The sequence below is a fragment of the Miscanthus floridulus genome, chromosome 13 (assembly GCF_019320115.1).
Source record: "Miscanthus floridulus cultivar M001 chromosome 13, ASM1932011v1, whole genome shotgun sequence".
In the NCBI taxonomy this organism is placed as follows: domain Eukaryota; kingdom Viridiplantae; phylum Streptophyta; class Magnoliopsida; order Poales; family Poaceae; genus Miscanthus; species Miscanthus floridulus.
The window spans coordinates 84,824,044-84,896,132 of NC_089592.1; the positions used below are offsets into that span (position 1 = coordinate 84,824,044).

General features: G+C 47.1%; 2 protein-coding genes and 1 long non-coding RNA gene across 5 annotated transcripts in view; 2 read left to right on the top strand and 1 right to left on the bottom strand.

The window, feature by feature from the left end:
- Window positions 1-233, top strand: part of LOC136500197 (uncharacterized) — a 441-nt gene extending 208 nt beyond the window's left edge. The window contains exon 1 of the mRNA XM_066495573.1: window positions 1-233. This exon is cut by the window's left edge and continues 208 nt beyond it. Coding sequence (XP_066351670.1) covers window positions 1-233 — 233 coding nt within the window.
- Window positions 234-26,600: 26,367 nt separating this feature from the next.
- LOC136501674 (uncharacterized) lies at window positions 26,601-28,877 on the top strand. 3 transcript variants are annotated; one of them, XR_010770344.1, is made up of 4 exons: window positions 26,601-26,785; window positions 27,165-27,258; window positions 27,556-27,721; window positions 28,407-28,877. It is a non-coding gene; the product is annotated as an uncharacterized lncRNA (long non-coding RNA). The 3 variants fall into 3 exon arrangements; XR_010770345.1 differs by having other exon boundaries at window positions 28,544-28,877; XR_010770343.1 differs by having other exon boundaries at window positions 27,556-28,877.
- Window positions 28,878-31,848: 2,971 nt separating this feature from the next.
- On the bottom strand, window positions 31,849-52,004 carry LOC136500198 (uncharacterized). The gene is made up of 2 exons (XM_066495574.1): window positions 51,849-52,004; window positions 31,849-32,217 (listed from the first exon to the last, which is right to left on the bottom strand). The coding sequence occupies exons 1-2, from the start codon at window positions 52,002-52,004 to the stop codon at window positions 31,849-31,851; spliced, it is 525 nt and encodes a 174-aa protein (XP_066351671.1).
- Between the last annotated feature and the right edge of the window lie 20,085 nt (window positions 52,005-72,089).

A 72,089-nucleotide genomic window follows, 5' to 3' on the forward strand; every position in this document is an offset into this window, starting at 1 on the left:
AGTTCATGGAGTTGCGTCAGGGGAGCAGGACGGTAATGGAGTATGTGAATCAGTTCAACCACTTGGCTCAGTATGCTGGTAGTCAGGTGGACATGGATGACAAGAAGAAGGATCGCTTCTTTTGTGGTCTCACTCCTGTTCTTCAGGAGAAACTATACCTGGGAAACTATCAGACCTTTGGGGCTCTAATGAACGCCGCCATTACTCTTGAGGGTTTTCAGTGGGCATCTTAGGCGGATTGGAAGCGGAGGAGGGTGGCAGCTAGATCCTCCAGCCACCCTCATACTCAGAAGGTGCAAATTGTGAGGTGAGGGTCCTATCAACCATCTGGCGGGCCTCCGTTCCGGTCACCCCAGCAGACCTCCTAGACTTCCGCTACCCAGTACAAGGCACCTCAGCAGCAGGTGCAGCCCTAGCAGACTCAGGGACAGCAGGTCCCACCTCGTCAGGGATTTGGGAACAAGCCTGGTGCTTGTTTCAAGTGTGGCAAGGAGGGCCACTATGCCAGGGAGTGTCCTCAGCAGCAGATAGCTCAGTCGTCTTAGCCGTCTGCAAATTCTAGGCTGATTAAGAGGACTTTCATCAAGAGGAAGGTGCCCAGCAGATCCGGTCAGGTGCACTTCACGGATGCTCAGCAGGTTGTGCATTAGGAGACAGTTATGGCTGGTATGTTTACCATCAAATCCCATCCAGCTTTGGTGTTGTTTGATTCTGGTGCATCGCATTCCTTTATGAGCATGGGGTTTGTAGAGCGGCACAATTTATCACTTGTGGCTATACCGTATGCCTATAAGATCCGTACTACGGGTTCTCAGATGTTCATCAACACCCGCATGGATACAGTAAGTTTGGTATTAGCCACCCACACTTACCGTCTATAGTTCATGATAATGCCTGGGCAAGGCATTGATGTTATTCTTGGGATGAACTAGTTGTGGGTGTATGGGGTAGTATTGGATATGAAGAGAAGAAGTGTAGAGTTACAGCTTCCGTCTTCTGAGGATAGGATGTCTCTCATCATACCCTCAAAACCGGTCTTACCTATTGCTGCCCATGCTAAAGCTGTTCCTGATCTTACCTCCATTCTAGTAGTATGTGATTTCCTAGATGTTTTCCTTGAGGATCTTCCTAGATTGCCACCGGACCATGAGGTAGAATTCTCCATTAAGCTTGAGCCTAGTACTGCTCCTATCTCCAGACGTCTGTACCGCATGGCTCCAAGAGAACTAGCAGAAATAAAGAAGCAACTAGAGGAGTTGATGGACAAGGGTTTCATCTGCCCAAGTTCTTCACCATGGGGTTGCCCAGCGATTTTTGTGAAGAAGAAGGATGGTACACTGCGGATGTGTGTGGATTACCGCCCCCTCAATGTGGTAACAGTTAAGAACAAGTATCCCTTGCCCCGCATTGATACTTTGTTTGATCAACTAGCTGGTGCCAGGGTGTTCTCGAAAATAGATCTCCGATCGGGCTACCATCAGATCAAGATCAGGCCATAGGATATACCAAGGACAGCTTTCTCTACTAGGTATGGACTATATGAGTACCTAGTGATGTCTTTCGGTCTCACCAATGCCCCGGCCTTCTTCATGTACCTGATGAATTTAGTTTTTATGCCAGAGCTAGATAAGTTTGTGGTAGTTTTCATTGATGACATCTTAATCTATTCCAAGGATGAGGAAGAGCATGCTCGTCACCTTTGGATAATACTGACTCGGCTAAGGGAGCACTAGCTGTATGCTAAATTCAGCAAGTGCAAGTTTTGGCTTGATCGAGTGTAGTTTTTGGGACATGTGTTGACACCTGAGGGCGTTTCTGTAGATCTCAGCAAGGTGCAAGATGTATTAGATTGGAAGTCTCCAAGGTCTGTGCACCAAATCCATCAGTTCCTTGGGCTAGCTGGATACTATCGATGTTTCATCCCTGATTTCTCCAAGATAGCCCAGCCCATGACTAAGCTGCTCCAGAAAGAAGCTAAGTTTGTTTGGAGTCTAGCTTATGAAGAAGCTTTTCAGTCCCTGAAGACTTTTCTGACCACTACTCCTGTGTTGGCTCAACCTGATATTGAGAGGCCCTTTGATGTTTACTGTGATGCCTCGAAGATGGGATTGGGGTGTGTGCTTATGCAAGAAGGGCGTGTGATAGCTTATGCTTTGCGCCAACTGAAGAAGCATGAGGTGAACTACCCTACCCATGATTTAGAGCTAGCTGCTATAGTTCACTCTCTGAAGAGTTGGAGGCATTATTTGTTGGGCAACAAAGTGCATATCTTCACTGACCATAAGAGCCTTAAGTATATTTTCACTCAGTCTGAGTTAAACATGAGACAAAGGAGATGGTTAGAGTTGATCAAAGATTATGATTTGGAAGTTCACTATCACCCAGGAAAAGCCAATGTGGTGGCGGATGCTTTGAGTCGTAAGTCGCATCCGGTTGAGGAAATACCCTTGTCACTTCACCACACAGAGGTGCTAGCTCATATTGCATTGACATCAGAATTGCTGGAGCAAATTATTCAGGAGCAGAAGGAAGACCCCGAAGAGATTCCTCACATCAAGAAGTTGCTAGCTGAAGGACGTGGACCTCATTTTAGCATTGATGAGCTGGGAGTCATGAGATACAAGAATAGACTGGTGGTTCCGTCTAATGAGGAGCTAAAAAGAAAGATTCTAAAAGAAGCCCATCATTCCAAGCTGTCTATCCACCGTAGTAGCAACAAGATGTACCATGATCTACGCCAACTATACTGGTGGTCTTACATGAAGCAAGATATCACCTAATTCGTTGCAGAGTGTGACACTTGTGGTAGAATCAAGGCAGATCATATGCATACTCCTGGATATCTGCAGCCCTTGCCCATTCCTGTTTGGAAATGGGAGGATATTTCCCTAGATTTCATTATGGGTTTACCCCGCACCTCCTTTAGTTTTGATTCTATTTGGGTCATCGTGGACCGTCTCACTAAGTCTGCCCACTTCCTTCTGGTGGACACTAGATACAATGCTAAGAAGTATGCGGAGTTATACTTTGATCGAATTGTGACCCTACATGGAGTTCCTCTCACCATCATCTCTGATAGAGGGTCAGTTTTTGTCTCTCGTTTCTAGGAGAAACTCCAGGAGTGTTTGGGTACTCATCTTCTCAGAAGCTCGGCATACCACCCACAGACGGACGGTCAAACTGAGAGGGTGAACCAGGTGCTCGAGGATATGCTGCGAGCATATACCATCTCTTTTCCTAAGAAGTGGGATCAGTGTTTGAAGCTGGCTGAATTTTCTTATAATAACAGCTATCAGGAAAGTATCCGTATGGCACCATTTGAAGCTTTATATGGACAGAAGTGTAGGACGCCACTAAACTGGGTTGAAGTAGGAGACCATGGGTACTTTAGGCCTGATTTCATAAAGGAGGCTCGAGAGAAAGTAAATATAATTCATGAACACTTGAAGTCAGCTCAGAGTCGACAGAAGGCTTACGCAGACAAGCGAAGAAGGCCTTTAGAATTTGCAGCTGGAGATTTTGTGTATCTCAAGGTATCTCCTATGAGAGGGGTACATCGGTTTGGTGTCCATGGCAAGTTAGCCCCTCAGTATGTGGGTCCATACAAGGTGTTACAGCAGTGTGGTCCCGTTGCTTATCGTCTCCAACTCCCTAAAATTCTCTCGGCAGTTCACAATGTATTTCACGTCTCGCAACTGAAGAAATGCCTATGAGTTCCTGAAGAATCTGTGGAAATAGAAGGACTTCTGCTCCAACTTGATCTATCTTATGTGGAGCATCCTATAAAAATCTTGGATGAGAAGGAGAGAGTAACTAGGAATAGGGTGATAAAGTTTTATAAGGTACAATGGCAAAACCATGCAGAGGATGAAGCCACCTGGGAGCAAGAGAACTACTTAACAAAGCATTACCCCCATCTCCTTTTTGGGTCGGATAGTTAGTATTGCGCCAAATGTACTCCATACCCTGGTGTTACATTGTAACGTTTTGCTGAAACATTTCGTAAGCATCTGATTTAGGTGCATTGGTGTATGATAGGCTTTATAATCCATGTTTGGCTTTAAAACATTTTTACGAAATGGAAAGCATAAGGTTATGTTTCGTGTCACATAACGCGTTTATTATCTCAATCGAATTATTATTAACGCAAAATGTTATAAAATGTTTTGTGTATGGCGATAAAAAGTTGCGGTCGATGACATGGATGGCTAGCACGTACGTCCTGGGGGTCGAGTTTGGGGTTTCAACATGAAACCTTTCAAATCGACGTCCTCCGCGTAAGTATTTGAAGTGGTCAACGAAGCCACCTTTGGCATTAGTTGTAAAACAATCGGCTTAAGAAGTAGCGCAATGTCACGACTGAGAGTGATGGCTTGGTGTACTCCTTTTCGCATCGAGCAATTGGAATAGCATTTGGAGTGCGGCGTACTCATTTTCTAGTTGCTTTAAAAGTCATGCACGTCACCTGGCTCAGCTCTGGGCGCGGTCACCACTCCATTTGGTTGCTAGCGCGCTCTGCCGCGCGGGCCAGCGCCACTGCCATGCCCGGCTACGCTCGCTGCACCGTGCATGGGCATGACCCGCGTGTCCTGGCCTCCTGCTCACTGCTGCCTGCCTAAGTGCTCTGCTCGCCTGCCACCACGTCTGGCCCGTCCTGCGCGCCGGCACGACCACGTTTTCCTTGCCACCGAAACGCGACGCGCACGTCTGCTCTGCTCTGCTTTGGCCGGGAGCACGCTGGTCCCACGCTGCACGTCACCTGTCGCCACGGTAGTTTTGCGCCATTGACATCGCCTTGGTTGTTTGTGCGCTGGACGACGGTCTACCCGCCGTCACCTCGCGTCGCACTCGCACTGTGGACCTTGTCGGATGCTGCCCGCTGCATTGCCGTATCGTGATTCATCGGCTTGCTGCCACACCTTGCTAGCTGGCGCTTGGAGCCACACCCTACTGTTTCCCCATGGCCGTGCAGGTCAGTAATTGCTTTGGCGACCACCGCAGGACCAAGCCATGCCGCGCCTGGATTTCCCCTGTCTCCACTGTCTCCTTGCCACCGAAGCAATTTTCCCCAATTCGCCTTAACCATAGCCGTAGGTCTTAGTTCACCTTAGGCATGGCTCCATTAGGCATCTGGCTACGCCCTGTCCCCACCTTACTGTGGGTGTCCTTGCACATGATCAGAATTTCTTAATTCTGCGGCACCGGCTCCATAAGACCGAACCGACGTCCTCCAACGGCGAACCAGCCCCACTGTGCATCTCGTATCGATTCAGTGCACCCACAGTCTCGCCATATCCTCCTGAGCACCCTGCGCACCTCAGTTGTAGCATCGTAGTAGGCCAGCCCCACCGCCGCGGTAGTGCCCCCGTTGGTCATCACCGCACCGCCGTGAGCTCATGTGGCCAGCCTTGCTCAGACTGCCTCCAACCTAACCGTCAACACAAGGGTGTCGGTGAGTACTCCCTGGTGCTTGCTAGCTCATGCACTGGCCTTGCCTTCGATGTTGCTCATGGGAACGCGCTCGCTCTTGCAGGTCAGGAGCCACCGCCGGGGAGGGAGTTTGTGCCTGCATCTCTGCTCGTCGTGTCACCTCCAGTAGCTTCTACGTGCTATCCAGGTACCTATCGACCCCTTAGGTAGGCTGTAGGGGTTTAGGTGAGGCCGGCGTGGTCGCCCGGTGCCGTGCCGTCATGTCGGTGCATGCCCTGGGGGGGGGGCCAGGGACCTCCTCGCGGTGAAGAAGAAGAAGTGGGAGGGTGCTGGTGTAAAATGGTAGACTAGCAAAACAGTACCATAGAGCTCGTAGCAAATGCTGAGTTTGTCGGGGGTGTTCGTGCATTTTTACTGACGCGCGTAGGCCTTCCCCTTCACGGGCCGTTGGCCATCTGGGCCGTGCCTCCGCATGGGCCGCGTGCCTGACTGCTGTCGCGCACGGGCGGGATCACGCGCTGGACTGGGCTGCGCGTGGTGGGCCGGCGAAAGAGGATTCGATTTTCATTAATTCCTAGAATTTGAAATGCTTAATTATTTCCTGTTATGAATACAACTTTGATAAATTGTAGTAAATTGCATGGTTGTCCAAAAATAGCGAAACTAAGTTTGTTAGGTTCGCAAAAATTGTCTCTGATATATTAGATCGGCATCCACCGAGAACCCTGACCAGTTAGCCGGGTGCGGCACCTCTTCGCCAGCAACGGTGGGACAAACTGCCCAGCAACTAGCCATGAAGGAGCCTATAGTAGGCACTCCGCCTGTACCTCAGCAGGCAGATGACCATACGCCGGTCCCTGAGCGACTGGTCAAGAAGACAGCCGAGCAGAGTACAAGTGCTCCGAGCACGAACTCTGCCGAGGCGGATACCATGGCACCAAGGGAGCCGGATCTAGCTGAGGAGCAGTAGCCAGAAGTGGCCCACGACGTTCTTGTCGACGCGACGGCTCGTGGAAAAGCCCTGGTGGTCGTGAAGTCTGCAAACTCCAGACCAGCGTCGCCTCTCGAACAGGAGGCTGAAGAGGAAGAAATAGAAGAGGTCCTGGGCCGTCCTCAAGATAGGCGACAACATGTATATGTGTCGCGCTATTGGAACGATGAATGGGTCATGCATAAAGAGATCCTAGAGGTCGAAGAGACCCTAAGAGTTGAACGGACGGTCAAGCGTTTGGTGACAGAAGTCCAGGTATATTTGACTTGAGTTCTTGACCCTGTTGTGTAGTCGAATTGTCTAACTTAGCTTGTCTATATGCAGGACTTGATGAAAACTGCAAAATACCGAAAAAGGTGCTTCGACCAGATTGAAGGAATCACGGCGACCAATAAGGAGCTAGCAGCTGAAGTGGAACGCTTGCGGCGCCAACTTGAAGCCGCCGACCAGGAGAGAACAGACCGAGAAGAACAACACCAAAACCTAGTCGGCCAACTCAATAACAAAGAGCGGGAGAAAACAAGTAAGTTTTCACCTTATCATAGCAAGTGCAGGACTTCTATTATTGTGTTCTTGGTAGTAACAGCTGTGATGCAGGTTTAGAAGCTAAAGTGACCCGCCTCCAAGGGGAAAATAGCCGTGTGACCACAGAATGTGGTCGCCTAAAGGAGGACAATGAGAAACTGGTACGCAACCAGTCTGAACTCCAAGACCACACTGCCAGAATGAAGGATGACCTGAAAAGTAAGTATTCCAGATCACCTTTCTCATTCTGCCACACTCCTTGCCTTGTCGTGTCATCACATTTGGTGTCTTGTACTGCGTTTAGTATTGAAAGTCAATGCTAAGAGGCACCTAGAGGCCGTGATCAAAGAGCGCGACGACTGGAAAGCACGATGCCTCACGGCCACCGAGGAGCAGGACACGTGGAGCAAGCGGTGCCAAGAGATGGCCACTGGCATTATGCCCGTCCTCGACCTTATCGACCCGGCGCTCATAGAGGAAGAGCCAAGGGCGCCCCAGCTAGGACTGGTCGAGAGATGCAGACAAGCTTGGGGATGGTTCCAAGAGTTTGTGAAGGAGGCGGGTGAGTACACAGGTGCCCATGTACTAAGCATGGTGCGTGCCCACTACCCCCTGATCGATCTCAAGCACCTGGAGGCTGGGTACCCAAAGGAGGTAGACCCAGACAAGGCAGAAGAGCTTCAGACGGCCCAGCTGGACTTGTCGTCAAAGATAATTGGTGATATTAACTTGTGTGGAGGTGGGACAGCACCTGTATAGGGGATGCCATCGACAAGTCAGCTGGAAATGCCATCAGCTGCAAGCCAACCAACGAAGCCTGCGGTCTCGACCAACCAGGCACCGGCAGGGCCATCCCCTTCAGCTCGACTAGCGCAAGAGTCCCCGAGGCTTGAGTAGGGTATCAGAGGCAGCGAGCAGTAAATGCCATGCTCCCCGACCAGCTAATGTAATAGGCTTAGAGCTGTAGAAGGAGGACATAGTTGTGTTATTGTAAACTTGACCCTATTCAGGAAAGTTTGTAATAACGTAACTGTATATCATTATAAGCTTGTTTGCTTTGTACAAAACGTACTTAAGCTTGAAACTTTTTGTTGGTGTAACTAAGTGAGAACGTGTTAACATTCTGTTTAGTTGTACCACTTTGCTCGACACATCATCCCGAAGAGTTTGTGCGAACCTAGTTTGGCATGTAGTCGGAGTGTGAGGTATCATGACCTATGCACACGTGGACGCGGACAAGTCAAACCAGGGGGCACCTGCCGATCACCCGTAACATAGAGAGCGGATCCCGTGCATGTGTTGGGGGGAACCGGAGACAGGGCCTGCTCCGAAAACCATAGGAGTGGTGGTCGGCTTGTACTGGCTAAGTTAGAGTAACCATAAAATTCGGAGTGATGCATTAGAGTGGTCGGAGAAATCATAATTGCTTTATTGAAGTAAACAAAAATAAAAGTAGAGTACATATCTCAGCAGTTTAAGTATAGAAACGTCTAAGCTTGTCGATATGCCATGAGTTTGGTACGTTCGTGCCGTCCAGGTGAGCTAACCTGTAAGACGTTGGTCGTGTGACTTCCTTGATCATGAAGGGTCCTTCCCATGGGGTTGCGAGTTTGTGGACACCAGCCTAGTTCGTCTTCCACTTCAGGACTAAGTCCCCAACCACAAAGAAATGCTCTTTAACATTCTTGTTGTAGTACCTGCGCAAAACAGCAAGGTATTTGGCCATACGTACACAAGAATCGAGCCTTTTCTCCTCTGTGCTGTTTACTTCTAGCTCTTGTATTTCATTGACCTTGCCCTCGTCGAAGTTCTCTACCCGTGCTGATCTGAAAGCTATATCTAGTGGGAGGACTGCCTCAGCGCCGTAAACCATAAAGTATGGTGAGATGCCGGTGCTGCGACTGGGTTGAGTTTGGAGGCCCCAGACCATGGCTGGTAACTCCTTGAGCCATCTTCCGGGAGCTTTGCCATTTTCTCTGAACATCCTCTTCTTTAGTGCGTCCAAGATCATGCCATTTGCTTGCTCGACTTGTCCATTAGCTCTAGGGTGCGCCACCGAGACGTATTTTACTACTATGCTCCTTTCATCGTAGAAGTCCCAAAAAACATTCCTGGTGAACTAAGTACCCAGATCAGTAATGATGCTGTTGGGCACGCCGAAACGATGGATGACCTGGTCGAGGAACGTGATAGCCTTCTCTGAGGATGCCTGTACCAGAGGCATGTATTCTATCCACTTAGAAAATTTGTCAATTAGCACGAAGACGCATGTAAATTTCCCAGGAGCCGGTCTGAAAGGCCCAATCATGTCTAGTCCCCAACATGCGAAGGGCCAAGAGGCTGGGATCGTCTGGATCTCATGTACTGGTACATGGATTCTCCTGGCGAAGAACTGACAACCCTCACAGCGGTGGACTAGCTTCTCCGCGTCGGCTACTGCTGATGGCCAATAGAACCCTGCTCGGAAAGCCTTACCGACCAGTGTTCTTGAGGCCGCATGGTTGCCATAGGAGCCAGAGTGGATTTGGTCCAGGAGATGCTCGCCTTCCTCCTGGGTTATATACTTCATCAAGATTTCCTCCTTTGCATTTTTGCGCCATAACTTGCCATCGACGAGCATATACTGCTTACTGCGATGCATCAGGCGCTCGTTTTCTGTTCGATCAGTATAACCACTACCATCTGTTAAGTACTTGATGAAAGGTGTTCTCCAGTCTAGCTCATGAGTGGTCGGTAACGGCTCGGTTGTGCTCGGTGCCGGAACCGTAGCCACTAATTGCTGGTCTGGAGCATTGTCGACCGTAGGCTCTTCGTCTTCAATGGAGGGTGTGAACAAGTCTTGGACGAATACACCATGTGGGATTTTGGCTCGGGATGATCCTAACTTTGATAATGCATCTGCTGCCTGGTTCTTGTCCCAGACCACGTGTATGTATTCGATGCCATAGAACCTGCCTTCCAGCTTTCTTATCGACTTGCAGTATGCGTCCATCTTTTCGCTGGTCGTATCCCAGTCCTTGTTGAGTTGGTTGATGACCAGAGCCGAGTCTCCATAGACATAGAGACATTTAACACCAAGCTCAACCGCAATGCGTAAACCATGCAGGCATGCTTCATACTCGGTGGCGTTATTGGATGCTGGGAAATAAATCCTGAGGATGTACCGGAGCTGCTCCTTAGATGGTGACACGAAAAAGACTCCTACTCCTGCACCGTCAATGTTGAGAGAACCGTCAAATTACATCGTCCAATATTCGTCGGATCCCGAAGGGGCAGGCGTACTTAAGTCTGTCCACTCAACGATGAAATCGGCGAGTGCTTGAGACTTGATTGTAGTACGGCTTGCAAATTCCAAGGAAAAGGGGCATAGCTCCATCGCCCATTTGACGATGCGCCCGTTCACGTCCTTATTGCGAATGATGTCGCCCAAAGGATACTCGGTCATGACCACCACACGATATCCGTCGAAGTAATGTCTCAACTTTTGGGATGTTATTAGTATGGCATAGAGTAGTTTTTGGATCTGAGGGTACCTGGTCTTGGATTCGTTGAGTACCTCACTAATGAAATAAATTGGCCGCTGTACCTTATAGGCATGGCCTGGCTCGTCGTGCTCGACCACCATTGTAGTGGAGACCACCCGATCGGTTGCCGCAATGTAAAGTAGGAGAGTTTCGTCTTCTCTGGGAGCAGTAAGTACCAAGGGTGATGTGGGATATTGTTTTAGTTGCGTGAAGGCAGCGTCTACTTCCTCCGACCACTCGAACTTCTCGGAAGCTTTGAGCAGTTTGAAGAACGGTAGCCCTTTTTCTCCTAATCTTGATATGAAGCAGCTTAAAGCAGCCATGCATCCGGTAAGCTTCTGAACATCTTTCACCTTTTTTGGAGGCTTCATGTCTAAGACAGCTTTGACTTTCTCCAGGTTAGGGCGTATGCCCTCGTAACTGATGACATTGCCGAGCAGTATGCCGGAAGGAACGCCAAAGATACACTTCTTTGGGTTTAATTTCCATTGGAACGTATTGAGGGCTGCAAAGGTGCGTTCCAGGTTATCAACAAGGGTATGTGCTTCCTTGGTTTTGACAACTACATTGTCCACATAGGCCTCGATGAGACCGTCTTTTATCTCATCATTGAGGCAGGCCTGTATAGCGCGTTGGTAGGTAGCCCCGGCATTTTTGAGCCTGAACGACATAGTCGTGTAGCAGTAGGCGCCAAAAGGCGTGATGAAAGATGTCTTGATCTGGTCGTCCTTTTTGAGAGCGATCTGGTGATAACCAGAGTAGCAATCGAGAAAGGAAAGCAGCTCGTAACCAGCGGTTGAGTCTACGACCTCGTCTATGCGAGGTAAACCGAAGGGGTCCTTAGGGCAGTGTTTGTTGAGATCAGTGTAATCAACGCACATTCTCCATTCATTGTTCTTTTTGCGTACAAGAACCGGGTTGGCTAACCATTCCGGATGATACACTTCTTTGATAAATCCGGCTGCTAAAAGCCATGTGACTTCTACCCTAATCGCCTCCTTTTTGTCGTGAGCGAACCGTTGTAGCTTCTGCTTGATTGGTTTGGCCTTGCTGTTGACATTTAAGGAGTGCTCAATCAAGTTTCGAGGTACACCGGGCATGTCGGAAGGTTTCCATGCAAACACATCCACGTTGCTCCTCAAGAACCTGACGAGTGCGTCTTCCTATTTGGGATCCAGGCTGACCCCGATGAGGGCCGTTTTGCTAGGATCGCCATCGACCAACTGGATCATCTTGTGCTCTTTGGACCTGATGTTCTTGTGCGGAGCCTCGAGCTCTGGGATCTCCAGGTGGTCGGCTGAGGTCTTCTTAGCATTGAGCGTGGTCTCGGCCATGCGAATGGAGAGGTCGTGGGCCTTTGCTATTTTGAAGCTATCGTCCTCGCAGGTGTAAGCTGCGTATACGTTGCCCCTGAGGGTTAAAACTTCTTTCTCGGTAGGCATCTTGAGCACCAGATACCTGTAATGAGGTATGGCCATGAACTTGGTGAGCGACGGTTGACCAAGAATAGCATGGTAGGTGCCGTCGAAGTCAGTGACCACGAAGTTGACGTAGTCGGTGCGGAAGTGGTCCGAAGTCCCAAATTGCACAGGTAGCGTGATCTGCCCGAGAGGTGTAGAGCTCTATCCGAGGAGAACGCCCCAGAACTGTGCCTTGTATGGCTTCAGGTCTGCCTGGGCTATTTTCAGAGTGGGCAGGCTGTTCTTGAACAGTATATCAATGGAGCTGCCGTCGTCGATCAGTACCCTGTCGAATTGGACCTTGTTGATACAAGGATCAAGGACTAGGGGAAAACACCCTGGCTCGGGTATGGCGGCCCATTGGTCCTTCCTGCTAAAGTAGATTTCACGGTGAGACCACGGAGGAAGCCGTGGATCGATGAGAAGGTTGTCGGTATTTGCCACGTTCAAACAGGCACGGGCGAGCAGCTTGCGTTCTCGTTTGGTCTTAATGGACACCTTGCCATCGATGATGGTGTGCACGCGATCAGTTGGCTTGATGTATTTATGACGAGGGTCTGCATCGTCATCGTTGTTGTTGTCGTTGCGCTGTTCCCCTGCGTCGTTAGGCTTGTCTGACGTATCCGGAGCCTGTTGACGCATGTAGATAGTCTTGAGGACGCGACAATTCTCCATGGTGTGGTTCGACTTAGGATGGAGCTGGCAGGGCCCCTTCAATGCTTTGGCGTAGTCGTCCTCGTAGTTACGACGTCCGCCGCCCTTTTTCATGGTATTGGCCTCGCCATCGTCTTCCCGAGCACGCTTGCTCCTGTAATTGTCACGGCGGTTGCGCCGTTGATTACGTTGGTCACGGTGGTCGCGGGAGTCATTGCGCTGGTTGCGGTGGTCAAAATTGTCGTTCCGACCACGACTGCCGTGGTAATCGTCATGGTGTGGAGGGTGATCAGAGCGTGGAACCCTTGCTGCTTCTTCAACAATTATCTTTTTAGTGTCGTCAGCGTCCGCATATTTCTTAGCGGTGGCCAAGAGCGCTATGACTGATTTAGGTCTCTTCCGAAGGAGCTTATCTCTTAGGGCGTCGTGGAAGCGGAGGCCAGTGACGAAAGCCTCGATTGCTTCGTTGTCGGAGATTGATGGGACCTTGATGCGCATCTCTGAGAAACGCCAAACGTACTCGCGCAGTGGTTCGTCTTTCTGATCTCGGATCCATTGCAGATCGTACTTGTTGCTGGGTTGTTCACAAGTAGCGATGAAATTGTCGATGAAGGCATGCTTGAGCTCCTGCCAAGAATCAAAATAGTTCGCTGGCAGGCTAACCAGCCATTGGTGACCTGCATGACCAACAGCGACTGGGAAGTAGTTAGACATGATGTGCTCGTCAGCCATGGCTGATCGGCACACAGTTTCGTAGAGCATGACCCATAATTCGGGGTTTTCCTTGCCGTCGTACTTCTGAAGTTTCTCAAGCTTGAAATTCTTGGGCCATATGACTTGGCGAAGGTGTGGAGTGAACTGCTTTAGGCCCGGCGGGTCGTGGGTGGTATCATACTCCATATGGCGGTGGCTTTCATAGGATGCTCGATCATCGGCTCTCTGGTTGATGCGAGCGCGCAGATCGCATCCACCGAGGTAATGGCGGAGATCATTATTGCCATCATGGCGATCTCGATTGCCATCTGGATTAGCTCTGCGACCGTGGTTATCACGGCGGTTGTCATGGTTATCTCGGTGGTTGTCACCTCGAATGTCGTGGCGGTTATCCTCCCGGCGGCGGTTGTCGCCCCGACCACCATCATGACCACCGTTTCCACCCTGACGGTTATCTGATGGGTCATTGTTGCGTGAGCCACGTTGGTTGAGTGGCTGTGAGCGACTTGAGTATTGGTGGCTGTGGCTTGATTCGACGGAAACGGATGGAGCCCGGGCTTGATCCATCTCTATGGTCTAAGCCATAGCGGCCGTTAGATAAGCTTGTATGTCGTCATGGACTGCTTGGGTCTCAGGAGTATTGGGTAGCCGCTGCATTATCGCCATGGCGACGGCTACGTTGGCGCTTGGGGTCTTGAAGACTTGTTTGTCCCCCACCCTGTCGAAAGCATTGTTGAGGTCACGTGGCTGGACCCTTATGTGTCATGCCTCCTGGTCTGCTTCAGCTTCGATTTGTCAGCGTTTAAACCGGTCAATATTGCGTGCTTCACGTGTGGTCTTTTCTTGCTCTGTTTCGCCAACCGCTGGTGGCTCGTCGTTGCTGACAACATGGACCAAATCCCCCCGTCTTGGCGGGAAAGACAGAAATTGGGGGAAACCCGGGGCGTGGTCTGGTAGATCCAAATCGTATTCGACGCCTTCATCTTCGTGACGCTGAAGCTCGGTGTGAACAGATGCGTTGGACGTAGTGCCGGATGGGGAGCCGGAGTCGCCCTCTCGGACTATGTGGACGGATCCTTCTTGATAATCTTCAATCTGAACCATGTTGACAAGGTTGCATGGCTTCGGCCGAGATCGGTGTATAGGACACAGATCCAAGCGGCGTTGTAGGTTGTACGCGTAGCTAGAGGCAGCGTTTTGCAGGCCGTAGGGCTGGACCTGGTGGCTCTCCATCGGGGCTTCGTACTCGCCGAATCGGAGACCCATCGCGAAGGCTAGCTGGCGACGAGCGAAGCGCCCCTCAGGAGTAGATACGACCACGAGATCTGTTCCAAATCATGCATGATGACTAGTCCGAGCTGGTCGGGTAGATCTGTTGTGGGGCGCGGTCCCCTGCTCATTAGGTTGGCTTTGAATCGTACTTGCCAGAGCTAGGGTTTCAGCGAGTTTGATGCCGACCCGATCGATGGAGTCAAGCAGGTCGGTGTTGTCGATCTGCTTCCCCCTGTAGCGGGGAAGCGGATGATGGGTCGTCGGCGTGGCTGTAGGCGTGGTCGGAGCTAGATGTACCGTGGTCGAAGCCAGATCCATCGTGGTTGGAGCCGCGTTCACCGTGGTCAGAGTCGCGTTCACCGTGGTCGGAGCCATGTTCGTCGTGGTCGAAGCCGCGTTCGTCGTGATCGGAGCTGTGTTCACTGTGGTCGGAGCCGTAGTCGACGTAGGTGAAATAGTAGTCGGCGCGGGCTGATTCCATGCCTCCTCCGTGGTCACGGCGACGGGTTTGTCGGAACCGGTGGTCCAGGTGATCTGGCCGACGGTGAACGTGAGGCCATTGGGTGTAGCCATGGAGCCGGAGATGATGACCATCTTGTTTGCTTGGAGAGCAGTATGCACACCCCCTACCTGGCATGCCACTGTCGACGAAATAAGGTCGGCAGTCTACCTAGGGGTATGCCCAAGGTAGTAGATTATCGGCAGACAGGTGCGCAAGCCCTAAACAAGACGGTGACGCAAGACGGACACGAGGTTTTATCCAGGTTCGGCCGCCAAGAAGGCGTAATACCTACGTCCTACGTCTGATTTGTATTGCTGTATGTCAATAGATGATTTTTAGAGGGGTCCCCTGCCCGCCTTATATAGTCCAGGGAGCAGGGTTACAGATCTGGAAACTAATCCTAGCCAGTTACAATTGCCATATGTGGCCAGATAAGGATTCCTATTCTAACCGACCAGGATTCTGCTTGATCGCCAAATCCGTCTTGATTCCTTGTGCAGGACTCCAATCAGGTTAGCTGGGCCGCATGTCGTCTTTCGGGTGGATTGGACCTGTCGATCCGGGCCAGCCCAAGTTTAGCCGTAAGGGTATAGGGGTTAATACCCCCACAGGATGGTAGGCTCATAAGCTTGAAGTAGAAAGCTTAGCGGTATATCGATCTTTAATTGCAAGATTTGTTGTGGTAAACCAACGATAACTTTAGCTTTGAAATCATTACCATAGGTTCCTTAGGCATTTATATACTTGTTGTAAAAATGGTAACCATAGAACGAGTCGTTTAATGCCGTAGTTATTATCCTTGCTTTATCGTGAACTGGCATTAGGAGTATGAATATCCGTAGTCATCGTATGAATGTAGGACGCGGTCATACATGTTAGTAGTACTGGTATATAGCTTAGACTTTAGTAGGAAGACCTCGCTTAGTAATGTAATAGAGGTACTTTTGCATTGAGAATTGCTGTTGCCATAGTGTAATCATTGCATCGTCATTTCATGTAGATCACGAATAGGTAGACTTCGTACCTGTCGGTGATCTGGAGTACGACGAGGTGATCGAGGAGTATGAGGAGGAGCTTTTCACACAGGAGGGAGCCCAGGAGCCTGTTGGTACTGACTTTGCTGACTTGGCACCTGCCCAAGGCAAGCCCCGATGCATAACCCCTATTTTTAAATGATCACTGAATATATTTATATGATATGCATTTACGTTACAGGCATTTTATGGAAACTACATGCATAGATATATCCACCCTGAGTCCTACTAGTGCAGGTCGAGTAACTGCTATGCTCAGGATGTCAGTAGCGTGAGTAACCTGACGTTACTCGCAAATAGATGATTACACTATAATATCATGATGAAATAATTGGGAAGGAAAAATGGTGACCGGACAGGGATGTGGATTTGATATTGGTGGGTGTGAGGGGTTGTGTCCTGTGGCCAACATGGCATAGCCCGGTTACACTTTTTTCCCTGTCTGTGTCGATTAAGAACCGGTCATTGTATATGACTCTAGGCAAGTCACAGACTATTGTCCTAAGCACATACTTGGGTATGGGCGTAGGGAAGACTTGCTGCTCTCTTGTTGTGGATCTAGCTCTTTCCGGACCGACTGATGGGAAGAGGAGGTGGTGGAGGTCCTTGCGCCGCACTGAGTCTAGGATTCAGAGGCGGGGGCTTGGAGTCCAAGTTTGGATGGGGACCTGGACACCCAGGGCAGGAGAGTGGTAGGTTAGTCCTGCTTGTGCCTGGGGTACAAGCGGGGCATGTGTCTTCAGGGCACCCAGCTGGGCACATTGATTCGTGAATCGTCGGGTTACCTGGTACGGCTTGTCTATGGTTTAGTACCGTAGTAAGAACTGGAAGTGGAAAAGGAGAAGAAAGAGTATCGATTGCTCAACTCTTGCTTGAAAGTAGTACAGGTGCTTATATAGATTGACTAGATAAAAACTTAATACGACTGATGATAATAATATATCAATAAGGACTCACTATTAGTACTGCTTTTGGCTAAAAGAGAACTAGCAACCATAAAGCCTAGTATATTCCTTGGAGTTAGGAAAGTATTCCCACTATCGAATAAGTCTTGTGAGTACATTGTGTACTCAGGGTTTACTTACCCCTGTTGCAGGTGATGCTTGAGGAGTACCTTGTGTGGAGGATTCTTCTGGTGGGCTCAGACAAAATCCTCGTTATCTTATCGCTAGATGTTATCTTTTAATATTCCGCTGTTTATCATTCCGCACTCTGTATTTGGTATTGTAATAATGTACTTTTAAGAAACTCTAATGTATGTGATGGTCTTATATTGTAACTCGTTTTCATTATTGGATCCTTGGGAAAAATATGGATCTTTCGGGTTCTCCCTCGGGGTGTGCCCGATGGATACCGCTCGTTGTAGTTGCTTTCAGGGTGCTTAGTGTCTGGTAAAAGACGAGCGCCTCCGTAAGTATGCTATTTTGGGTGGTTCTGCCACAGTTCTCTTACAACAACAGCTACCAAGCTAGTATCAAGATGTCGCCATTTGAAGCTCTATATGGTAGACCTTGTAAGACACCTTTGATGTGGTCCCAACCGGGGGAAAGATCATTCTTTGACTCCGCTAAGATTCAAGATGTAGAAGAAGGAGTTGCACAAGTGAAGGAGAATTTGAAAATTTCTCAAAGTCGATACAAGAGCTATGCCGACAAAAGGAGAAGAGAACTAGAGTTCAATGTGGGAGACTTCGTCTATCTCAAGGTATCCCCGCTACGTGGAACTATCAGATTCCATGTGAAAGGAAAGCTTGCCCTAAGATTTGTTGGCCCATACAAGATTTGCAAGAGGATTGGAAAGCTCGCCTACAAACTTGAGCTACCCGAGGAATTGAGGGGTGTACACTCCGTATTTCATGTCTCACAGCTACACAAGTGTTTGAGAGTGCCCGATGAAGTAGTTCCAATTGATACACTTGACATTCAAGACACACTCGAGTATAAAGAACATCCTATAAAGAACATCCCTATGTGCAAGATCCAATGGAGCAATCACATAGAGAGAGAAGCAACATGGGAAAAAGAGTCTGACCTCCGGCTACGATATCCTTACCTCTTCGAAGAGTACGTTACGCTTTAATCTTAGGGACGAGATTCTGTTAAGGGGGTATGACTGTAACAACCCAAAAATCCACACACTGAAAATACCAACTATAAAATTTTTCTTAAAAACTTCCATGTGATGATGAGTGTCATGTATAGTAACCCAACTTAAGAAATGCATTAGGTCTAACCCCAACCCAAGTTAACACATAAGCATGGCATGTCATTAGTTAATTGCGTTTATTTAAATTCTAACAAATGAGTGTTGCATACATTGAATGTGATTTGGATTTCCATTTGAGTTATGATATGCTTAACAACTCCAATAAATTAGGTGCACCAATTTGGAATTCAAATTTTAGAACCAAATTCGAATTCAAACAAAAGAGATGAAATGAAAAACAGAAAAAGGAAATGAGGAAGAAGGCCTCGCAGCCCAGGCTGCTCGGCTTCGTGGCCCAGCTAGCCCAACCATGCCCACCTTGCACTGACGCGCACGTACGCAGCCCACAAGCCGGCCCAGCACATCACCCACGCCCGCGCACCAGTCTGCCTCGCTCACAGCCACTGGCCGCTGGACCTCGCATGTCAGCCGCACCCCTATCTACAGTGTCATCTTCCTCACTCATGCCTCAACCGCCTACGCGATCGGTGCCCGACAGCTGTGGCAGGGGCGGGCCAGGGGGTCATGCCCGGGGCATGACTCTATCCCCTTGCGCCGCGCCCATGCAACCCCGCACCACCGTCTGATGTGATGCACACGCCTCCACCGCACGATGCCATCCACCCTGGGAGGCATGGCGCTCGGCTATAAAGCCAGCCCACATACCGCTCACGCCCGGAACCCTAGCTTCTCCCTCAGCCTCCACCGCCGCTTGGTGGCCCAGCAGCCGCACCACACCGAGAGTAGAGGGCCAAGAAGGAGATCGTGAGAGGAGGATCGGAGCCTCGCACGCTGCCAAAGTCGCCGGAGCCGAAGGTAACGCCGTCGTCGTCATCATGATTGCGGGTCGGCACTACACGGCCCTGCTTCCAAAGCTACACGGCCGCAACTCGACACTACACCGCCATCCTTTCTTCCACAGCACCCATGGTGAGCCCCGGTTCATTCCCTGCTCGCCACTGGACCTTGCTACTCTGGCCATGGCGCTCCATACCGTGAGCGCGTAGGCCAAGGCCATCCCCGGCCTCTAGGTACACCAGCACAGCACACTCACATTGACCGTGACCATCCTCGAGCCCTTGGACACTGTAGGCCTCTCTAGGTTCCCTGGACGCCGTAGCCGAGCACGCATGTCGCGCTCGCAATGCCACAACCATGACGCAGCCACCACTGGTCCGAGCACTCGACTACCGGTCCAAACATCAGACCACTGGTCCGAGCACCCGACCACCAGTCTGAGCACCCGACCACCAGTCCGAGCACCAGACCATAGGTCCAAGCACCCGACCACTGGTCCAAGCACTCGACTACCGGTCCGAACATCAGACCACTGGTCCGAGCACCCGACCACCAGTACGAGCACCCGACCATTGGTCCGAGCACCGACCGCCATGGCCAATATCGCTAGGAGCGCCTGGTGCCTCCTTGACTCGCCTGTTCCATTCGCTGAAGCCACGGGTAACTCACGCGCACGCCGTGGCCACCCCGCAGGAGCCCGTAGTGAACCGCGCGCCTCGCCGTCGTCACCATGTCGCCGTGACCGCCGAGAAGACCCTACCGGCCACCTAGAAACTGGAAGTCCTGCCCTAAGCTCTAGACACCCTCACCGCATCCACACGGATCCATAGGAGCCTACACGCCCCACTATGACGCCCTCCGAGGCCATAGCCCGCACACCACCGCCGCCGATGTGATCGGAAGGCCGTCCGCCGTGGCCAAAGCCACCGGAGGCCCTGGAGGACCCCTCGACCTACCCAACATGCCCGCTGGAGCATTGTGACGCCCATGCGCACCACAGAGCCGGCCAATGCCACTGCACCCACGCCATTCCCGCACGCCAGTTGTGCTCGAGCCGCCGTTCGCTGTGACCAGTGACTTAGAATGCACCATCCGTCGCCCCGACTCCACCATTGCAGTCGCCGTGGCACAGGGAGGCTTTTTCCCACCTCTATTGGATGCCTGAGCCATTGCGGGAGCTTGCCGGTGAGCACGTCGCCGGTGGGAGCACGCCGTGGAAGAAACAGAGAAGGGGCAAGTTGAGCCACGCAGCCCTGCACCCGGTGCACATGAGCCGAGCCGAGGAGAAATGATGGTGGAATTGATCCACCATGGATCCTGCCTTAGGACCATGGACCAGGAGCGTTGGTCCACCGTGAGCCACACGGTGTGAGCCATGCCACGGACGAAGCCCAATAAGAGCCCACGGCCGTGACGTGGCTGCGCCATAGCATGCCACGTGTTTGGCCCGGCCCGGCCCACACTGGCCGACCCGAGCCCACCAAGGCCCGTTTGAGACCCGACACGTATTGACCGTTGACCTGGCCCCACATGTCAGGAGCACAGACACGCTGGACCCACACATCAGATGCTGACGTCATGACGTCACGAGGGACCCACATGTCTGCGACCCAAGAGCCCCTAGACCCGCCTGTCAGCTCGGAACCGGGACGATGACGTCATGCTGACATCAGCAAGCCACGTGGACCAACCCCAGCATGACACGTGTCAGCCCAGGATTAATTCAGCCTTTTCCATTTTTAGAAATAGATTTAATTTTTGGAAATTCATAACTAATTCATACGACCTCAGAAAAATACGAAACTAGGACCAAAATTCATCTAAAATCAAGCTCTACGTAATGGACCCATGTTTGAGTGCATTTGACTCTTTTGAATTTTCATTGCTTCTTTGTGCTACTTTATAGACGTCGCTAACACGACTATAATGTAAATGTTGTAGACTCAGAGGAGAACCTGATAGATGAGGACCGTGAGTACCGTGAGGAGTACGGAGACGACTACACTAAAGGTGCCACATCCCACCCAATCTCGTAGCACCTATTACGCATGGCTAATATAGAACTGCTATTGCTTTACTTTACTGTGGTAATCATACTATGATAGGACTTGCATGGTAGTATGCTTGCTTGAAAGCCTTTACCTTGGTGCAACCTTACCCCTGCATACCCTGCTATTAGGCTAGACACACGCTTACTACTATACATTTCATTACTCATACTTCTACTACGCTTATACTACGTGCGTGGTGGATACTGGTATTATCTGGACCATGGGGAGAGTGCTGCGTGTGTGACTTGGGTGTGTGGAGGGTGAGGGTTGTGTCGACCAAGTTGGAGTATACGACGAGCCTAGGGCAAGTCTTGCTTTGGGATGCTACCTAGGCACCCCTGGAATGGATACCTGTGGTGGGTAAAATGGTATATGAGGTGGACCTGGGTGTGAACCTATGACGGGTGGAGCCCAGGATGGAGGTGCTATGGTGGCACGGTAAATGGAAACCCTGATGGAGACATTCTGACTTGGTCATCCCTAAGGACTTACTAGTACTCAGATTCACTGGGAAGCCTTACGTACCACTCGCCCTATATGGTGCGGGACGGTTGGACTACTTAGTAGGATATTGCCACTACTGCTAGGTTGATAGCGGACAGTGTAAGGAGGTACGGGGCATGGAGGATTTCCCCCACACCCTTTTGAGACTTCATGGAGACCTTGTGGACTCGGCTCATGACTCACAGTTTTAGCCACCCCAGACTTGACTTGGGGTGAACCAGGGCTGAATGGTAGAGTGGCATTATCCTAGGCTAGCAAGCAGCCGGAATCAGCCTAGTTGACGACAGTCAGTAAGGAAGGTGGATCTTGTGGTTATGTAAAACCTCTATAGAGTGTATGGTTGATCGATCGATACATGTGTCGACTCGTCGGCTATGGACCTTTCCTAGGTTTCGCTTAAACTAGATAGTGAGATGAGTCCTTCTCTTCTCCCCCTAGGAGTGAGTGTTCGGTCATAGCCAGGGGCTACGGGCCTTGAGACGGTGCTAAGAGGGAGTTGGCCTATCGACTGAGTGATGGTATGGTATGGTATGATGATGGTGTGGAGATGGTGGTATGTCGATTCCAGGATCGAAACCTGACTCAAAAAAGGGAATGGAGTGGAATGTGTGTGGGAATGATGTTAAAACTTGACAAACTATTATTTACTTGATATGCTACTGCATAGGAAACCCCAGCCTTATAGGTTCATTTTGCTTATATCCAACTTGCATCCAATTTCCATAAAGCAATGCTCATAGGGATGGGAGTGGCCAGTACAAATCATACTGATAAATTTTGGCACACAGGTTCTGCTGAGGAGTATAGCTCCGAGGAGTTTGACGGATGAGGGGTTCGTGCCTACATTCGAGTTTGGCGATCTTATCTTCAAGCTGTTCTGAATGAATGCTACTTTTGATTCCGCCAATGCGGCGATGTAATAAAGTATGTAATTCCGCACTATTTGTACTCTGATATTATCGTTGTATGGATATGATATTCGACTGGAATTTGGGTAATATGATCTACAACAATCTTATTACACTTCAACACTGTGGTTTTCCCTTCGCGGAAAATAGGGTCGTTTCAGAGAGGTGCGAGTGCGACATTTGTACGTGACGATCGACAGCCAAACGCCAAGCCACCTGAATTCGTGTTGCTAGCATCTTGACGTGCTGCTAGCATCTTGACAGAAGGGATGATAGCTAGCATCTTGCTGTGTTGCAGCCTTGCGGGCGTCCGGCCGGCTCGTTACTGCGGCGTCTACGTTCGTGTGCGTGTGCTTGCTTACGAGCACGGAGTTACGGACGCAAGAACCCACCCGGATGCCGCACTCGATGCCCGATGCCACTGTGATGTTGCGCCGCCGCAACCGCGACTGCGCCCGATGCTAGGGCCACGCTGCCGCGCGCCGCCATGAGGGGGAGGTCGTGCCATAACTGGATCTCGCCAGCCGCCGTGAGGACGAAGCCGCCGCTGGGGAGGCCACTCGCTGCCGCAAGGGAGCTCGTGCATCCCCGCGCGTGCGCTGATGCCGCACCGCCACGACCACTCCGATGCTGCTCCGCCACGAGGGAGCCCGTGCATCCCCGCGCGTTCTCGAAGCCAGGCTACTCCTCGTCTCCCCCTCGTGAAGCCACGAGATTTTGCATAGCGGATGCAACAAGCCTGCAGTGCGGATGCGAGAGCTGCAGTCCGGATGGATACGGGAAATTTGGGCGATTAGTGTGATCCAACCCGAGCGTGGTCTGAGAGTGCTATCCTGTATATTGGCTTATACAGGTAGCCAAACATTGACAGGCTGCACTAAGGAGCCAAATGGAGACAGGTTGTGGCCTGGATAAAAAGTCATGCAGGCAACCAAATAGACCCATAACAATCTTATGGGTCTGAGGTTTGAGGGATAATATTGAGGACTACCAAAGATGCTCTAAACTGCTGTGAGAGGTAAAAATTTGTTTTGAGACAATTCCTTAGGAGTCATTATAAAAGATGCAATTTCTGTGTAAGCCACCGAAAAAAATCATTTTCTCTCTCCACTGCTTCAACTTTTCTCACCCTTACACGCCACTGCCATCAACTTTGGTGGAAACGTTAGCTAACCAAAATGTGAAATGTCCCTTTGCCCCTTTTACAGGTGGGCCCCACGCGTTAGCCTTCTTCTTCCTCTCTCCTTGGCCATGGACGCTGAGGCCGAGCATGCCAGGAGCTCAGCTGCTCCTACGCCACCCCGGCCCTTGGCCTAGCGCTGCCACGGGCAGGCCCCACCCCCGCGTGACCCTCGCTTGACAGCGAGGCCTAGGACGGTGAACTCGGCTCAGTTCATTGCTGCCATGGTCACCCACCGAGCTCGTTGCTAGAGCCGCGTGTGGGGGTATAGTGTTATTTTGTTTGAGTAGTAGCCGCCGCAGGAGCATCCTCGCTGCCCCTAGTGAATGCGTCGGAGTCGGACCCACTAGAGCTTAGTTCGTTGCCGCCAAGGCCGCGAGAGCATCCTCGCCGATTCGGCCGGCTTGTTCACTGGCGGCGGCAAGGAAGCGGTTGGGCGGCCTCGCGGCAGCAGGCTGAGCTCCCAGGTGGCGTCGCCCTAGTCGGAGGTGGCTCATGGCCTACTAGCCACATGCACAGGCAGCAGCGCCCATGGCCGCCGAGTTCACGATCTTAGAGCTGGCTTACAGTCGATCCGGCTAGTTGCCATGAGCCTGCGCTCCCATAGGTTCCTAGGTCCACCGGAGCAGACAACATATAAGGCCTTTGGACCTTCCCAACCCAAAAGACTAACGATGTGGGGACTAAACCCCAACAATCTTCCCCTTAGTCACACATCAGGGTGCCCCCGTCATATATGACGCTCGAGATTTTTTTTATCCACCGGTTCCAACAATTGTTGGAACCGGTGGTGACCACCGAGGAGCTGGCTTACAGTCGGCCCGGCTCGTTACCATGAGCCTACGTCCCACAGGTTCCCAGGTCCACCAGAGCTGACAACATATAAGGCATTTGAGCCTTCCCAACCCAAAAGACTAGCTTGATAGGTGAGGGTTGTTCCACCTTATATGTTATGCTCCCCCACCATTGCTACATGACGTGGGACTAAACCTCAACAATCTTCCCCTTAGTCACACATCGGGGTGCCCCCGCCATATGTGACGCTCGAGATTTTTTTATCGGGTTTAGCTTTTCTGACCATGGGCTCTGATACTAATTATTGGAACCGGTGGTGACCACCGAGTTCACGATCTTGGAGTTGGCTTACAGCCAGCCCGGCTCGTTACCACGAGCCTACGCTCCCACAGGTTTTCAGGTCCACCGGAGCTGACAACATATAAGGCCTTTGAGTCTTCCCAACCCAAAAGACTAACCTGATAGGTGGGGTTCTCCCGTCTTATATGTTGTGCTCCCCCACCATCGCTACACGATGTGGGACTAAACCACAATAATCTCCCCCTTAGTCACACATCGGGGTGCCCCCGCCATATGTGACGCTCGAGATTTTTTTATCGGGTTTATCTTTTCTGACCTCGGGTACCGGCTCTGATACCAATTGTTGGAACAGGTGGTGACTACCGAGTTCACTATCTTAGAGCTGGCTTACGGCCAGTCCGGCTCGTTACCACGAGCCTACGCTCCCATAGGTTCCCAGGTCCACCGGAGCTGACAACATATAAGGCCTTTGGGCCTTCCCAATCTAAAAGACTAGCCTGATAGGTGAGGGTTCTCCCGCCTTATATGTTGTGCTCCCTCACCATCGCTATACGATGTGGGACTAAACCCCAACAACAATTGGTATCGTGAGCCCATGGTAAAAAAAGTTAAACCCGACAAAAAATTTCGAGCGTCACATATGGCGGGGGCACCCCGATGTGTGACTAAGGGGGAGATTGTTGGGGTTTAGTCCCACATCGTGTAGCGATGGTGGAGGAGCACAACATATAAGGCGGGAGAACCCCCACTTATCAGGCTAGTCTTTTGGGTTGGGAAGACCCAAAGGCCTTATATGTTGTCAGCTCCGGTGGACCTAGGAACCCGTGGGAGCGCAGGCTCGTGGTAACGAGTCGGGCCGGCTGTAAGCCAGCTCCAAGATCGTGAACTCGGTGGTCACCACCGGTTCCAACAGACGAGCTAGCTACAACAGCAGGCGAGGGTGGGGGATGGCCCTGGCGAGTTGGCGTGGAATGGGAAGGAAGGTGGTGCGGTCAACGGGGAGCAAGGAAGTGCCGAGGTGAAGGAACGACGATGGCGCTACGAGCTCCGCGGCTATCCATGGCGTCCGCGCCCGCGTGCAATAGCAACATGGCGAGGGCGAGAGCGAGCAAGAAAGCGAGCAGAGAGGCGAGGCGAGGGGAGCTCAGCGTCTCCACACTCAACGTGAGGAAGGGGCAGGGCACGCTGCAGGGAGGTGGAGCGCTCGGCCTCGGCGTCCAATCGTCCATGGCCAAGGAGGGAGGAAGAAGAAGGCTGACACGTGGGGCCCACCTGTAAAAGGGCAAAAGGGACACTTCACGCTTTCTGTTAGCTGCAGTTTCCTTCGAAGCTGATGGCAGTGGCATGTAAGGGTGGGAAAAGTTAAAGCAGTGGTTGAGAGAGAAAATAAACTTTTACAGTGACTTATAAAAAAGTTACATCTTTTATAATGGTTTACATGGAATTATCTCATATGTTTTCCCCTTCCATCTAACATTGTCGTACTATGAACGGAAGGGAACAAAAATACCAAATTGATTGAACCTTTAATTTAAGAAAGTACCGTTTATGTTCTATTTTAAAATGGATAAAAATAAAATGAACCTTTAAGTGGTAATAAGGAATTTTTCTCAAAAATTTTCCGCCGACCATTATAACCCAGCCCAGCCGCCCAGACCGTAACTGCCGCCGTCAGCTTTTGCATTTTCGAGATATTTATATATTTACTATTATTATGAATGATATTTTATACTGTGTTATAGACACTGAGCTACTGATATTTTTTATGTAAATAATCCCGCATTCTCGCCCCAGTGCCCGAGTCTCCTCTGTCGTTTGCTAGGGTGAGCGGACCGCGCGGCGACGACGTCATCGATGGCGGCGGCGGCCGCGGCGAGGCGAAACATCGCCTACACTGCCTCCACTCGTCCCCGCATCACCCGGTCTGGCTTTGGTCAGGTGAGATCCATCTCTCCCCTCCACGCCTCTTCCTCTTCTCTCCCTTTCCAGTCGATTGGTCCGCGGTGGTTGGTCGTGCCGCGCGGTTGTTGGTCGGCGTACTGCGTGCTCCGGTACCTATTGGATAGGTTTTCGCTCGGAGATTCATTTAGGTTGAAATAATGGTGCTCCTGTCCGTTTTTCCCGCACCTAGCGGGTAGGTTTCGCGCGTAGATCTCCTTTTGCATTTCTGTGTCGAATACTGGTAACCTTTGTTCTAGTTATTTCGATTTTCTTGGATCTATTCTTTGCTGTTGAAGTTTCTCTTATTATTTCTATGAAAGTTGAAATTTATGATTACACGCCAATGAAAATCCTGACTTTCTTGCCTCACTTTCAGCAGGGCGGCACTAAAATCTCCAGTAATAATTTCTATGGAGCTGTTGCACGTCCTAGCAAGGGTTTTTCTAGTAATTGTGGGATTCATGGTCTGAGTAAGTAGCTTCATTTTTTTTTTCTTTTATCCATGCCTGCTGTAGGATGTTACTGTATCAACAACACATTAGGTGTAATTTTTGCACGCAATTTTGGTCAGAAAGTGCAAGTTTTAACCTGTCTTTTGCATATGCAACGTCAAATTCCTTTGCTTTGCTTCGTTTTCATGATCCCATATATCCATCTATGATATTTTAGGATCCTACTGGGACAAGATTGCGTTGTTATTATTCCCTTCTCTTCTTCGGAAAGAAATACCTATTGTTATAGCACTTTCTGACTTCCGTATAACGCAGGCTGACAGGAACTTCGATGGTACTGCTAAAACTAGCTGCCTCACAAGTCGCATACCATCAATCATATGAAGCCAGCGAAGTGAACTTTTTCGTCCAGTGTGATCACCGAGCATGAATTTTCAGCATGGAAAGCTAAATGGGACGCTTTTCATGCCAAACAAGCAGCGTAAGCCTGCTAGTCAATCTTATCTCTTGATTAATCTTGAACAGATGCCTACTTTTCTACTTTTCTGCGTGAATTTTGTTTTGTGCTTCCTGTGTGTTTGATATAGTATGCACTTCTTTATCTTGGCACCATCTGGCCGAAGTTGCTTGCTTTATTTTTTTCTTTTATATTGTTTAACAATAGGTTAGGGATCATTGCCATTATTCGTCATTTATTCTGTGAATTTTAATAACCAATATTAGCATGACTAAATTTGGCATAATTCAAGGCATGAAGAAACACTTGTGTTGCATGTAAAACAAAATTAATAATTCATAGCAGGGAACTTTGGAATATTGCATCCTAGATGTCATGTGCACTTGTGCGTGTGTGTTTTAAAGTTGGATGTTGAACATCAAATTCTTATTCTCTTTCTGGATTGATAAATTAAAAGACCAATATGCATCTTAATCCTAGATTATGCAGATGTACATCTTATAAGCAAGTTGGATTTGTATGTAATATGAAGGTGTTCTGTTATTTTGATACCACTAATTATTATTAGGGAATCTATAACTTTAATTTTATTTGTCTCACTGTTGGGAATAATATAAAGCTATTTTTTGCTTTTTGGATCATTGATTTAGTCAACAAATATTTGAGCTGACTAATTTTATGTCTTTTACCATTTGTTTTTTTTATTTAGGGAGAAAGTTGAATTCAATAAATTTATGAGGACACAGAGGTGGTTGTGTGTTTTTGCTTGTGTTTCTTTTCTATTTGGAATATTTTTGGACGCTGAACTGAAAAGCATAAGATTAAAAAGCAAAGTATTTCATGCAGTGGCCTAATTTGCTCAAGCTGCTCCAGGCCTACAGCTACCAATGGCACGACTCAGAATCACACAAGTTGATATGAAATTAAGAGCTTTGAACTTTGGCGAGCTTTCTTTTATTTTAGTTTGGATTTGTTTCTACCTTATTATTGAATTAGGATATGAGGCTCATTCATTTTGGATTTTCTGGTGCTTGTCATATATACGTGTGTGCCGAAGTATCCCTTGTAATCCTAAATACTAGTCCATCTGGCTATGAAATATGAATTGTGTCAGTGCTGTTCAAATTTCGTTCAAAGGCAGTCTATGATGACAAGCCTTGTTAACCTTGAGTAAAATAAAGTTGAAGCATTGTCTTATTTCTTATTGTCGTGCTTACCCATTAAATTTGAATTCGAATTGTCTATGATTCATGATATAGGCATAAACATGTTAGTAAAATCACTGGCCATAATGCTCGAAGAGTTTTAATTATTTTATTAGTAGCAGACATGCCTGTGCCTTGCATCCAGTAAAAATCTCATTAGCAATGTTATATTATATAGGGGACACATAAAACATGCATGGGTAAGCCAAAGTAGCAAGAACCATGCTTCCTTTCTCATGTACTGTGGCCCACTCATCTGATACGTGACAGCATAAAGAGATGAAAAAACGCTACAAGTGAGGACACATATTTTGCACGTGGGTAAACCAAAACAGGAGATGAGCCTACAAATATTCAGTCTATAAAATGAAGCAAAAGCAACGCATATTCACACAGCCCTTCCGTCACTAGGATCCTAACAGTGCGGATGTGCAAAATAGTTCCTGGCTTTGGTCTACCCTAGAAATCAAACTGATCGCGGTGGTTGTGCCAGCTCTATGCTGGCAACAACCAGATCGTAAGCATTGGAGGCGGCAAAAACTAGTTATGTTCCCATAAACCATAAATTTGTGCATATATCAATTCAATTCTTGATCCAAAGAAAGGTAAACGAGAACATATCCCATGGACACATTCACCAAGCTCTGAATGAACTAACATAATGTCATGTTTTGGGGAAGACCTTCATTACAGAGGGTAACATATCACTTTACTACTAGTTTGTTTCAGCCCTCCCGCAATCAAGTTCCACCATTGCTAGATACCAATCTATTCAAAACAACTAGCCTACTACCGCTCTCTCCCCTATAGGTAATCAAGATCGCGATCTGTCGTCGTCTCCACTTGATGACCCCGTGGCTCTGCCTTCGCTTATGGGGCACCGGGAGCAATTCCGCCCATCTATTGACAGCTAGCTGGCTGCTCCATGCTAGTGATCCTCATCAGCTATCTACTTCCTCACCTATCTCAATCTCTCTCAATCTTCTTTCTCCATCCCCAAATCTTACTGCAAGCTTTCATTTGAGTTTTCATGGTGGAGGGAATTCGAGGAGAACGATGCCGTGATGCTGCTAGCATCCACATCTCGAATCCATGAGCTCAGTTTGCATCACCCTGCCGCAGCATCTCGGCCATGGAAGCCGTCCAGAATCTCTAGCACGTCAGATAATTGATAGTGGTGCTGCCGTTGGCCCCATCACAACGATCTCTCTAGAGATAGCTTCCAGCTTTCTCCGTTTCCGTTACAGCAAGTGAAACAAACTTCGCCCTGTTTGGATGATGCAGTTTTTAAAAACGGTAGTATCATAGAACTACGGTTTTATAAGCCAAAGAGACATAAAACCGTTTTTTTCCAAATAATATTATTTTAATAAGTAATTGCAAATCTAGATGATGTTAAAGAAAATTTGCAAGAATAGGTGCCTATCGGCACTTGAAAAGCCGACTTGCCACTTATCGGCTATTGGTTGGCCGATATATGCATGGCAGCGTCCTGGATGCCGATAACTCATGCCACCCAAGTCAGAATGGCCACATCAAACAAATTTGTGCCAATAGCCATATCGGCATCCGAAGGGCCGACTAGCCCGGCCCCGGCCAACCGGTTGCCCTGTAGCCCTGTAGCCAATAAGCCTTAGCCTCTGACAAAGTTACTAGTTTTTACCTTTGCATACTATTATATACTATAGTGTGCCTGTTGCATGTGATTTTGGCATTAGATGCCTCCGTTGGTATCCAGCAAGGAGGTGGCAATTGAGCAGTGATGGAACTGGATATCGTGTTTCATTTTGTAAGAACTCGTATCAATAAAATTTGAATATGACTATTGCTACTTCTAAAAAAACCAACTGGGATCGTTCACAGGCAGAATGAAAGTTACCGACTCCGATGCATTTCCCGTACCTCCAATCAACTGTGAGGTCGCCGCTCCTCCCCCAGTTCCGACGCACTCCTCTCCACCATCTCCCTCGCCATTGTCTCAACTCGGCGCGGAACGATTGCCTCTCCGACCCGTCCTCTCCGCCTTGGGACCTCGCCGCCGCCGCCGCATCGGTACCTGCCGCGGACGCGAGGAGAGAGGACGCGCTGGTGCCGCCTCCCTCGCCTGCTCCATCGTTGAGACCGCGCACAACGCCGCCCTTCGCCGCCTCCTCCTGTGGCGGCAATGGTGGCAGGTACACCGGCGTTTTTTCCTTGCTCTAATGTGTTGAAATTTTCTTGCTCCTAATGGGTGGGATTGTTTTTGCACCCGTAGCAACGCACGGGCAAAAGGCTAGTAGTGGAAGATTTAAAATCTTGCAAATGATTATGACTATTGATATAAAATTTAACATTCATATGTAAATATGCAAATGATTATGACTCCTCGCGGGAGCGAATATTTCATGATTTAATTGCGTTTGTGCTTTCAGTGGTAGGCGATGTTTTCATCGACAACGAGACGTCTATGATGACTTCATCAATCTTGAGGATTTGTTGGCTCAGCTTTCGAAGATGCTCTAGGGGTAGGGTTTATGTGCGTATATTCATAGGGTGAGTGTGCATGCGTTGTACTGCGTAATTCTCAAAAAAAGATATTAAATCTAACTTAATATTGAAAGTGTCGGTGTTTTTGGACACCGACGAGTAAATTTGTATTTGCGCGTATGGCTCGGATGGTGTGCTCGGAGGACACAAGGGTTTATACTAGTTCGGACGGAACGTCCCTACGTCCAGTTCGCTGCTGCTCGTTTGGAGTGCTTGGGACGGCAGGTGGGTCTGCCGAGCGTAGTATTGACACCCTTCACAGGTGCACTCAATCTGTTTAGTGCCAGCTACTGCGATCAGCCAGTAGAAGCCTTGTCAGAATGTGTTTCCGACCAAGGTCCTAGGTGTGTCATGGTGCCCATAGACCCCACCATGGATATCACTTAACAACTGCTTCCCTTATTTGATGGGGATGCAGCGCTACAGGATCCCGTTGTGGCTTAGCCTGTAGAGCCCGCCCTCAATAATGACAAAGGACTTGGCGCAACGCGCGAGCCGTCGGGCCTCCGTTTTATCCGTCGACAGCGCCTCACAGAGGAGGTAGTTGAGGTAAGGCATCCTGTAGTCGGCCAGAGGGTCGGGCTCTATCGCTGGATCCACGTTAAGCTTCATGACTTCGAGGTCGGATGGAGCCACCAGCTGGTTAGCCCCCGAGCCCAGGGCAGGCGGCCCATCACCAGTTTGTTCTGGCTCCTCGTAGCGGACTGAGGGCTTGTACTGATCGCTAGCAAAGACGCCCGTCGGCACCGGCTCTCGGCCGAACACCGTTTTCGCCAGCGTGTCGGCCGCCTCATTGAGATGTGATTCAGCTCAAGACCGTCGAACTTGTCCTCTAGCTGGTGGACCTCTCGGCAATACGCAGCCATCTTAGCGTTGTGGCAGCTTGATTCTTTCATGACTTGGTCGATGACCAGCTGAGAGCCGCCCCGGGCATCAAGCCGTCAGATACCCAACTCGATGGCGATGCGCAGGCCGTTGATGAGTGCCTCATACTCGGCCACATTGTTGGAGGAGGGGAAATGGATGCGAACCATGTACCTCATGCATACCCCGAGGGGTAAAACAAAGACTAGCCCTGCACCGGCGCCTTTCTTCATCAGCGATCCATCAAAGTACATTGTCCAGTACTCTTGGTCTATGACTGCTAGCGACATTTGGATCTCGGTCCACTCTACAACAAAATCAGCCAGCACTTGGGACTTGATGGTCGTTCGAGGGGCATATGAAATGTCTTGACCCATCAGTTCGAGTGCCCACTTCACGATTCCTCCTGTGGCATCCTAGTTATGGACGACCTCGCCGAGAGGGAAGGACGTCACGATCATCACTGGATGTGACTCGAAGTAGTGACACAACTTCCTCTTGGTGATAAGGACGGTGTACAGGAGTTTCTGGATTTGGGGGTAGCGAGTCTTGGAATTGGACAAGACCTTGCTAATAAAGTACACGGGACGCTGTACTTTGAGGGTGTGTCCCTCTTCTTCTCGCTCTACCTCCAGGGCAGCGTTGACCACTTGCGTGGTGGTCGCAATGTACAGCAGAAGCGTTTGCCCGTCGGTTGGGGTGACCAGGATCGAGGCCTTTGTCAGGAGCTGCTTGACCTTATCAAGTGCCTCCTAGGCATCAGGCATCCATTCGAAATGGTCGGTCTTCTTTAGAAGCCGATAGAGGGGGAGACCTCGTTCACCGAGGTGCGAGATAAAGCGGCTGAGCATGGCGAGGCACCCCGTAACTCGTTGTATCCCCTTTATGTTCTAAATTAGGCCCATCCTCATGATGGCCAAGATCTTTTCTGGGTTGGCTTCGATGCCACGCTCGGAGATGATAAAACCCAGCAGCATACCCGTCGGGACCTCGAAAACACATTTCTCAGGGTTGAGGTTGATGTCGTTTGCTTGGAGTTTCATGAAGGTTTGTTCTAGGTCGGCTATGATCTGGTCAGCCCGTTTGGACTTGACCATGATGTCGTCCACGTAGCCCAATCGTTCTAGCGACGGTTGGAGTCATAGGTCACCGACCCTCCAAAGATCATAAGGCAACCATCTAGCGTTAGAAATCTGCCGTCCTTCCCCTCGGCGTCGTCTGTGGCTAGCTTGGGCTCCTTCCTACGCTCCCCCTTGTTGGAGCCTCCGGATAAGAACCACTTCATGAGGATGCAGTCCTTGTATAGGTGCTTGACGAGGAAAGTATGGTTTGGGCATGGCCCTTGGAGCAGCTTCTTAAAGTGGTCCAGGGTACCCTCAGAAGGCTTCCGACCCCCTTGCGGTCGGTAGTGGCCATGAGGGAGCCCTCGCGCCACTGCTTGTTCTTCTTCTTGTTGGGGCGGTTGGAGGCGCCTTTGCTGACATCCTCGTCTGGCTTTACCTTGCCCTTGGGGCGGTCAAAATTCACCCCGACCACCTCCTCGCCCAAGGCATGGCTGGTGGCGATGTCGAGGAGCACCTTGGTGGTTCGTGGGCCCTTATGTCCTAGCTTGTGAACTAGGGACTCGTAGGTGGTCCTGGATAGGAAAGCTCCTATGACGTCAGCATCGGCGACGTCGGACAGCTCGTTGCACTGTCGGGAGAAGCACTGGATGTACTGTGGCAGAACCGCCTAATCTAATGCCTCACATGAGTGCTTATCTTTCATTAGACACTAAGCACTCAAGAGAGAATACTAAATTACTCAGTTCCATCAGGCACACCCTAGAGGAGAACCCGAAAATTCATATTTTTGCCATTAGGATCACAAATGAGAGAATAAAGCTTACATCATTCTAAATCATTTCTTACATCACTTTTAATACAACATCAGAGTATAATATTTATTAATATAACAGCGGAATGAAATCATATTATCAGAGTTATGAATAATTTAATTGAACAGCGGAATTTAAACATGTGAACAGAGTTACAGCGAAAATAAACATCTATTAATGACATGATGAAGTATTGATATATACACTACGACAACAGATTATGAAACTTTCATTTATAAAAGCATTTGGTGAGAGTTATAAATAGCAACTACGATCGCAGCGTAAAGAAAATCCTCTCTAAGCCCACCAGGAGGAATCCACACACAAAGGTCAGCTTTGGCATCCACCTGTCACCTGCAACAGGGGGAATAAAACTCTAAGTACTCAAGTGTACTCAACAAGACTTACCCGACAGGAGGAAAGAAAAGACTCCAAGGATATACAAGGATATCTGGCTTGTGGGTTTATTGCATTTGTAGGAAGCATTACTAAACGTGCGTCCTTATATTTGATTTTTATTAATAGCCGTATTGGTTCATTATCTAACAATTCTATGTAAGCACCTGTGCTACCTTCAAGTAGGTGGTAAGCAATCATATTTCCCTTTTTCATCTTCCATCTTTCATCTTTCAGTTCTTACTACGATGCTAAACCGTAGACAAGCCATACCGGATCGCCCATCGATTCGCGAATCAATGCCCCCAGCTGGGTATCCAAAAAACACATGCCCCGCTTGTGCCTCAGGCACAAGCAGGACCAACCTATCACTCTCCTATCCTGGGTGTCCATGTCCCCATCCAAACTGGGACTCCAAGCCCCCACCCCTGAGTCCCGGACTCAGTGCGGTGCAAGGACCTCCTCTACCAAAATAAAACCTTGACAGTCGGTCCGGAAAGAGCCGGATCCGTGACAAGAGAGCAACAAGTCTTCCAAGCGCCCATACACAAGTATGTGCTTGGGATAATAAGTCTGTGACTTGCCTAGAATCTTATGCAATGAACGGTCCTTAACCGACCAGACAGGGAACAACGGTGTAACCAAGCTATGACCCGCATCCGCGGCGACACAACTTCTTACACCCACCAATACCCAAACCACATCCCTGCCCGGTCACCACTTTTCCTTTCCACCATTTATATTTTTAAAGTGATAATAATCCAGTAATATATTTCCTATATCTCGCGAGTGATAAGCAATCACCCGACTTCTACCGGAGTCCTATAACATAGCAATCTACACGATCCAGTCATACTAGTAAGACTCATAGGATAAAGATATATATATGCAAGTGGGTTTCATTCAACTCCTTGAAACTTAATGCACAAATATAATTTAAATTGCAGAAAAGTAGGGGTTATACACCGGGGCTTGCCTGGGTAAGATATATTAAAAAGTTAGTATCAGCATCTTCAGATCATCCACATCATCTGAATAGAAAGCCCATTGCATCATCTCCTAGAGAGAATACCATTACACCATCTTTGGATTCCCAATCATCCTTTGATCGATCCGTTGATCCATCATCGTACCTATATGATATGCATGCGATGTAATGCAAAGATGTAATTAATCAACTGCAATCGTGACTCATAAAATACGACGTACGCCTCTTGAGTTAACGGGCTAATTCTAACGACAACCGTACTTAGGCTACATATACATGTTGTCGGATAAGGCGTTATTTCCCCACAATTATTTTAGTTATATAAACCAAGGTGTTTCTTTATTTTATTCTATCGACTTAATCCTCATTCGAAATAGAGCATCATTAGCTACCTAGCAAACTGATCATTCTGGAGCTACAAAAATATTACAGTGAGTACCTAATTTTGCTAGAAACCTACTGTATAAATTTCAGGTTCAACTATATTACCAATTTATCATGAAAATTCCTACAAGTTTATATTTTACAATATTAAGTACCTTAAATTAATTATATAGCTTCCAAGAATATTATCACTCTATGTGAACAAACTATACTAACAGGTAGATCATGATTTTAGAAAACTAACAAACTGGTTTGACATTTTTACGATTTTTCTATGATTTCCTATGATTTTTACCAGTTTATTTCCGAGACTAAATTAACACGTACTTTTAGAAAATTAAAAGGGCAACGGCCACCAAACCGGCCTAGTCCATCGGTGAAACCCAGTCATGAGCGAAGAGGTTAGTATTGGTGTATTTTCATTGTATTTCTGGAATTCTTTTTCTAAAGGAAAACGACCATAAATCACGCATGATGTCGGAGTGACACCATCAAGGTAACATGCCAAAGCTAACAAGCGAGCACGGCCGGCTACTTGCTCTGCTTGCTTGCGCGAGCATGGCGACGTGACTCCGGCCAGCTCAGTGCCAAAATAATCCATCCATCTACGATTAGAGCAGTAGGAGCTCACCATGAGATGGCTGACGAGGTTGGGTGGCGCAGCGAAAGCTTGGGAGGTTCCCGTCCATGTGCACGGCAATCATAGTGTCCATGGCGGCGGCGTCAGCGACGATCCCGACCGGCGGAGCCACTACCAGAAAAACATGGCGGAGCTCGGTGGCTAGCGGCGGGGAAGACGGCTCGCAAGAACAAGAGCCGCTTGCAGCTGCAATGGTTCGGCTGCTGTGCTGAAAACTCGCTGCTGCTAGTGCTCAAAAAGGTGAGCCGCGACTGCCGTGCTTCCATAAAAAAAATGGACAAGACCACTCGCTGTCACAAGCAAGAGAAAACGAACAAGCAGCACGGACAGCAGCAGTAGTAGCTACTCGGCCTCGGCGTTGCATCATGCAGGAAACTCCACGTGAACCACCGCACTAACATGTCTCGGCAGGTACAGAGGCAATCAAGACAGAGGGACACGACAACAGCAAGGACGCTGGCTCAGGCGGTTGCTCGACAGATAGTGTGTGTATGTTGCTCTATAATAAATCCCTGAACCTAATCAGCTTGCTACTTTAGACATTGTTGAACTCCACATTGTTACAGGCGGCATGAGGCATCATATGTGTGTGTAACAATGTGGAGTGCTCTATATATATATATAGTGTGTGTGTGTGTTGAAAAGTGCTGAGTGTCAGCTCGTGTACGTTTACCTACAGCAAGAAACCAAGGTAGAGAGAGAGGGAAAAGCAAAGACCGAGGACAGAGCGAGCAGCGGTTCGGCACGGCAGACAAGACCAATGCAGCAGAAATAGAAAAGGAGGAAGAAAACAACGTGAGTGACCCGGCCAACTTCCTAAACACGACGGCAGGACAGTTTGGCCCAACATGGCTGGCAGAGCGTGCCGGTTGGCACGGAGAAGACCGCGGCCACAGAGACAGGCACGGCAGACAACGTCATTCATTGCAGCAGAGATGACGCGATGAAACGGGCAGTCGAATGGTGGCGCTTAGCGGAGCGTGGGCACGATAAGGCCAGTGACGCAGGCAAAACGACACGCCGGGGTGCAGAACCACGACGAGAACGAGACAGTGAATAATTGCCCTACAACGAGTACGCTGTATGCCAGAAAACATAAACGAAACTGCTGTGCTCTCTTTCTCGTCAGTTCGTGCTTAACAAAATAAACCCGCGAGTAAATATATATATAGTTCTATTTATTATTGGATTTTATTTTATTTTTAAAACGTTGATTTTCATGCTTAATCAATTAAACAAGTCGTTCGTTATTTATTTGCTAGAATCGTTATCGGACACTTCTAAATATTTCTACGCACTACGTAATTTAACTTGAGCGTTGATTTGAGTCCACAACACTAAGTCGCACAGGATTCGCTTATTGCCTCAAGTATGTTTTAAATCCAAAATCCGAGAAAACTCGCTTTGAAAATTTTCCTTAGGCCTCAATCGCGGTGCTAAACAAGCTCGTAACACCAGGGGTGTTACATGTACCCACGAAGAGTTTCCCTAGACTTCTGTCGATAGTTTTTGATTTCCCATGGGTTTCCAGGACGCGCGTATGTGCCTTGGAAGTTTTTCACGAAGATCTCTTTTAGGTCCGCCCAACTTTAGATTCTGTTAAGCAGAAGGTGTTCCAACCACTTTCGTGTCGAATCGGCCAGAAACAATGGAAGGTTGTGGATAATGAAATTGTCACTATCCGCTCCACCGACTTTATAAGCAAGCCGATAATCCTTGAGCCATAGTATGAGGTTTGTTTCCCTAGAGTATTTCGGGATGTTGGTCGGCTATTGATACCGTGGTGGGAAGATGACATTGATGATGTGTTGGCCAAAGGCCTGAGGTCCCAACAAGTCAGGGCTCGGGCTTTGGTTCTCGCTGCTGTTGTAGCGTCCACCTCGACAAGGGTGGTAGCCGCGGCTAGCCTCCTCCCTCTCATTGCCACAGGCACGCCTACGGGCATCTAGGGTGTTGCGCACGTCACGGTGGAGGCTAAAACGCTTATGCACCAGTACCACGGTGCGTGGCCTGTTGCCTCACTGTGCCTGGTGGACTGACACGTTCCTGTCGGGTCGCTCTGAGGGCGCGCGCTGGCTGGCATCGAGCCACATCATCGGGACAGCGAGCTCTAGGTGTGCTGTGCCACCGCACGCTCGAGTAGCGTGCAAATCTCGTGATGGGCCCAACAATCCTTGGGTGTCGCAGGCTCTAGAAGCCCCTAGAGCAAGGCCGCCACGACAGTGATGTTCTGGCCTGCCTGGGTGAAGCGTGGGAGGGCTTCATCATCCTTGATGATCCTTCGGTTCACGTCGTGGGCCACAACACGCGCACACCCACCATCTCCGTGGCGCTCGATCTCTCGCTCGAGCTCCGCGTGTTCCTGCTCGAGCTAGAGTCGTGCTTCTTCGAGTTGTTGGTGCCGTGCCCTCAGCTGCTCTACCTGCAGGCGAGGTGGGGCCCCTGCACCCCCCTCGACCTCGTCGTTGAGGTCATCTGTTGGGGTAGCCCCTCCCTCGTGGATGATTTTGATCTATCCCTCTAGGGTACCTGCCATGAAACATTCTCACGAGGGGTGATGGCTCCCCCTGCTGGAGTCAGAGTCGGAGGGTGACTTTAATTCTCTCATGAGAAGGTCGTGGAAAGATTCCATGATGTATTCGATCATCCCCATGAACTCGTCATTCATAGGGGATAAGGGCGTGCGCTGCGCCACAAGGTGGCCAACGGTCTCTACGGCGTTGCATAGACTGAACGGGAGTACTGTCGGGGCACTCCGGATGAGGTATTCCGGGGAGAGCGGCTCTCCTCTGGCAAGCTGCGTCATGACATTGGCGAACGAGAAGGTGAGGCAGCGCAGGTCCTCTTGGGACGGTCAGGGTCCTAGGAAGGCGCCGAGCTGGCGCTCTAGCCTCCCGTAATCGAAGCCGAGGAGCTGGTTGCTCCCGGGGGCATGGGCCTCCAGTGCGTGCAGATACAGCTCCTCAAGCACCTCAGCGATCGCGTCGAGGCTGGCGGAGCGAAGAAGTTGGACGACGGCGGGAAGCTGTGCCAACTCTCCCTCTGTCGTAATGATGATGATGAATTCTAGGTTCCTGAAGTGCACGTGCGTGCCCGCGACCCAGCTGACGCCATGACTGGCCATCTGAGGCCTGATGTGGACGTCAAGACACGCAAAAAGCCCCTACCTGGCGCACCAACTGTCGGTGTTTTTGGACCACCGACGAGTAAATTTGTATTTGCAAGTCTAGCTCGGATGGTGTGCTCGGACGACATAAAGGTTTATACTGCTCATGTTACTGGCACTTGGTTTGCACTAGGGGTTACAAACAGGCGAGAGAGAGAGAGAGGATCCCAAGTCTCTAGTGGAAGGAGTGAACCGGTGCTGAGAGCTCGCTTACCGCTCAGCTATGTGCTCGTGTCGTGCTCTTGTCTCTCCCCCCTCCCAGCATGGGGCACTCTGCTTTCCCTTTTATAGGCGAAGGGAAAGCGTAGGTTACAGAGGAGGAAAAGGAGAAGAACGAGAGAGAGAAGAAGACTTCCAGGGTTGCTGGGTCCTTCTCCTTTATGCGGGCCCCGCTGATGCTATAGATGTCAACAGGGATGGCTCCATGTCGCGGTCCTGTTCATCACTGGTTCCATACGCGGGCGTCATCTGCCGGTCATGGCATTCCACTCCGTCCCGACGGACGTCGTGGTGAACTGACGCGCCTGTCAGCGTCCGTGCGAGGATTAGGCAGAATAGCACTAGCACGCCCAACACTGTTCTTGATGTGAATCTCCAGGTATGGCCCGTCATGGCCACGGGTTACATCGAGGCGTGTCAGCCTCTTCTCTGGCGTTAGAGTTTTGACCCAGGCCCATACGCTTGGACCTGGAGTGGTTGGCGGCAGTATGGGTCCCTGTTGGACTAGACGGAACCCGCGTCCTCGAGGTCGGGCGAGACGAAGCCCGCGGCCTCGAGGTCGGGCGAGACGGAGCCTGCAACCTTGGGGTCAGACGAGACCTTTTAATACGTCTCGAGCTATCCGGAGAAGTCAGCGTGAGCGCTAACTTCCTTGTTTTGGGTATCACTAATACTGATACCCGACAGAAAGATATTAAATTTAACTTAATATTGTTTTGATGGGATCGGTTTTGCAGTGAGAAATGCTTTGGATTTCTGGGCTATCTGGCACTAGAACTAGAATTTTTTATTTTATCTTAAAACCTAAGAGTTTAAAAAGAGCCCGTCACAAACTAAAATTTCAGAAACTAGCGTCTAGTCGCGCCAAATGTTGTAGGCGACTCGTATTACAGTCCCGATGATTCAGACAATATCAAGTTTGATTAAATATATATTAGAGTACTAATACTTGTGATGTATAATAAATATCATTAGACAAAGCATGGAATATGCATAAGAAATATATTTGAAAACATAAATGTTGATATTTCATAGCAAAGATTTACATTCTTTTTGATGGAGGGAGTATTTATGTTTTATCAAATTTTTTGTTTGACCGATTTTTTGTACCATCATAGGTATTTGCAACCTCTCAATGCTTGACAATTGGATAAAAGAAATGTACAATGATATATGCAAATTAAAATGCACGAAAACTATAACGAGCTATGAAACCACATGGTATTTAGGATTTTATTATAAACATGATATACAGCCCGCCGCATATGTTATATGGAAAGTATCAGATTAGTTGATACTGTCTCACAAAAGGAGAAATAGAGTAGAAGTTAATTAAGAAGAAAGAGAAAGGACACATGCTTAGTCATGAGACGTGACCTTGCTTTCACATTCTTTGCATGGCGACCACATATGAGGGAGTACAAACACAAGACAATAATGGGTCCATAGGCCTGTCGGCTCTTCACAAGCCGACTACAGATCTCGGCTTCTGAGTTGCCGACAGGTCTTGAGTCGGCTAACCAATTACTGACTAGATTTTACTTTAACTTTTTCACTTGCCACGTAGGTTGTCAACTGCTCGGTAGCCCTTGCCACCTAGGTTGTCAACTGTTCAGTAGCCGATAGGTGTAGTGTCGGCCTCTGGATAGCCGACAGGATGCTAGTTTTGTACTACTTCTTTAAAACAACATCTAGATATGTAATTATTTATTAAAATAATATTATGGTTTATAAAAAAGAGATCATACGTGGAGTTTCTAAGTTGTGACACTCCAAAAAGACTATAGTTTTAACAAAACCATGGTTTTAGAGACTACAAGATTTGTTGAATCCAAACACCCAGTAACTTTTAAAAACCAAAGTATTTTGTAAAACCCTAGTATTTCTTCAATACTTTAAAAATAGTTTGCATCCAAACAGTGCCGATGCTTTGTTAACATTATCGGCAAACTCTAATTACGTTTGCGGTCGCATTACCATTCCTGATCCAATCAGCACCTTAGACACAAACCAGGTCCGTTCTCAATGGATCTCTGAACAGCGTGAGAGAAGATGGAAAACTGATTGTGAGGGATAAAATTGCAATCGGATATTTGATAAAAATGTATTGTTTTCTATTCACATAGTTGCTCCCCATGGACGCGACCACTGACCACATGTTGACCACATGCACGTACAGATGTGCGTTCTTTCTGATATGCAATTCAGCATACGGCAGCGAAAATTGGGAGCAGGAAGGAAAACTCATTTTTTAATAATGGAACACAGCTGATCAGAAACAACAAAAATGCTAGGGAAAATGGTGTTCTTGCCCCTTACACAGACGTGCAATTGTGATTTTGTCCTCGTTTTTCTAACTTTGTGATTTTGCCCTTAACTATTCACAAGTCAACGCGATTTTGCTCCTGGTCAACGCGAATTTGCCCCTGTTTTTACCCTTGACCAGGGGCACAATCGCGTTGACTTGTGAACAGTTAAGGGCAAAATCACAAAGTTAGAAAAACGAGGACAAAATCACAATTTCACAACAAAGTAGGGGCAAGAACATAAGAACCCCAAAATGCTAGCTTACGCTCACACAGGATCTGCATGCTCGGCATGCACACTCGCGATGGCTGTCCCATTCACGCAGGGGATTCAAAGGGGGAAGAAGGAGGCCATCCGATTCACGCCCGCCCTCTTCTTCCTTGCCCACGCCCGCCGTCTTCTTCCCCAGCTTCGACGCGGCGGCTAGGGTTCCGACGGCCCACGTCACCCCCTTCTTTCCCAACTCCGGTGGGCTTAGAAGAGAGGGGTTTGGGGGGGGGGGGGGAGGAAGGCCGACCAGTCAATGGGGACGGCGGGAGGGCGGTTTAGGGGTCCAAGCAGCGGTGGTGGCGGCCGGGCCAAGTCGGGGCGGGCGCGCCATGGCCAGACCTCGCCGGATATCGCGATGGCGTGCGGGAGGTGGGGGGAGGGGAAGAAGGGGGTCGCCGCGGGTAGTGGGGGGGTGGTGATGGCGGGGGCGAGGTTGGGTCGCTTCGAGCCGTGCGGGATGAGGAGGCAGCGGGGGAGCGCATGAGGAAGAAGGTCGAGTCGCTGGGACGGGGTGAGGAAGAAGAAGGTGGGCGGGGCGAGAAAGAAGGAGGCTTGCGTGCAGGAGTTTATCCACGTGCGCACGCGGAGTGTTGCAATGTCCCAATAACAAACCACGAGCTCTTAGGCTCATACTGAAATACATCCGAAGATGAGATAAAAAAACCATAAGTCTAAATAACTGAATGAAAGGAAACTAAGCTTCAATTGCATTCGAGAACTTCTATGGGAATTTAGCGAAGACCTCCATGATCACCGTCTCCAAAAATCCACAACTGTTTTCATATTCTTTCTTGTTTCTTCCTTCTTATGAAGCAGTGACCATGTTCAAATCCAGTACGTTGTTCTGAAAATAACCTACATAAAAGTGTTAGGTTGCTTATTATTGAATACCATATCATTTCTAATCAGCCAAATTGCCCAGCATAGAGCTGTAACACCCGCTAAAATCTGGTTCTTGAGTTTTGATGGAATACCATAAAGCCATGAACCAAACATGTGAGTAAAGCTAAACGGAGGTTGAATTTGAAAGGTGATATAAATGGTGTTCCAAATGATCTTGCGAAATGACAATAAAAAAAATAAATGTTGTAGGTAGTAGGAAGACTGGCAGAGAGGGCTGAGTTAAGTCTCGTGGCCAAAGCGTGGACTGACCTTTATTTTTGGATTTTTTTTTTCATTGGTGCGTTAAAACAAGGCAACAATTGGGACAGCTTGTTTACATATGATGCATGCTTCAGTCGCCATAGCTCTCAGAGACTTCGGCCGGGTCAGATGTTTCTAAGTCCTCACAACGTCTACTGCACTACACTCCCATCATCATAATCATATCCAACCATTGATTCATCTCGCATCTCTATCAATCTTTCCATACCTACAGCTCTCTAGCCAGGAACATCGATAGACCACTAGTTCAGAGTTGGGCTACAGTCCCACACTACTACATAAAGTTTAATCACTGTCGGGACTTCCACCGCCAGTTATGGACAACCATAGAAAGCTCTTAGGATCCTGTTCCTCTGTCTATTTAGTGTCTTTGCCTCCTTATAATTCCTTCTTTTTTCTGAAACTTTCAGAAAAGCTTTATTGATTCACAAAGATGGATACATCGTTTAGAAGCAGCTGAAGGAAATGTAGGGGGATCGTCTACCCAAACATGAGAGCTTTTCACGAGCAAAGCTTGCCTAGCTAATTCATGGACCACTGAATTAAAGTTCTATTAAAGTGACTAATCTAGATTGCCGCAAATTTCTTCCTTGGGTGCATTCATCATAGATTGTCGTTGCAGCCGTGGCAGAGAAATCTCCATCCTGCATTGTATTGACGACCTCCATGCAGTCTGATTGAATCTCAACTCTGACCATAACAATTTGTTGTGCCGATAAAAGACCATCCCTCAGCACATATGCTTCAACTGATGCCGCATCCACTGTATATGGTATGAAACTGTGAGATGCAGAAATAAATCCACTCGAGGAGTCCCAGATGACGGCACCAGAGCTCCCCGATCGCTTTGTTTCATCAAAGCTGGCATCCACATTGATCATCAGACACCACTCTGATGTTTTTTCCAGCCTTGATTGATCACTGCTCCCTTCTTTGATGCAGCGGAGTAGTTCGTTGTGATTGCTGCTATTGACAAAGCCGATCTTGATGGGTTTTGGATGTCTTCCCCACGAACAAGCTGTCATCGCTGCCACCAAATGTACCAGCATTCAGTCAGTTGCTCAACTCAGCCAAGCTTGAGTTCCCTAACCTCACCTCCATCCCTGATAATTTCCTGAACAATAACCGACCCTAATCTATCCATCATCAGCATTCTGTCAATGTGCCCCCACACGCCCAAGGAGGTCCAAACCTCCTTAGCTCGGTTACAAGAAAATAAAGCGTGCTTGATGTCTTTTGCCTCCGTTTGACACCTGGTTGAAAGCATCTAGGCCCCTAGTTGGGTTTCGGTAATTAATGACAATACGTGATTACTGTGACTAACGTGTGTTTTGCAGAGGCAATTAAGTTATGTCACGGTAATGGAGATCGATTGGGCAATCATGGTGGTCATGCCCCTACGATGAAAATCGTTTCGGTTTTCAAAGGATGGACGACAAGGTTAAGGATGGACTAGGTCTAAGTGTCGATTGGAGTTGAAGAGACGCTTAGAGTAGTTTAGGACTTTGATTTACCTTTGGCCATATTATTAAGGGGGGTATGGACGGGTAGCTTGACCTAGGTGACTCTAGTGAGTTAGGTGTGGTGCACACTTGCTAAATCTAGCACTAGGTAGCTCCTAAAAAACCCTTAGATCCATTGGAGCAAACTTCATTCACGTATGATCGAGAGTTGGAAGTGAATGGAGGGTCAAATGTTGACCGGACGCTGGTTCCAGAGTGACCGGATGCTGACGCAGAATCCGATTAGTTCATTTGATCAAGGTGAAATCGTCTAGACGCGATCGGACGCTGGGTGCCAGCGTCCGGTTGACTCCAGTAAGGTTCCAGAGAGAGAAAATCGTGACCGGACGCTGTCTAGCGTCTGGTCACAACTTAAATACTGGAGTTCGGGGAGAACTGACCGGAGCGTCCAGGTAACATGACTGGAGCGTCCGGTCACCCCGTAGAGGCACATAACGGTTCGTTTTTCAACCAAGGTTATAAATACTTCCTCCATTCGTGTGAGGGGGTACTTTTGCTCATTCCAACAGCTAAGAAACACCTTTGAGAGTGCCAAGAGGAGCAAGGTCTTAGTGAGGTGATTGAGATTTGAGAATCCCAAAGAGAGCCCTCATTAGTGAAAGTAAGAGTAGCAAAGTATGCATCCACCTTTCTCATTAGGCTTGTCATGGTCAAATGAGAGATCGTGCTTGTTACTCTTGGTGATCGTCATCACCTAGACGACTTGGTGGTGATTGGGAGCTTGGTGATAATCCGGTGGAGCTTATGGATGACCTAACTCAAGTTGTGAGCGGTTGTGGGTGATTCACCGCGATGGAGTGTCAAAAAATCAACCCATAGAGAGCACTTGATCCTTGCACGGATCAAGGGGGAGCTGCACCCTTGCGTGGGTGCTCCAATCAGGACTAGTGGGGAGTGGCGACTCTCCGATACCTCGGCAAAAATATCGCCGCGTTCCTCCTTCTCTCTTTACTTTTAGCATTTATTTTGAGCAATTCAATTCTTGTCATTTACATTCATAGAATTGCCAAGCTAGAGTAGGATTGGAACATAGGTTGCTAAACTTTTGTGCGATAGATCAATAGAAACACTTTCTAGGAAGAAGAGGTTAATTGGGCTAACCGTAGGACTTAATTATTACAAAGAAATTTAGAATTAGCCCAATTCACTCCCTCTTGGGCATCTTAATCCTTTCAATTGGTATCAGAGCCTCATGCTCACGAATTAGACTTAACCATCTAGAGAAAGATGTCTCACGGGGATGAACCTCCTCCTATCTTTGAGGGGATGATTTTTCATATTAGAAAATCCGCATGGAGGCATATTTAGAAGCTCTAGATGTTGGAATACTTAGAGCTGCCTCACAAGGCTTTCCAAAACCTCAGGATGCTACACACCTACAAGGTGATGAGGTGAATTACGAGAAATGGAATGCAAAGGCTCGCAACACCATCTTTAGAGGCCTTTGCAAAGATGTGTTTAACTGGGTGAGGAACCACAAGGACGCCCATGCACTATGGTCGGACGTTTGTGTGCTCTATGAGGGAACAAAGAGTGAGCGTGAGGAACGTTATCATCTTGTCATGAAAAAACTTAACTCTTTTGAGATGCTTCCTAAAGAATGTGCTAATGAGATGTACTCACATTTGAATGTTCTTGTAGAGGAAGTCAATGGGCTTGGACTCACTCAAATGCAACCATCCTATGTTGTAAGAAAAATCATGAGTGTCCTCCCCATTGATAAATATGGGCATATTATGACCGTGTTTCATCAAGGTGATCTTTCCACCGCTACACCAGCATAAATCTTGGGAAAGATCAATGTTCATGAGATGTACATGCACATCACACCATAAGATGGCTCATCCTCTACTAAGAAGAAAGAAAAAGACTTAGCATTCAAAGCTAGCCAAGAGAAGGGCAAAGCAAGGCTTGAGTATGAGAGCTCAAGTGATGATGAAATTAATGATGCAAGTCTTGCTCTCATGGTGAGAAGAACCGCCAAGATGCTAAAGAAGCTCAACAAGAGTGGCATCAAGTTTGTTGGCAAGAAGAAGTTCTTCACTAGCTCTAGAAGGAAGCCAATCTCCGAGATGGATTGCTACAATTGTGAAGAACTTGGTCATCTAGCACACCAAAGCACCAAGCCCAAGTAATACAAGTTCAAGAACAAGTACAAGGGCAAGAAAGATGACTTAAGCAATAAAGAAGAAGATGAGAAGAAGAAAAACAAGCCATACAAGAAGAGAGATGGCAAGAAGGACTTCCACAACAAGAAGAAAAGTGGAAAGGCATACATCGTCGGTGATTGGCTCATGGACATTGATTCATCTATTGGCTCATCCGATGATGATAGTGACAACAAGAAGGTGGCCGCTATTGTTATTGACTCTTCATCATCTTCACCGCCACCACCGCCATCATCCTCTACACACCTATGCCTTATGGCCAAGGGTGATCGCAAGGTATCAAATGATGATAGTAGTGGTGATGAACATGCTAGCAATGATGATAGCGATAGTGATGATGATGAATATGAATCACCTTCTTATGATGATCTTGTTAAATTGCTAAATCAATACACTAAGATCATTAGAAAGAGTAGAGATAAGAATAAAAAACTAGAAGCTAAGAATGATTCTATTTTAGCTAAATGTGATATAGCCGAAAAGACTAGTGTTGAGCTTAGAGAAGCAAATGATGCGATATTATCCAAACTCAAGGAGCTCAAATCTTCTAAGAAAGAGCTTAAAGATAAATATGATAAACTTGAGAGGATACACAATGAGCTCATCACTAGCCACAACATGTTAAAAGAAGAATATACTACTCTTAAGATTAATCATGATAATCTTGTCATTGCTCAAGAATATTTATCCAATGAGCCACATGATGCTACAAACAATGTTGTTAAGATTGATATAGCTACATCATGTGATGATTTGATCATTGAGAGCATTGAGCAAAGTTCTAGTAGCAAGGGCAAGCAAGTGGTTGAGACTGAAGATTATGATGAGTTTGTCAAGCTCAAGAATGCCAATGAAAAGCTCAAGAAAGATCTTGAAGAGATCAAAAGCCGTAACACTATTGTGCTAGAAACTCTTGATCATGATAGTGATTTGATTCTTGAGAATGAGACGCTCAAAGAGGAGAACAAGAAGCTCAAGGAAGAGAAAAATAATGATGCTCTCAAGGAAGAGAACAAGAAGCTCAAGTTGGAGAAAGAGCATCTTAAGATTGGATTGAGCAAGTTCATAAGAGGTAAGCATCTTCAGAGTGAGCTACTAATGAACACCATCATAAAGATGGATAGAAGTGGCATTGGGTACTTGGCAAACCAAGAGAAGAAGGCTTAAGCTCAATAACAACACAAGTCAAAGCCAAAGCTAAAGAGATGTTTTGAGTGTGGACAAGAAGGCCACTTTACCCATGAGTGCCAAACTCCACCACCACAACCCTTGCCTAAGCATGCTAGACCTTTTGCTTTCAATGCTCATTACATGCTTAGAAAGGATTATAGTGGGAAGATGAAAGTCATGTTCTTAGGACCTCCCAACAAGAATAGACCTAAGAAAATTTGGGTAGCAAAGTCACTTATTGAGAAGGTGAAGGGCCCTCAACAAGTTTGGGTTCCTAAAGCTTGATCTCTTGTGTGTAGGTGACCTACAAGACCGGTGGAAGTCATTGGGTTATTGATAGTGGTTGCACACAATATATGATTGGTGATCCTTGTATGTTCACCTCACTAGATGAAGAAGTAGATGGACAAGAAAGAATCACATTTGGAGATAATTCAAAGGGCAAGGTTAAAGGATTGGGCAAAGTGGCAATATCAAATGATCATTCTATCTTAAATGTGCTATATGTTGCTTCATTGAGCTTCAACTTGCTATCTGTTAGACAATTATGTGATCTTGGCTTCCAATGCTTGTTTACCGAGAAGGAAGTTGTTGTATCTAAGAAGGATGATGATCAAGTGATATTCAAAGGATTTAGATACAACATCATATATCTAGTGGACTTTACCTCCGAAGATGCTAATTTGAAGACTTGCCTATTTACCAAAACAACACTTGGATGGCTATGGCATAGAAGACCTGCCCATGTTGGGATGAGCTCACTCAAGAAGCTAATGAAGAATGATTTGATGAGAGGGTTGAAGGATGTGAAGTTTGAGAAGGACAAGCTTTGTAGTGCATGTCAAGCCGGCAAGCAAGTTGCAAATACTCATCCAACAAAAGCTTTTATGTCAACCACAAGAGTTCTAGAACTCCTTTACATGGACTTATTTGGACCAACAACATACAAGAGTTTGGGAGGAAATCTTTATTGTCTTGTGATTGTTGATGACTATTCAAGATACACATGGATATTCTTCCTTCATGACAAATCCAAAGTTGTATCTTGCTTCAAGAAGTTTGTCAAGAGAGCACAAAATGAGTTTGAAGTAAAGCTCAAGAAGATTAGAAGTGACAATGGTAAAGAATTTGACAACACAGACATAGAAGCCTATTGTGATGAAGTTGGGATCAAGCATGAGGTCTCTGCAATATATACTCCTCAACAAAATGGTGTAGTTGAGAGGAAGAACCGGACATTGATCACTCTTGCAAGAACAATGCTTGATGAGTACAACACTCCTGAAGCTCTATGGATGGAAGCTATCAACATCGCATGCTATGCATCCAACCGCCTATTCCTTCAAAAGTTTTTTGGCAAGACACCTTATGAGTTGCTCAATGGGAAGAAGCCAGACATCTCCTTCTTTAGGGTGTTTGGTTGCAAATGCTACATCTATAAGAAGCGGCAACACCTAGGAAAGTTTCAAAGACGTTGTGATATTGGTTTTCTTATTGGTTACTCATCAAAGTCCAAAGCATATAGAGTATTTAATCATGCCACCGGCTTGGTTGAAGAAACATATGATGTGGAATTTGATGAATCTAACGGCTCCCAAGGAGCACATGAGAATCTTGATGATATAGGTGATGAACCATTGAGGGAGGCTATGAAGAATATTCCGGTTGGAGACATCAAGCCTAATAATGAAGAAGATGATGTATAAGTGATCAATCTACCTTCTTCATCAAGTGTGCCACAAGATAGATGAATGTAAGCCAATCAAGACACCAATGCCAACTAATGGACATCTCGACCTAGATGAGGGAGGTAACACGGTTGATCAAACTCTCTACCGCTCTATGATTGGTAGCTTATTATATTTAATCGCATCTAGGCCCGACATCATGTTTAGTGTGTGTATAGGTGCTAGATTTCAAGCTAATCCTAAGAAAACTCATTTAATTGCCATTAAAAGGATCCTTAGGTATCTTAAGCACACACCAAGCTTTGGCCTTTGGTATCCCAAAGGAGCTATATTTGAATTGGTTAGCTATTTCGATTTGGATTATGTCGGTTGCAAAGTTGATAGAAAAAGCACATCCGGAAGGTGCCATTTGCTTGGTAGATCACTTGTGTCTTGGTCCTCCAAGAAACAAAATAATGTGGCTTTGTCCACCGCCAAAGCAGAATACATTGCCGCGGGTGCTTGTTGCGCACAAATACTTTATATGAAACAAGCTTTGCTAGACTATGGTGTAGTTCTAGAAAAAGTACCTCTTTTGTGCGACAATGAAAGTACGGTAAAACTTGCAAATAATTCGGTTCAACACTCTTGCACCAAGCACATAGATATTCGCCATCACTTTCTTAGAGATCATATTGCAAAGAATGATATTTCATTAGAAGGTGCAAGGACCGAGGATCAATTGGTGGATATCTTCACTAAACCGTTAGATGAGGCGACTTTTTGTCGATTGCGGAATGAGCTCAATGTGCTTGATTTTAGTAACTTCACTAAAAATGAGCTTGTGTTGTCCCTTGCATTGCATTGTAATATACAACATGTTTACTTTATGGTAATGCACTTAGGGCTTGTCTAACATGGTTAAGATAACCATCGAAAAGCGAGTGAAGAAGCTTAACCTTGGATCAAACTTGACAAGCAACTAGATTTACTTTCAAGTATTGTATTGCATATGCATGAATGTTGCTTTGTCGTTTATCTTTAATTGCCCTCTTATTGCCTATTTTCTTAAAAAGAATTATAGCCTAAGGCAAAATATTTTGAAAATTTTGAGGGTTTGAGAGAGGTCACTCATATCAGTCCCAATTGGTGTTTATTTAGATCTTATTGGAGTTGGGACATGATTGGGAACAGGCATCACGAAGGACTTTGAAGATTTGCTAGAAAAAGAGTGACTGAATGTTGCATCAGACTCTGAAGTCTAGCATCCGGTCAGTTCATAGGAGGTGAACCTGCTGCGATGGAGTGACCGGACTCTGCTATTCAGCGTCCGGTCGAGCGAAGATGATGGAGACAAGTTGGACCGGACTCAGGCTGCGTCCGGTCAGGTGTGATCGGACGTGTCTAGTCGTGATTCTAGGGGTTTTGGACATCTCTGGAATCGACCAGACTCTAGGTGGCAGCGTCCGATCGTTGCCACTAGAGCGTCCGATCAGTTGAAATCATGCGGGTTCAGGACTTCTTCTCCGTTTCCTTTTCTGTCTTGTCGGGGGACCCCTTATAACCGCGTCATGACCTATCCCGCATCTCCACCACGCCGACTTCACCGTGCTCCTACCCTAGCCACCGCAGCACCGCTGTGACTCTCTGTGCCCGTGCGCCGCCAAATCTTCCCGTGCCTCCTTATTGCACAGCCCAGCGCCGCCGCGCCCATGCCATTCATGCCCGCGTTGTCCACGCCCATGTCGTGCTCCAGCGCCGCCGCCCATGCCATGCCCTAGCACTGCTGTGGTCCTACCCTACTTTAGCGCTGCATCTAGAGCCCTGCCAGAACCCTAGCCTCGTATTGCCGTCCAGTGGTTCCCTGATTCGTTCCTCTTCTCGTCGATTCACCGGATCGTCAGGTAGCAAGCCCTTGTTTCCAATTTCATATCTATTGCTTGCTTCTTATGGTTTCATATCTCTAGATATATTGTGATTATTTATAAATCCGATCTATTTTAATGTGAACGAGTCGGTGTTTCTGATGTCACATTGGCAGTTGTCAGTCAACTCGGGGCCAAGCTCATGAGTATGGATCGAGGCCAAGCCTCGGAAGTGACAGTTGGCATTGATCTTTGTTAGCGACAGTTGTTCTTCTCAGCTTCATTAGATGGCTCATGTCAAGAATGTCAGAGGTGGTCCCTATGATGAGGATCCGAGGCCCCCGCCTCACCAGCCTATAGATGCAAAAGGCAAGGCGACGAAGAAGCTAGCGACAAAGAAGCTCAAGTACCCTGATGTAGATACAGCGAGAGCAGCCATAGTTGTAGAGGCCATAGAGCGCACAGAGAGAGGAGGTACTCAAAGTGGTGTTGTTATTATAGATCAACTTTCTCCATCTATGAGGGCTGCACTTGAGCAGGTTGAGCGCTATCATGGTGGTCCAGCTGAGTCTGTCATGGTTGGAGGATGACGTGTAGCTATTGATGAGAGTCAGCCTTAGGGGGAGTCAAAGCAGTAGCCACAATCAGTAGAGCAGACTTAGGAGGGAGAGCAGACCGAGGAGACAGAGCTGGCACCTCAGCCACAGCTTCGCTGCTCTTGTCATACCCTGCTCTAGTCACACCGAGGTCAGAGACATAGCAGAGGGGTTCTTGTCCACCGCCTAGACCACAGGGTCCGCCTCCAGTGACTCACTTGGATTTGAGGGCTGCCATGGCCAAATGGTGCAACATCTCAGATTTGTGGACTTTGAGCAGTGGTTCCCGCCGAGGAGAGATGGCCGAGCTTCAGAGGGTTTCTACACACCACTATAGGAAGATTTTTATAATGCATATCTTAATAGTGGGGCAGTATTCAGATCTCAGAGGGTGTGCAACATTGAGTCCATTGTAGCAGCAGCTGGAGAGCATATTCGCCCTTACCTAGCTTACCTGCTAGGGCTGATAGATTTACTTGGATAGACAGACTTATATGTTCCATCTTGGATTAGTCAGTTCTATGCTATACTCTGGATTGACCCACAACACAGATTCATTCACTTTGCTTTCAGAGGCAGAGATTATAGGCTGATGAGCTCAAGGGTCAGAGAGATTCTCAGGCTTCAGGAGCAGCCAGTCTGGCTTCATGAGGTTTGCTATGGACAGACAGCGCCTCCCAGACGCCCTTATGGTGGTATGGTGCCCCCTATAGATTTAGTCTGCTATTGCTTCACAGAGCCTTTCGGCGAGGGGTCGAGTAGGACACCTAGAGATCTCACTCCTATTGCTAGAGTGCTTGATGCTATTATGAGGAGGACCCAGCTTCTGAGGATGGGGTATTACGAGGGCTTGACACGCATACAGCTATGGCTACTAAACTCTCTGATGCAGCAGGCTGTGTTTGACATTTGGGATCTCCTTCTATCAGAGATGGAGGATACTATTGTAGAGGGGTTCAAGGGTCATAGGTAGCTACCGTATGCTCACTGGATTACATTCTTGATCCACAGGACAGTTACTATGAGGCCACCTAAGATACTGGTAGAGTATAGTGGTGCTACTACAGAGTTCCCTGCATACAACATGACTCAGATAATCCGCCATAGTGCAGTGAGGACACCCAGCCAACCACGCCATCGTCCAGAGGTGCTAGAGACTTTAGCTTAGTAGGATGAGACCATTAGGAGCATAACAGCTATAGAGGAGGAGCAATTAGATGCTCAGCAAGAGGGGATGGTCGAGAGCGACCCCAGTGATAGCTTAGATGATGACTACCGCGATATCCCTCAGATGCCTCCACGACGACATGACCATGAGGCCAGTAGCTCCAGTTCAGCTCCACCTACACCATAGATAGACCTCGCTCTACTTGCCATACTTGAGCGGATGAGGCAGGATCAGGCTCGCTAGGCTCAGGAGACCACTGCTACATTTGCAAAGTTTCAGACTCAACAAGATGAGTTCTAGCGACAGCAGCAGGCAATCCAGCAGCAGCAGTAGGCCATGCATTAGTAGTAGCTTCTCATGCAGCAGCAGCTACTTGGGTTTATGCAGCATGTAGTGACAGCTATTGGGGCTCCACCGCCACAGCCTTCACCCTAGCTTGGTCAGCCTGCCACCACTTCTATGACTCCAGTTGTATAGCCCAGTGGGCTTCAGAGTCAGGGACAACTAGCACCATAGTTTCCTTCACCTATAGAGCAGGTGTCCCAGTGGTTTGCTTTGCCAGTGCTAGCCCTGCAGTTCACTCCTCTTCATACGGGCTTTACTCCGCCTCAGAGTTCGTCAGTGATCACCCTAGTTTCCAGGAGCCTTGGTGCTTCATTTAGTGAGTTGACAGGGCAGCCTACTCTGCTAGAGCTACATGTCCCAGGTCCTTCCATAGTTGCACTTATTACTAGGACTACAAAGATGCTCCCTTCGTTAGTTGCATCATCAGGGCAGGCAGCGCCAGTTATAGATCCAACCCAGACCGTTTCAGCATCGCTTCTAGCTACAGAGGGTTAGGCTGCTCAGAGCTTAGGATCAGATGACGATGGCACACAGTTCTAGCTCGCTCCTCGCACCTCAACGCCCAACTCATCCGCTGTAGCCCCACCGATCGATCCTTAGATTTTGGTGTTTGACGCCAAAGGGAGAGAGGGATCGAGTATGCTAGTCTTAGGGGGAGCGATACATTTTGGGGGAGTCTATCTATTAGCTTATCTATTACATTTGGAGTTTTTATGTGTGATACATTATGCTTTCATGTTTACTATTATGCATTGAACTACTTAAGTGTGTTAATGTGATCGTGATATTTATGTGATATGTCACATGTGTGCTCTCTACTTTGAATTAGCTTATCTATTACATTTGGAGTTTTTATGTGTGATACATTATGCTTTCATGTTTACTATTATGCATTGAACTACTTAAGTGTGTTAATATGATCGTGATATTTATGTGATATGTGACATGTGTGCTCTCTACTTTGAATTATTTATATGTCATATCACTTGTGTTATGCTCATTTGCTTTGCTTCCGTGTTTTACTCCGATGCAAATGAGCTTTATTACTTGTACTCATGCTTATTTCATACCTTTGGAGTACATCATGTTGGCTTGGGTCATATAAGCTTGCCTAACACTTTTGTTCCTATTGCTAAAAGCTTATATGAACCAAGAATATTAAAAACCTCATCTCTTTTACATACTCGAGGTAGTATTGTCATCAATCACCAAAAAGGGGGAGATTAAAAGCATCTAGGCCCCTAGTTGGGTTTTGGTGATTAATGACAATACGTGATTACTGTGACTAACGTGTGTTTTGCAGAGGCAATTAAGTTAGGTCATGATAATGGAGATCGATTGAGCAATCATGGTGGTCATGCCCCTACGATGGAAATCATTTTAGTTTTCAAAGGATGTACGACAAGGTTAAGGATGGACTAGTTCTAAGTGTCGATTAGAGTTGAGGAGACACTTATAGTAGTTTAGGACTTTGTTTTACCTTTGGCCGTACTATTAAGGGGGGTATGGATGGGTAGCTTGACCTAGGTGAGTCTAGTGAGTTAGGTGTGGTGCACACTTGCTAAATCTAGCACTAGGTAGCTCCTAAAAAGCCCTTAGATCCATTGGAGCAAACTTCATTCATGTATGATCGAGAGTTGGAAGTGAATGGAGGGTCAAATGTTGACCGGACGCTAGTTCTAGAGTGACCGGACGCTGACGTAGAATCCGGTCAGTTCATTTGATCAAGGTGAAATCATCTGGACACGACCGGACGCTGAGAGGTGAGTGACCGGACGCTGGGTGCCAGCGTCCGATCGACTCCAGTAAGGTTCCAGAGAGGGAAAATCATGACTGGACGCGCCCGATCACAACTTAAACACTAGAGATTGGGGAGAACTGACCGGAGCGTCTGGTCAACATGACCGAAGCGTCCGGTCAACATGACCGGAGCGTCCGGTCACCCCGCAGAGGCACATAATGGTTCATTTTTCAACCAAGGTTATAAATACTTCCTCTATTCATGTGAGGGGGTACTTTTGCTCATTCCAACAGCTGAGAAACACCTTTGAGAGTGCCAAGAAATGCAAGGTCTTAGTGAGGTGATTGAGATTTGAGAATCCCAAAGACAGCCCTCATTAGTGAAAGCAAGAGTAGCAAAGTGTGCATCCACCTTTCTCATTAGGCTTGTCGTGGTTAAGTGAGAGTTTGTGCTTGCTACTCTTGGTGATCGCCATCACCTAGATGGCTTGGTGGTGATTGGGAGCTTGGTGATCATCCAATGGAGCTTGTGGATGAACCAACTCAAGTTGTGAGCGGTTGTGGGTGATTCACCGCGACGGAGTGTCAAAGAATCAACTTGTAGAGAGCACTTGATCCTTGCACGGATCAAGGGAGAGCTACACCCTTACGCGGGTGCTCCAACGAGGACTAGTGGGGAGTGACGACTCTCTGATACCTCGACAAAAACATCATCACGTTCCTCCTTCTCTCTTTACTTTGAGCAATTCAATTATTGTCATTTACATTCATAGAATTGCCATGCTAGAGTAGGATTGGAATATAGGTCGCTAAACTTTTGTGCGATAGATCAATAGAAACACTTCTAGGCACAAGGGGTTAATTGGGCTAATCGTAGGACTTAATTATTACAAAAAAATTTAGAATTAGCCCAATTCACCCCCCTCTTGGGCATCTTGATCCTTTCACTGGTGATATGCTTATTTGTCACGATCACATGACATGGAATACAACCATGAAATGCACGCCAGGCAAAAATTTTCACCTTGCTAGGAATGGAAAGCTTTCAGAGTTTCTTCCACAGTGAATCTGAGCCAGACCCTCCTGCCAATGATGCAATAGGCCTAGACCCAAATTTAGATGTCCATTGACAATGATATGCTGATTTGACTGTGAATAATCCATTGTTATTGAAATGCCAAGCCACCAAATCCTCCCATAAACTATAAATTGGAATTTATAAGATCCCTCTGATTCCTTCTGATAAACGGTGTGAATTTTTTCCAACCAATATATAATATGTTTGAATGGGAGGTACGAGATAATAATGATGATACATAAATGAAAATAAATAATATAAAATTCTAAAAATGAAAAGCAAAAGCAAAAGGCCAGCCTTGACTGAAGTCAGCTTTTCCTTCCTCCACTCTAAAACCAGACATAGTTCCTCCCTCATTTCTCAAAACCGGTCACTTTATCTCCATGGCGGTTTCTGTGGGTGGTTTTTCTTTTTTTCTTTTATGTTCATTTTGGCTAAATCTTTGAAAAATCATAGTAAATCACAGAAAAATCATAAAATAGAAAATCCAATTATGTTGGACTCCACATTAGTAGCTCTACAGTGAACATATGATATGATATGCTTTATTACAAAGTTTTTGTTGTAACCTTAGATCTATATTTTTATATAATGAATTCATAGCTAAAGTTTCTCTTGTCCAGTTATTCTGAAACTTTTATGGTGGATTAATCATTGCATGCTTGAGATGTAGAAAAAATTTCATGCTCATTGGATCATATATGACTGAGTTATAGATTTATCTAGGTTTATATAGATAAAACTATAACTCAGTCATGCATGATACAATGAGAATGAATTTTTTTTAAATCTCAATAATTCAATGATTAGCCTACCATAAAAATTTCACCATAATTGAAACTAGAGCTATGAATTAATTAAAGAAAAGTATAAATCTAAAGCTATAGTAAAAACTTTGTACTAAAACATATACTATATCATATGCTTATTGTGTAGATCTACTCATGTGGAGTCTAACAAAAATTTTATGCTCATTGGATCATGTATGACTGAGTTATAGATTTAATTTCATTTAAAAACCATTTAACAAACATATACCTAGATAAATATATAACTCAATCATGCACCGCGCCTTTTATTTCTGCCTCTCTAGTACCTGGTCTACTCCGTTGGCGCATGTATTTACGTTCATGTACGTCTATTCAGGGCTTGGCAAACACCTGATATGTATCTGTAAACTGAACCTTTGTTGGCGGCCCTTAATGATCAAATCTGACCGCCAATTAAGACATAAAAGAGAAGAAATTGGCTATCTTAAACACATATGCATTTACTATTTGGAGATTATTATTTTGCAGGTCATAAATACAAATATATAGAGAAATTCAACGAAAGGCGCTTTCCTATGCAGATTTGCGCAAAGGAATAAATAGAAAGGCCCATCAACTTGAGTCATCCGGGCAAAGTACCAACCAAGAAGCAGCCCAGGACCAGCCCATAGCCCACCACACGAAGGCGGTAGCGAGGGGGCTAGGTCAGGGGCTTGCCAACCCCTAGGGGCGGGTGACCCCCTACCGGCGTCTCTCTGCCACCCCTTCGTCTAGTGGTAGCATGTGGCCATGCAGAGGCAGTGGAGACCAGGCTTCATACCAAAATTAGCTTCGACACTGCCTTACTCCTTGTATAAATAGAGGGGTAGAGCTCCCCTCTAACACACACTCTACACTTGAGCATTCCTTCATATTTTGAGTAGTAGTGTCCCTCTAGGTGCTCCCACCTAGTTGTAGTAAAGAAAATAGGGAGAGAGGAGAGGAAGAAAGCGGAGGAGGAGCCGGGTCTATTAGATCCTCCTCAACTTTGTACCTCTACGGAGCCGACTCAATTCTTGAGTAATATCTAGGTTATACTTTGGTAATTCTAAGCTTTCTATTTGATTAAGTTCAAGTCTTACTTCACTTTACTTACGGGAACTCCACTCGACCGAGTGCTTTAATTATCACGTGAGACTAGAGTAGTAATGGTTAGCTTAGATGTGGTGTCTTGGCTAGTGTTTATCTGAGTTTGCGCCCAATCCCATGGATAGTTGTGGTAGTCTAGAGGTGACAGCTCTAACTAGGCCTTTGTAATCCACCACATTTGGATTGGTGTTTCTATAGAGCTTTTTGGCAGCCTGACCTCGATCACCGTATCCCAGTCTTTTCGAGGATCGGGAAGGTACTGTTGCTCCAAACTAAGTGAGTTTAGTAAGCCTGAACCTTGGTTATCTAGTGTATCTTGGAAGAACCTTAGAAAACCCCTCTCTATCCACAAAACACTTCTTCCTTGGACGACCTTGATCTTTTCTAGTTCACTTCTCATTCCCTGTGAAAATCAATATCTAGGAATACTCCGGGTGAAAGCTACAACGATATTCATGCACTTACGGATTTATCTATTTGCGTTAACAAATACCAACAAGCTTTCTAGCGTCGTTGTCGGGGAACAGTAGCTGTTCTTGAATCAAACCAAGTCATCAGTGTATCTTTGTTTTTTTTATTTTACCACAACCACAATTGCCTCACTAAAACCATCACCCACCACCTTCACCACATGGATTCCACTCATATTTATAAATTCTCTGCACCAAAGGGCGAGCTCTTACCACAATCATGAAAGCCAGTCATAGCTTATGGCTATGAACTCTGTCCTGACTTTATAGCCATGGTTCGGGAGCAATCCTTATCTAGGCAAGAAGATGAAAATCCTTATACCCACCTTTGGGAACTTGAGCAACTGTGTTCTTGCCTACATATTTTTGGCATGACACATGAGACCATTAAATGGAAATTATTTCTGTTCTCCCTTTTGGGAAGAGCAAAACAATGGTATGTTCATACCATAGGAGGTGTTCATGGAAATTGGGATGAACTTTGAGACAAATTTTGTCTTGCTTTCTTCACATTTTCTTGAATTGCTGCCCTTAGAATAAAAATTCTTACCTTTCAATAGAAAGAGAAGGAAACTCTAGGAGCAGCCTAGGCTAGATTCACAAACTTAATCAATGTCGGTCCAAACCTTTCTTTGCCTGACCACGCCCTCCTACATCATTTCCATCTCAGTCTTAGCAAAGAAACTGCTCTCCACCTTGACATATCTTCTGGAGGCTCATTCTCGCACAACACCATTAGTGAGGGGAAAGCCATTCTTGATAAAATCCTTGAAAATACCCCTTACACCAGAATATATGATGAGTTTCCTAAAGTAGATGAGTTAGGCCCCGACCAACAAGAGGAGGCACTCGCAACCAAATCTGAAACCCCTTCAAATCCCACTCATGATCTAGTTGCCATAGAGCCCCTATTAAGGGAACACACCACGCTCTAGAGGATGATGAACCTCATCCCTCTTCATTTCCCTTTGAATTCGAGGAAGATCTTTTTGAAGATTTTAGAAATGCCTCGAATTTACCGGTTCAAGTGAGACCTCTAGTGCACTCTGCACCATCTAAGGATGATGGTCCGCACAATGAGTCCTTCCTTAGAGAACACATTAAAGGACTCTCGGCCATCATGAGTCGTGAGTGGTTGGCGGAAACAAAGTTATTTACCGAGGTAGCCCGAATCATTGCCGCATCTGATATTCTACCTTGCATCCTTAAGGAAACCACCATAGAGGCTCACTATTGTTCGACTATTGGGATGAATGTTATTTCAAAAGCTTTGGATGAAAAACTTTGCCCCAATGGGTTTTTAATCCCATCTCATAAGGTTTTAAGGATTCCTTCGGGAGTTATTCTAGAAAGTTATGGGGTTATGAGGTCTATTCCTTTAGGCATAAGAGATTCTGAGTACCATCTAGATTTTAACATCTATGATGCCCCAGACACGTCCCTTTTGGTCGGTCTATCCTTAGGGACACTCCTTCAAGGAAGACCAAACAAGGGTCTCTTGAATTTAAAACTAGGAAGTTCTCCTATCGCCGTGTTGCTTGCACATTCTAACAATGCGATAGTAGAACCTAGGCCCAAACAAGACCCTATTGAGGATGTCTTGATGGCCTCTCTCTATGACATGGCCCAACTAGCTCTCGATGATGAAAACTTCATTCAAGAAGAAGAGCTGGCAGAGCCTATCAAACTAGACCAAACCAAAGTGCCATCACTGCTCTCAATTGAGCTAAAACCCCTTCCTTCTGGCCTAAAATATTTCTTTCTCAATGACAACCGAGAAACCCCTGTCATTGTAAGCAATAAACTCTCTCAAGATGAAACTCATAAACTTGTCGCTGTCCTAGAAAGACACGAATCTACCATAGGCTACTCACTCTAGGACCTCAAGGGGATTAGTCCCACTCTCTACACTCATCGTATCCCTATCGACCCTGATTCTTCACCATCGAGGGAACCCCAGCGGAGACTTAACAACACTATGCGAGAGGTTGTTAAGAAAGAGGTCCTCAAACTTTTCCATGCCGGGATTATCTATCCCATGCCATATAGCAACTGGGTTAGCCCTGTCCAAGTAGTGCCAAAGAAAGAAGGGATGACAGTCATTGAGAATGAAAAGAACAAACTTATCCATCAACGAACTGTCACCGGGTGTATGTGCATTGACTACCAAAAACTTAACAAGGCCACTAAGAAGGTTCACTTCCCATTGTCGTTCATTGACATAATGTTAGAACGCCTCATGAATCATTCCTTCTTTTGTTTCCTTGATGGGCATTCCGAATATCATCAAATCCTGATCCACCCCAATGACCAAAGTAAGACCACGTTCACATGCCTATATGGAACTTATGCATACCGATGTATGTCGTTCAGATTATGCAATGCTCTAGTTTCTTTCCAATGGTGCATGATGTCTATTTTCTCCGACATGATTGAGAAAATCATGGAGGTGTTCATGGATGACTTTACTGTCTATGGAAAAACCTTCACCGATTGTTTGGAGAACCTAGACAAGGTCTTACAACAGTGCAAAAAAAGCACTTAGTCCTGAACTAGAAGAAATGCCATTTTATGGTTCAGGAAGGAATAGTGCTTGGACACAAGGTGTCCGCCCATGGGATAGAGGTGGACAAGGCAAAAATTGAAGTCATTGAACAACTACCACGTCCCACGAACGTGAAAGGCATTCGTAGCTTTCTAGGCCATGCAGGGTTCTACATGTGATTCATCAAAGATTTTTCTCAAATCGCTAGGCCCCTAACTAGCCTCTTAGCTAAAGATGCACCTTTCATGATGAGTGCCTTGAATCCTTTCAAACTTTGAAGAAGGCACTCATTTCAGCTCCAATCATCCAACCACCTAATTGGAAGTTGCCCTTTGAAATCATGTGTGATGCTAGCGACTTTGCTATGGGGACCATTTTGGGCCAAACAAAGGATAAAAGGCACTATGCTATATCCTATGCTAGTGTTGGTATATTTAACGCACACAGATAAATCCGCAAGCGTACGGATATCGCTGTTACTTTTATCCAGAAGTATTCCAAGTATCGTATCCACAGGGAAATGTGTGAGACTAACTACGGTCTAACTTAACAAGGGGTAGCGATTAGGTTAAGGTTTAACTTAACTAGGAGTAGCAACATGGCTAAGGATAAATAGGAGCATAGAGAGGATAACTAAAGTTCTCTAGTTGTGACTTGAATAAGCTTATGTCTTCTACTATTCAACTAGGGATATTGAAAGGTCCTAATGGCTAGAGGGGGGGTGAATAGCCTATTAAAAGTTTCTACAACAACAACACTTAACAAACCGGTTAGATAAATATGAGGCGAAGCGAGTGTTGCGCTAGCCTACTAAAAATGCAAGCTAGCTACCACAATTCTAGTTTCTATAGTCTCTATCCACACAATGGCTATGTCACTATACTAAGTTAGTGTGCTCTCAAAGGCTAACTAAAGAGCCACACTAACCAAATTAACAAGCTCTCACGACTAGCTACACTAAAGAGCTTGACAACTAGTTTGCGGTAATATAAAGAGAGAGAGCAAGATGGTTATACCGTCGAGTCGAGGAATGAACCATCAATCACAAGAATGAATACCAATGAATACCAATCACCTCAGAATCAAATGATGACACGATGATTTTTTACCGAGGTTCACTTGCTTGCCGGCAAGCTAGTCCTCGTTGTGGTGATTCACTCACTTGGAGGTTCACGTGCTAATTGGCATCACACGCCAAACCCTCAATAGGGTGCCGCACAACCAACACAAGATGAGGATCACACAAGCCACAAGTAATTTACTAGAGTACCTTTTGACTCTCCACCGGAGAAAGGTCAAGGACCCCTCACAATCACCCCGATCGGAGCCAGAGACAATCACCAACCTCCGCTCGACGATCCTCGCTGCTCTAAGCCATCTAGGTGGCGGCAACCACCAAGAGTAAGAAGCCAAACCCTCAGTGAAACAAGAATACCAAGTGCCTCTAGATGCAAACACTCAAGCAATGCACTAATTTATTTCCTAAAGCTCAAGTGGAAGTGTGGAACTAAGGTTGACTACATGAGATTGATTGCTTTCTGAAGGAAACTGATTCCAAAAAGAAACAAAATCAGGGTTCAAAAGGAAACATGAAGATCATCAGAGGTGAGTCTGCAGCCAGATACAACATTTATACCTTGGGGAAGCGCTTAGATTATGTATGGTTAATAGCAAAATACCTTTACTTGATTAAGAGTTCTCTCACTAACTCCTTGGGTGGTTGAGATGAATGCAATCCATGATGATAGGTCTCTCTTATCTGAACTCGCACATGTCTACAAATAAAAAAAAATTAATGTAATTTTGGAGGAAAGACAAGTGAACCCCCCTACTTTTATGATCAAGTACAGTGCAGCTATAAATGTAGAGCCCATGAATGCAATGCTCAATTGACCTATCCATATTGGCATGCCTTCCTTTGATCAATACATTGCAATTTGCAATAAAGATTAACAAGTTAAGTTTTCTTAAGAAAAATCTCTTGATCCCAAGATACTCTAGGATTAGGCTCACTACCGGAAACAGTGGAATTGCCGAGTGCCTGAGGGTTTGCCGAGTGCATTCCATCGGGCACTCGGCAAACATCCAATTTACCGAGTGTATTTAATAAAACACTCGGCAAACATATAGCACTCAGCAAAAGCAAACTTTGCCGAGTGTCTAATATAAAACACTCGGCAAAATACAAAAAAACTCTCGGCAAACACGGACACTCGACAAAATGGAGCCACGTGCGCTGGACGTGCGGCGGCCATCTGACAGCCGTTGGGTGTGCCGCCTGCCGTTAGAGCTTTGCCGAGTGTCCGTTAGAGACACTCGGCAAAGATAAGGTATGCCATGTGTTTTTCTTAACACTCGGCAAACTAATGTTTTTGCTGAGTGTTTTTAGTGGCACTCAGCAAAATAATAAATTTTTTCCCTCCTGCCCTCCAAACTTTTTCTACTCTCCACATACAACATGTGGTACTACATGTTAAAATTTAATATATTTCTCCATCTGTTTGCTATATTTAAGTAATTTATTGCATTTAGAGGAATTTTTTGGTTTAAATTAAATTTGATCTGCAAGTGATACAAATAATGGAATAAATTGAGTGGAGAAATCATATTCATGTTATTGAGTCCATTTTAGGGCCTTACTCGGGAAATGAAAAGAATTTTCTAACATTTTATTCAGGAAACACGACCACGAACGTGTGGCCGAATGGTTTTTAAATTCTAAAAAAAGCAAACGAAGTCTGAAAATGACGAGATTTGTCAAGATCTCCTGATATCATACGTGGAGACCACGAAAAAAAATTGAGACAGTTTCGCATAATTTGTCACATATGACCTTTACAAACAGAAGCATCTTCGTACAAGAATAGTAGCGTTTAGAAGGATCCGATAAGATTTGGAGTCAAAGTGACGGTCGAATTGGGGTTTGACTTTAAAACTTTTTGTATAGGCAATAGACAACATAGATTGGTTCACGTCAAATTTTGGTAATTTTTCAGATCAGTTTGATAATTTTAATTTATTAACTACAATTATAGAATTTTAATTGATATATATTGAATTTGAGCTGTAACTACATGAAATAATGGATTAATATTCGTAGAAAAATCAAATATGCATTGTTGAGTGAATTTGACAAGGTATTTTTAAATTACATCGTAACATATTTAGTAGAACACGCTATGAAGGAGGACGGTGGAGCATGAAATATCGATTTATTTCGCCGAGTGTTTTGTACCTGACACTCGGCGAAAAGAACATTTGCCGAGTGTGATATAGGGGACACTCAGGCAACTTCGTCGACCGGCCCCACTGCACAGTATCAGGCCGTAATGAAACATAAAAAAAAAATAATGCCGAGTGCCTCAGATCTTGGCACACGGCAAAATATAGATTTATTTTGCCGAGTGTTTTGTACCTGACACTCGGCGAAAAGAACAGTTGCCGAGTGTCATATAAGGGACACTCGGTAACTTCGTCGACCGGCCCCACTGCACAGTATCGGACCGTAATGAAACATTAAAAAAAATAATGCCGAGTGCCCCAGATATTGGCACTCGACATACTCCTTCATGTACCCCCACCCCCGGTCCTCACCCTCGCGCACACAACACGCCCCGCCGCCAACCCCCGCCCCACCGTGCCCCGCCGCGCCCCACCATGCCCTGCCGCGCCCGGCCCTTCACACACACGCCGCACCGCACGCCGCCACCTGCCGCCGCCTCCCCGTCCCACCGCGCCCCGCCACCGGCGCGGCATCGCTGCCCCGCCCCCGGCGCCGCCCGCCTCGGCGCGTCCCGCCCCCAGCGCCGCCCGCTCCCGGCGCTTCTCGCCCCCAGCGCCGCCCGCCCTCGGTGCCCCGCCGCACCACCGGCGCCGCCCGCCCCCGGCGCGTCCTGCCACCGGCGCCGCCTGCCCCGGTAAGATTTTCTAAATGCGCCGCCAAGGATTTAACAATATTTAGTCTAGCTTTGGATTGATAATTGCATTCCTTCGCTTCCATAACTATTTGGAGATTAGGGATAGAACAGAGACGAACATTTTTCTGTGACGAACATTTTTCTAGTTTAAGCATCTTGATGAACATTTTTCTGTGACTTTGTGTCTGTTCTTTTGTTACTATAAGTAGGATTACCCTGCATCACTGTAGATCCCTAGTTTGAGCCCTTTCCCATGCACATAGTCTGCCAAGGCCGTTACTCCTGATGGGAATGTTGACGCATTTGCAGCCAGGTTGCTCTGTAGAAATGCAGAAAGCTAGATTACTACTAGTTCTTTTGGTACTCTGCATATATGATTGTACCGCCATTTACTCACCTGGGAATCCCTGTCATAGGCTGCCCAGTAATCATCTGCAGTTTCACAAATGTTGAGTTCTCAGGAAGTTTCAACTGGGCAAAAGAACAGCAGGGTCATTAGGAAATTACATTCTGTGGAGTGTTTGGTAACTAGAGAACGATGAAAAATTACTTTGATCAATGGTGCACATGTACGGTGTTTTCCTTTCCCATCTTTCTCATGCTGCTGGGGGTTGTCTGAATTGTTTTTTTGTTAAAAAAATTTAATGTAGCTAGTTGGTGGAGATGCATGGCTGCATGCCTGATACACTAGATAGGTGATATATCCTTTCCAGGAGGCATGTGGAAGTTCAGAACACAAATGAGATGTTGGAATTACCGGTTGCTACATAAATAGCACTTTGTTTGATCAAATATAAGTCCATCTAAGTTTGAAGTGTCATTGTCAATATTTTTTAATAAACTGGTAACTACATTGTTCTTTACATGCATACATACAGTCCTTTTCTTTAAGTAAAAAAGGAAAAGAAGATGAATTTCTCTTTGATTTTCCTGGACCATTCCAGACTTCACATACACAGCGCAGCTAGCTGCTTAAGTCTTCAGTGAGACTAAGAACCAATCTTAATGCATCTTAAAGAATCATCAGGCTGATGTTTCGCAGATTCCTGCCATGTAACTTCTTCTGAAACTGCCACTAGCTCCCAGCTGGTTTGACACGGTCTTACTCTAGGACAGTCCATACATGTAGCCATTATATTGCTCTGTTTGCTCCCTTCTCTCTAACTATGCAAAAGCAAAACCCTAGCTGACTGACATTTATTTTTCATTGTAATTCAAATTTTTTGTAGTTGGAGGTTGTTTTTATGATTGGTTTTAGGTTTTTTTAGGTCGGTTGTTTTTTCGGTGAGCATTTAATTTTTTTAGTTGTATGAGATTTGACAGAGTCGATCTGCCATACATCTAATTCCCTTGTATGGATGTTAGATAATGGATATTATATTTGAGTTTGTCTGATGCATGATTGGAGCTATTCCATTGGTTCATTTATGTGGATAAGTCAATAAGATAAGATAAATCTGTGCATCGACCTGCTCATTCTGTTTGCCATCTCTACTGTATGCAGTAGTAATTTTCAGGGGAATGTAGCCTCCTTCTGTTTGATACTTCAACAGCTATTGACACCTTCAACAACTATTAGAAAAGAGAAAACCATATTTACTCAATCTTTGTATGCTATTGACACCTTCAACAGATATTGTTTCTTTCTTCCCTGCTATTGGATGTTGGGTTTGGAAAACCGTTATTGGGTGTCTGATTTGTTAATGTTGAATTTGATAGATTTATCTATGTATTGTCTGTGTCTCATAACGTCTCATAATTTGGAGACTTTCCATGCCAATGATTGCCATTCTTTTAATGATCTCGCTATACACTTACTGACCTGATGCATTTGGCTCTCTATTATCTTCAACTTGCAGGTTTTTGCCGCCGCTCCCTGCCCCGCCCTGCCGCCTGGTTCCGCCTTGCCCTCCTGCCACCCCACAACTTGCCGTCGTTTTGCAAGGTATAAGATGTCGACCATCGTGCCGTTTGTTGCCGAGTGTATGTGGTTGTCGGCCATCGTGCCGTTTGTTGCCGAGTGTATGTGGTTGTCGGCCATCGTGCCGTTTTATTTGTTGCAGGTTTTGGAAACCTCCCCGTGCAGGGGAGGTGCTGCTGAAATTTAGATTTGACACTATTATGTTCCTTTTGTTGCGGGAGAGGCTATTGCAACATCCTCGACTCGTCACTTTGCAGGACAACAAGGTGAGGCATAAAAGACCCTTCTTTCCGTATCATGTTCGTATATCACGTAACCTAGCTAGACGTCTCCCGTTTGAAAGAGATACGGTTGAAAATATGCAGATCTTTGCATATCTATAACCTTATCTGTTTCGAATTGTCCACATTTTTTGGACAGCCCGAGGATGTGTAGATGCGGTTAGTTTCCATGCTCTACTCTGATCCGTGATAGAGTTTCGGTAGCATCTCCCTGTTGTTCTCCGGATACACAATCTCCCTTCTAGGACGTGTATTTGGAGAACAGCGGGGAGGTGCTGCTGAAATTCTATCTCGGATAGGAGTAGAGATGGAAACTAACCACATCTATACATCCTCGGATGGGATTAGGACCTATCTTCACCTATTAGATAGAATAGGAACGTGTAGATGCAACATGATTTTTTATATTACTCGCTGATACGCTAGAGGATGGATGACCGTGGGTGGATGTACACGGGCCGCTCTAGTCAGAGTTCGTGGACCGAAGAATGGATTGACAAGACCGATGCTTTCTTGGAACGGGCATTTGCAAGGGTTAAAGGAGCTAGTGTCACTTGGTGTCCCTGCAGCAAATGTGCAAACACGCGTCGGTAAACCAAGCTGGTCATGGGTAAACATCTTTGCAAGAATGGATTTACGGCAGACTATACCAGGTGGATCTACCATGGTGAAGCCGATCATGGGAGAGACGAGGTCATGAGACAACGCATCGAGGAATATGATGGGGATGCCAGGGTAGGAGACATGTTAAATGACTATCATGAAGCACACTTCGATGAAGGACGTAGGGAGGAGCCAGAGGCTACCGCAAAGGTGTATTACGACATGTTGTCTACGGCACAGCAACCCCTTCACGGGTATTCTAAGGTTTCTCAATTGGATGCCATTGCACGCCTAATGGCCGTGAAGTCCTAGTTTAGCTTGAGTCGAGACGCCTTCGATGTTATGCTCATAGTTGTTGGCAGCCTGCTCTTGGATGGTCACATCTTGGCAAAGAGCATGTATGAGGCACAGAAACTCCTTTGTGCACTTAAGATGCGAAGGACTTTTAAGAATTGCTGAAGAAGGAGTGACCGGACGCTGCACCGAACTTTGGTGTCCAGTGTTTAGTCGGTTCACAGGAGGGGAACCTGCTGCCGAAGGAGTGACCGGACGCTGAAACAGTGTTTTCCCAGCATCCGGTCAGAAGGAGCTTCAGCGTCCGGTCGATGATGAAGATGTCAAGGCTATGTGATCGGACTCTGGCTGTGTCTGATCGGTGTCCACCGGACGTGTTCGGTCATGATTCCTGGGGATTTGGACCTCTCTGGAATCGACCAGACACTGGGTGGTACCATCCGGTCGCTACCACCGGAGCGTCTGGTCAGTAGAAAACATGCGGCTTCAAATCTCTTTTCCTGTTTCCTTCTCTGACTCAGGGGGGACCACCTTATTTAGTCTCAGCGCAACATTGACCTATCCCATCTTGCCTCCATCGCCGCACCAACATCACCGCATGCCCTAATCGCCGCGCCGCCGTTGCCTCCTTGTTGCCCACGCGACGCCGCTTGCCCGCGCACCGCCTGTCCCGCACCAGAGCATGACCACGCCAGTGCAGCTCCTCCACGCCCATGCCCTACCTCGCCGCCGTACCTCCAACCATGGTGCCACCCACAACCAGCACTAGTGAACCCTAACAGCCCCCGCTTCTACACAGCGCCAATAAGACCCTACCGTCGTGCCCTAGCATCCATATCGCGACTTCGTCGTGACCTTGATATTCATCACATCACTAATTTCTATCTCATTTAGGGTCTTTGATTCACTGCTCACCGCAACCCTAACCCTAGATTTGATGGTTCCCCGCGTGTCGCTTATCTTTTCATTGGATCGTCGGTTCGATAGGTAGCAAGCCCCGTGTCTCAATTTTGTCTCTAAATTGCTTGCTTCTTAGGGTTTCGCATCTATTAGATATATCATATTTATTTGTATATCCTTCTATCCTATCGTGCAGCGAGTCAGTGTTGTTGAGGTGTCAGTTGCAGTTGATAGTCAACTCGGAGCCAAGCTCACGAGTATCGATCGAGGCCAAGCCTCAGAAGCGACAGATTGACAGTTGATCTTTGTCAGCGGTAGTTTTTCTTCAGATTATCAGATGGCTCGCACAAAGAATGTCGGTGGTGGTTCTGGTGATGAGGATCGGAGGCCCCTGCCTTGCCAGCCTACAGATCCTAAAGGCAAAGCAACAAAGAAGCTGCAACCTAGAAGCACAAATATCCAGATGTAGAGACAGCGAGAGCAGCAGCAGTTGCAGAGGTCGCAGAGCGTGCCGAGAGAGGAGGTGCACATAGTGGAGTTGTTATTGCAGATCCGCTTCCACCAGGAGCGATGGAGGGCATCGAGCGTGTTGAGCGCCTTCATGGTGGTACACCTAGGACCGTCATGGTTGCAGGATGATGTCATACTATTGATGGGATTTAGCCTTAGGGGGAGTCACAGTAGCAGGCACCGCCAGTAGAGCAGACTCAGGAGGCATAGCCATCACAGCAGTCTCAGGAGGGTGAGCAGGTCCAGTAGGCCGAGGAGACAGAGACGGCACCATAGCCATAGTTATGCCGCTCTGGTCGCACTCGTGTCCTAGTTTAACCGAGGCCAGTCACTCAGAGGAGGGGTTCTCGTCCACTGCCTCGACCATAGGGTCCACCTCCAGTGACCCATCTTGACCTAAGGGCCGCCACAGCCAAGCAGGTGCAGCAGTTGAGGTTTGTTGACTTTGAGGTATGGTTTCCACCAAGGAGGGATGAGAGAGCATTGAGGGATTCTATACACCCCTATAGGAGGACTTCTACAATGCCTATCTGAACAGTGGAGCAGTCTTCAGACCACAGAGAGTATGCAACATATAGTCTATTGTTGCAGCAGCTGGAGAGCACATTTGCCCCTACCTTGCATATCTGTTGGGGCTGACATATCTGATTGGATGGACTGGATTATATGTTCCATCTTGGGTTCGGCAGTTCTATGCTTCTCTCTTTATTGACCCGCACCATAACTTTATTCACTTTGCATTCGGTGGGAGAGACTATCGATTGATGAGCACCAGGGCCAAGGAGATTCTTAGGCTTCAGGAGCAGCCAGTCAGGCTCCATGAGGTGTGCTATGGACAGATTGCACCCCATAGACGTCCTCATGGTGGCATGGTACCCCCTACAGACTTGGTACATCACTACTTTATAGAGCCTTTTGGTGAGGATTCGAGGAGGAACCCTAGTGATCTCACGCCCACTGCTCGCGTGCTTGAGGCTATTATGAGGAGGACTTTACTCCCGAGGATGGGATACAGAGAGGGATTGACTCGGATTTAGCTATGGCTTCTCAACTCTCTGATGCAGCAGACAATTTTTGACATCTGGGATCTTCTTTTATCAGAGATGGAGGACACTATAGCTGAGGGCTTCAGAGGTCATAGGCAGCTACTCTATGCTCACTGGGTCACATTCCTTATCCATAGAGCTGTGTTAGTTAAGTCACCTGAGATGATTGCTGAGTACAGTGGTGCCACGATAGAGTTCCCTGCTTATAACCTATCTTAGATGATCCACCACAGTACACCAGAGCCACCGAGTCAGCTATGCCGTTGTCCTGATGTGCCAGAGTCTGTAGCCTAGCAGGATGAGATCATTAGGGGTATTGCAGCTATAGAGGAGGAGGAGCTTGCTCAGCAAGAGGGCTTGGTCACTAGCGAGCCCAGTGACAATTCTGATGATGATTACCAGTCCATTCCACAGATGCCTCCACGACGACATGATGCTAAGGCCGGTAGCTCCAATTCAGCACCACCTGCCCTGTAGACTGACCCCGCTCTTTTGGCTATACTTGAGTGGATAAGGCAGGACTAGTCCAGACAGGCTCAGGAGACAGCTGCTACACTTGCATAGTTCCAAACTCGGCAGGATGAGTTCCAGCGCTAGCAGCTTGTTATTCAGTAGCAGACATAGGCTCTACATCAGCAGCAGGCTATGCATCAGCAGTAGATCCTCATACAATAGTAGCTTC

What these genes read in the sequence shown, in the direction of transcription:
- LOC136500198 (XM_066495574.1), bottom strand. Translation starts at nt 52,004, where the DNA reads ATGGCATGGGCGGCGGCGCTGGAGCACGACATGGGCGTGGACAACGCG. An exon ending in GCGGTGCTGCGGTGGCTAGG is followed by an intron (nt 32,218 to 51,848) that starts GTAGGAGCACGG and finishes CATCTCAATGAG; the next exon opens with GCGGCCGACACGCTGGCGAA.